This window comes from Sminthopsis crassicaudata, chromosome 3 (genome assembly GCF_048593235.1).
Source record: "Sminthopsis crassicaudata isolate SCR6 chromosome 3, ASM4859323v1, whole genome shotgun sequence".
Classification (NCBI taxonomy): domain Eukaryota; kingdom Metazoa; phylum Chordata; class Mammalia; order Dasyuromorphia; family Dasyuridae; genus Sminthopsis; species Sminthopsis crassicaudata.
The window spans coordinates 103,548,506-103,620,594 of record NC_133619.1 but is presented as its reverse complement, the minus strand read 5'-3'; positions in this window follow the sequence as shown (position 1 = coordinate 103,620,594).

The following is a 72,089-nucleotide window of genomic DNA, read 5'->3' as shown; positions in this document are numbered from 1 at the left end:
GGAGAATGGTTGGGTAAATTATGGTATATGAATGTTATGGAATATTATTGTTCTGTAAGAAATGACCAACTGGAGGAATACAGAGAGGCTTGGAGAGACTTATATCAACTGATGCTGAGTGAAACGAGTAGAACTAGGGGATCATTATACACTTCAACACTGATACCGTATAAGGATGTATTCTGATGGAAGTGGATATCTTCAACATAGAGAAGAGCTAATCCAATTCCAATTGACCAATGATGGACAGAATCAGAACAGAACAGACAGAAAAGGGACACTGGGAAATGAGTGTAAACTGAGGGCATTGGGTTTTTTCTTTGTTTTGTTTTGTTTTGTTTCTCTTCCCAGATTATTTTTACCTTGTGAATACAATCCTTTCTTTGCTACAACAACAACAAAAATTCGGTTCTGCACATATATATTGTACCTAAGATATACTATAAGATATTTAATATGTATGGGAATGCCTGCCATCTAGGGGAGGGGGTGGAGGGAAGGAAGGAGGGGAAAAACTTGGAACAGAAGGGAGTACAAGGGATAATGTTGTTAAAAAAAAAAAAAAAAAAGACTACCTATACATATGTACTGTCAAAGAAAATGTTATAATTATAAAAAAATTAATAAAAAAAAAAGTTAAAAAAAAAAAAAAAAAAAAACATTGAATGTTCCAGGAGGCAGTATGGAATAAATACCACATTATCATAGAATTATCCATAAACTTAGCTTCAACTTGCCTCTTGACAATTTTACAGCTTTTAAATTACTTGTTCTATCTGTGTTTCATATTTTTCATATGTAAAATGACAAATATTTTATATTAACCTTCATTAAGATCAATATCTAAGTATAAGACTTTTTTAAGGTCTTAGGGATATAAATGCAAAAAAAAAAAAAAATCCCTTGAAGGAAATTATATTCCAATGCAGGATCAAGGCAGGTATATAAGTAAGCCTAGTTTAAGGAAATTTTAGGGAGAATAGAACAATTCACAACTGATAGGTCTTAGTAGAACACAGGAAATAGCACTGGATCTGACCCTTGGAGAGGTGGAAATGAAAAAATAGTGTTGTTTTTCCTTTTTTTTTTTTTTTTTTCCTAACAGGAAGGATGATGTGTGAAGGCAAAGAGATGGAGGTGGAATTTAAAAAATACTGCCCCAACTTACAGCCAAGATGGCAGCTTGGAGACAGACAGCTGCTTGAGCTCAGTGTTTTCTCTCAGGACTTACTTCATGACAAGCCTCAGAGTTAATGCTTGACCAGAAAAGAAACCTACAAATAATTACGAAGAGAAGACATCCTTGAAATTCGCCAGAGAAAGTCTGTGTTTGCTCGGGGGAGGGTCGAACAGACTGGGCGCAGAGTGAGGGCAGGCAGCCAGAGCAAGACAGACAGCTCATACAGCTCAGACCAGAGGGGGGAGAGGTACGATCTCTGCCTTTTCTGAAAAAACACTTTTACCCCAGTGTGGATATTCTGTCTTGGAAGCAAGCCAGGAGCAATAGAGAGGATGTAAACACTGGAGGTGAAGATTAAAACCCCAGAAAGCTAGAGTCTCCAGGAACCGGCCAATCCCAACCCCTACCTGGAGTGACTCAACATGTTCTCAGAGCCTCAGAGTGTAGACACAGCACAGCCATCACTGTTCTGTTAATGGCTCTCTGCTGCCCTACCCCCAGTCTGTAGAGGAAGCCCATTAACACCATCTAGCCCCATCCTCCCCAAAACAGACCAATTGTTTCTCTTGTCAATTTGTTTTCTTCCATTCCTCTCTTGACAAAATGAACAAAAAATTCAAAAGGGCTCTAAACATTGACAGCTTCTGTATGGAGAGAAAGCAGACTTCAAATACTGAGGAGACTAAAAACAGTCTGTCCCCAGAGGAATCCCCTAAGGGAGGTATGATCTGCTGCTCAATACAAAAGAACCTCATAGAGGAAATCAAAAAGGCTCTCACAAGAGAGCTAGAAGAGAAATGGGAAAAGGAAAGGGAAGCTTGGAAAGAGAGCCTGGAGAAGTCATCCAGAGTGGATAAAGAGATCAAATCATTGAGAAACAAAATTAGTGAATTAGAAAAGGCAAACAACTCCAAGGAAAACAGGATTAGTGAGCTGGATAAAGAAATCAGCTCTCTAAAAAATAAAATGGAAAAAAAATTCCATAGAAGATACAAATACTATTGGACAAATACAAAAAGATATAAAAAAAGTGAGTGAAGAAAATAAATCATTGAAAATTAGACTCAAACAAGTAGAAATGAATGACTCAAGGAGAAACCAAGAGGTAGTCAAGCAAAACCAGAGAAATGAAACAATTGAAAAGAATATCAAGTACCTTATCAGATAGACAACAGACCTGGAAAACAGATTCAGGAGAGACAATTTGAGAATAATCGGACTCCCTGGAAAATGTGAGGAAAAAAAAGAGCTTGGACATTATTTTCCAGGAAATTATCAAAGAGAACTGCCCAGATGTTTTGGAAACAGAGGGTTAAATAGACATTGAAAAAATTCATCAATCACCTACTGAAAGGGACCCTAAAATCAAATGCCAAGAAATATTGTGGCCAAGTTCAAGAACCATCAGACAAAGAAAAATATATTGGAAGCTGCTAGAAAAAAGCAATTCAGATATGGAGGATCCATCATAAGGATAACCCAGGATCTAGCAGCGTCCACATTAAAAGAACGAAGGGCCTGGAACATGAAATTCTGAAAGGCTAAGGAACTTGGTATGCATCTAAGAATAACTTACCCAGAAAAAATGAGCATCATTTTCCAGGGAAGAAGATGGACATTTAACGGAATAAATGAATTCCATGTATTTTTGATGAAAAAACCAGACCTACATAAAAGGTTTGATCTTCAAATAGAGAACTCAAGAGATTTCTAAAAAGGTAAAAAGAGATCTTGAGAACTATACTTCTGTCATAAAATATGTAAAGAACATATGTATAATTTGTCCTAGAAACTAGAGGTAGAAAGGAAATTATAGCTTAAAAAAGTGTAAAGTGGTGGTACTACATCTCATGAAGAGGCAAATGTAACCTATTATATCTGACAGAAAGAAAGGAGCGAGATGAACATAATGTGTATCAATACACATATTCAATTTATGGTGAAACTTCTTCCACTTCATTGAAAAGTGAGAGGGAAGGAGTAAGATAAGGGGAAGGGAATACAGAAATTGTGAGGAAAAGGGGTAAAATAAGGGGAGGAACTTTAAGGTGGGGGAAGGATCCTAAAAAGGGAGGGCTGTGAAAAGCAAGTGGTGTTCACAAGCTTAATACTGGGTAGGGGGGTAAGAGGGAAGGAAAGGTGAAAAGCATAAGCAGGTTTTAATAGGATGGCAAGCAATATAGAATTAGTCATTTTAACCATAAATGTGAATGGGGCAAACTGCCTCATAAAGAGGAAGCAGTTAGCAGATTGGATTAAAAGTCAGAATCCTACTATATATTGTTTACAGGAAACACACCTGAAAGAGGGTGATACATTCAAACTAAAAGTAAAAGGGTGGAGCAGAATCTACTATGCTTCAGGTGAAGCCAAAAAAGCAGGGGTAGCCATCCTCATCTCAGATCAAGCAAAAACAAAAATTGATCTAATTAAAAGAGATAAGGAAGGGAATTATATCCTGCTAAAGGGTAGCATCAATAATGAAGTAGTATCAATATTAAACATATATGCACCAAGTGGTGCACCATGTAAATTCTTAAAAGAGAAATTAAGAGAGCTGCAAGAAGAAATAGACAGCAAAACTATAATAGTGGGAGATCTCAACCTTGCACTCTCAGAATTAGATAAATCAAACCACAAAATAAATATGAAAGAAGTCAAAGGGGTAAATAGAATAGTAGAAAAGTTTGATATGATAGATCTTTGGTGAAAGCTAAATGGAGACAGAAAGGAGTATACTTTCTTCTCAGCAGTTCATGGAACCTATACAAAAATTGATCATATACTAGGGCATAAAAACGTCAAAATCAAATGCAGTAAGGAAGAAATAGTAAATGCATCCTTTTCAGACCACAATGCAATCAAAATTACATTTAACAAAAAGCCAGGTGAAAATAGACCAAAAAATAATTGGAAACTAAATAATCTTATACTAATGAATGATTGGGTAAAACAGCAAATCATAGATATAATTAATAACTTCACCCAAGAAATGATAATAATGGGACATCATACCAAAATGTGTGGGATACAGCCAAAGCAGTAATAAGGGGAAGTTTCATATCTCTACAGGCCTACTTGCATAAAATAGAGAAAGAGAGGGCCAAGGAAGTGGGCTTACAACTAAAATTACTAGATAAGGAACAAATTAAAGAACCCCAGACAAACACAAAACTTGAAATTCAAAAAGTAAAAGGTGAGATTAATAAAATTGAAAGTAAAAAAAAAAAAAAACTATTGAATTAATTAATAAAACTAAGAGTTGGTTCTATGAAAAAACCAACAAAATAGACAAACCTTTAGTAAACCTGATTAAAAAAAAGGAAGGAGAAAAAGCATATCGTTAGTCTTGTAAATGAAAAGGGAGAATTCACCACTAATGAAGAGGAAATTAGAAGTATAGGAGCTACTTTGCTCAACATTATGCCAATCAATTAGACAACTTAAATGAAATGGAAGAATACCTTCAAAAATATAACTTGTCCAGATTAACAGAGGAAGAAACAAGTAGCCTAAATAGTCCCATCTCACAAAAAAGAAATAGAACAAGCTATTAACCAACATCCTAAGAAAAAATGCCCGGGACCAGATGGATTTACATGTGAATTCTACCAAACATTTAAAGAACAACTAACTCCAATGCTATGTAAACTATTTGAAAAAATAGGGAATGAAGGAGTCTTACCAAATTCCCTTTATGACACAGACATGGTACTGATACCTAAACCAGGTAGATTGGAAACTGAAAAAGGAAACTATAGACCAATTTCCTTAATGAACATTGATGCTAAAATCTTAAATAAGATATTAGCAAAAAGACTTCAGAAAATCATCCCCAGGATAATACACTATGGCCAAGTGGGATTTATACCAGGAATGCAGGGCTGGTTTAATATTAGGAAAACTAGTAGTATAATTGACCATATTAATAATCAAATTAATAAAGACCATATGATCATCTCAATAGATTCAGAAAAAGCATTTGATAAAATCCAACATCCATTGCTACTAAAAACTCTTGACAGTATAGGAATAAATGGACTATTTCTTAAAATAATAACGAGCATATATTTAAAACCTTCAGTAAACATCATATGTAATGGCGATAAACTAGAACCTTTCCCTGTAAGATCAGGAGTGAAACAAGGTGGCCCCCTATCACCATTACTATTCAATATTGTATTAGACATGCTAGCCTCAGCAATAAGAGCCAAGAAAGAGATTCAAGGAATTAGAGTAGGAAAAGAGGAAATCAAATTATCACTCTTTGTCTTGATGCTATACATAGACAACCCCAAAGACTCTGCTAAAAAGCTATAAGAAATAATTCAGAGTTTTAGCGAAGTTTCAAGATACAAAATAAATACACATAAATCCTCATTATTTGTATACATTACCAACACAATCCAACAGCAAGAGATACAAAGAGAAATTCCATTCAAAATAACGGTCGATAGTATAAAATATTTGGGAATATATCTACCAAAGGAGAGTCAGGAATTGTATGAGCAAAATTACAAAACACTTGCCATAAAAATAAAGTCAGATTTAAATAATTGGAAAGACATTCACTGCTCTTGGATAGGTCGTGTGAATAGAATTAAGATGACAATACTCCCTAAACTAATCTATCTATTTAGTGCTATACCAATTAGAATCCCAAGAAACTATTTTAATGACCTAGAAAAAATAACAACAGAATTCATATGGAACAACAAAAGGTCGAGAATTTCAAGGGAAGCAATGAAAAAAAAAATAAATGAAGTTGGTCTACATGTACCTGATCTAGAACTGTATTTTAAAGCAGCAGTCACCAAAACCATTTGGTATTGGCTAAGAAATAGACTAGTTGATCAGTGGCATAAGTTAGGTTCACAGGCAAGATAGTGAATAAATATAGCAATCTAGTGTTTGATAAACCCAAAGATCCTAAATCTTGGGATAAGAATTCATTATTTGACAAAAACTGCTGGGAAAACTGGGAATTAGTATGGCAGAAACTAGGCATGGACCCACATTTAACACTACATGCTAAGATAAGATCAAAATGGGTCCAAGATTTAGGCATAAAGAACGAAATCATAAATAAATTGGAGGAACATGGGATGGTTTACCTCTTGGACTTGTGGAGGAGGAAGGAGTTTGTGTCCAAGGGAGAACTAGAGACCACTATTGATGACAAAATAGAAAATTTTGATTATGCCAAATTAAAAAGTTTCTGCACAAACAAAACTAATGCAAACAAGATTAGAGGGGAAGTAACAAATTTGGAAAACATTTTTACAGTTAAAGGTTCTGATAAAGGTCTCATCTCCAAAATATACAGAAAATTGACTTTAATTTATAAGAAATCAAGCTATTCTCCAATTGATAAATGGTCAAAGGATATGAACAGATAATTTTCAGATGATGAAATTAAAACTATTTCCACTCATATGAAAGAGTGTTCCAAATCACTATTGATCAGAGAAATGAAAATTAAGACAACTCTGAGACATCATTACACACCTGTCTGATTGGCTAAGATGACAGGAACTAATAGCGATGAATGTTGGAGGAGCTATGGGAAAACTGGGACACTGATGCATTGTTGGTGGAGTTGTGAAAGAATCCAACCATTCTGGAGAGCAATCTGGAATTATGCCCAAAAAGTTATCAAAATGTGCATACCCTTTGCCCCAGCAGTGCTACTACTGGGCTTATACCCCAAGGAAATACTAAAGAAGGGAAAGGGACCTGTATGTGCCAAAATGTTTGTGGCAGCCCTTTTTGTAGTGGCTAGAAACTGGAAAATTAATGGATGCCCATCAATTGGAGAATGGTTGGGTAAATTATGGTATATGAATGTTATGGAATATTATTGTTCTGTAAGAAATGACCAACTGGAGGAATACAGAGAGGCTTGGAGAGACTTATATCAACTGATGCTGAGTGAAACGAGAAGAACTAGGGGATCATTATACACTTCAACACTGATACCGTATGAGGATGTATTTTGATGGAAGTGGATATCTTCAACATAGAGAAGAGCTAATCCAATTCCAATTGACCAATGATGGACAGAATCAGCTACACCCAGAAAAGGGACACTGGGAAATGAGTGTAAACTGAGGGCATTGGGTTTTTTCTTTGTTTTGTTTTGCTTTGTTTCTCTTCCCAGATTATTTTTACCTTGTGAATACAATCCTTTCTTTGCAACAACAACAACAAAAATTTGGTTCTGCACATATATATTGTACCTAAGATATACTATAAGATATTTAATATGTATGGGAATGCCTGCCATCTAGGGGAGGGGGTGGAGTGAAGGAGGGGAAAAACTTGGAACAGAAGGGAGTACAAGGGATAATGTTGTAAAAAAACAAACAAACACACAATCAACAACAACAAAAAAACTACCTATACATATGTACTGTCAAAGAAAATGTTATAATTATAAAAATTAATTAAAAAAGAAAAAAATAAAAAAATAAGAAATTTCCCTAATATAAAAGAATAAGGATTAAAATAAATGTATATGGAAATTTAAAGCAAAAAAAAAAATACTGCCCCATAAGTTGATTAGATTATGTAGTATATGAAAGGGAGTAATGTGAAATAAGGCTGCTAAAAAAGATATGCAATAGACTTAAGAGGTCCTTAAATCCCAAGGAAAAAAACTTTCATTTTATCCTAGACATAAAAGAGAAGAAAAGGAATTCATAATAATTTCCTCATTTTTTCTCATTAAAGCAGGTAAAAAACATCTACTGAGAGAAAAACAATACAAGCTTTTGGGATTGGGGAGAACATAAGAAAGTGGAAAACACAGAAAAAAATGTATTTTGTTTCCCTCACCATGAGCAGTAAGTGATGTATAATTAAAAATGCAACAAGTAGGAGCAGCTAGGTGGTGCAGTGAATAGAGCACCAGCCTGAAGTCAGTCGGACCTGGTCTCAGACATATCTCAGACATAGCTGTGTGACCTTGGGCAAGTCCAGTTACTCCAGTTGCCTCAGCCAAAAAAAAAAAAAAAAAAAAAAAAAAAAAGTACACAAGTGCTAGAAAGGTAAGAAAAGATCTTTTCTCTTCAGGATGGATCTAATTGGTCAATCCTAAAAGTGGAAAGATCAGGAAAGGAAATATTTTAATATTAAAATAAATTAGTTAATTATTGGGTGCATATTGCAAAAAAATCTAATGGAAGAGCTGGGTAGAAATGTTAAAGGGATCATATTGAGAGATTTGGGAGTGAGCTCACAGGCGAAGAAGACTTTGAGTTTGTAAATGGTAATATAATTCTTAGTTACTGGCTTGTGTAGAGTGTAATGGTTTGAGAATATATTACCCCTTGAACAATGAATTCAAGCATATTACTATCCCTAAGGGGACAGCTAACCAGTATGGAGTGGAAATAAACCTGAGAGTAATTAGGAAATACTGGTGAAGCAAGTCAGATGGTAAACTAGTGGCAGATAGTTAACTTATAATAGAGAATAAACAGTATGGGCCATCTCACAATAGTGATAATTAATGATTTCTTATACTGTGTGATATTTGTCCATGTTTCTTTTCATAACTTTTCTGTACAACTGAGTAAAGATCTTCTTCCTCTGGGTGTTTTGGTAGATTCAAATGCAAAACTCAGTCTGTCCTGTGATCACCTACTTTTACTAAATAACTGGCTGACCTTCATGCACATGACATGTCCAGCCAAACTAATCTTTTTGTTAAACACTCTGCTAAGCTTAGATAACCCAAATTTAAAGTGGAACAATCATCATAATTTATCCATAACTTCTAAAAAATTTTATAAAATATCCCAGGACTATAAATGGTCATACTAGGATAATTCAGGATTGAAAACTGGATATATTTCTGGCATTAATAAATTATAAAAATACAGTGTGATGTAGCCGATAGTATATATCTGAAATGATTTACTAAAATATTATAAATATTTGAAAAGAAGAAAGTGTGGTTAGAATAATAGATTAAGAAAAGTGGGAAGAACAGGGATAGAGAGACTAGAAATTATACTTAGAATAAGTAATTAGGATAAAAGAGGATAAAGAAAAGAGGTTATGAAGACATTATTATTAAAGAAGTGACTTTCAAATTTCAAAATGATAGAAACAGTTAAGGTGATATTGATTTTTAGATATAATCCTTATCCTAGATGGGAAGTGTGAAATGAAGTTATAAGTTATGAGGTTTGATAAACTGAGAAGATAGGATATTTAAACAAATACCAGTGTGAATATGGTAGAATGTGAATAGGGTCTAGTTTGGGGAAAATGTGAGTTAAGGAGTCACTTCCTATAGAGAGCAGAGAAAGTGACTTGGAATCCATTAGATTAAAAGAACCAGGCTATGTGCGGTATAGATAATACAGTGAACCTCAAAGAACAAGAGCCCACTAAGTAATGGGTAACAGAAAGAATATCCTGAAATACTAGTATGGGTAAAGGAGACACCATCTTCTCCTCCTCCTAGATTTGTGTTAGGAAAAGGAAGAAAAGCGAGCAGGAGGAGGGTATAAATGAGCATGAAAATTGGGGCATCTGGAATGTAGAAAATAACTCAGGATTCAGTATCTTCTAAAGAATCAGGTTTCTTGAGTAGGATAAAAAGAGTATGAAATTCAGAAACTAAGGATGGAGGAGAGCTGGTTAACAATTGAGGTAATAAGGAGAAGAAAAAACATAAGAAATAGGAATGAGTACACTCATTGAATATGAAGCTTAAGAGGAGAAGCAACAGAAGAAGGGAATTTTACCTCTAGAAAATCCAACTCTAAATCTCTAGAATTAGGAGATTAAAAGATTCAAAATTTGTTAAATATAAGTAGTAGTTATGGGGATCTACTCTCTTTTTCCTTGGGTTACATGATTATGCCTTTTTAAATAGTGTAAAGTTGAGTTGAGACAGAAATCATGCTAAAATCCCAGGCCCTCTATGTCTATACTGACTTCATATGTTAATTCAACTCCTTAATTATATTTCAACAAGGTGTGGAAAAGGCAGGTGTGCACACACATGCACACATACACACATACACTGACTTATTTATATATTATTCACTTAGTTCCACATCAGAACTGGAGCTCCTCTTCTTTATGAAACCACAGTCAAAAGTGATATATATATATATATATATATATATATATATATATATATATATATATATATATATAATTCCATATGAAATAAAGGAGTAAACCTAAATTCAGGAGTGTACATTTGCATTTCAAAAAAAAAAAGATAAAATACAGAATGATTTATTTTACTAGAAGCTTGATTATCATCTGAAGTATTAACTTTTGAATGCTAAATTTATCAAGGTAATAGCCATTCTAAAGGGAATTTGAGGAGTGGAGAAAATCACTGAGGTAAACTATATACTCAAATAAAGTATATATAAAATGAGAACCATGGGTTATAATTAAGGGAAAGAGGATGACTGTAGAGGAAAATGATTTTTATATTTATGGTAATGTTTTTATTGTATCATAATCATCCTTTCTTTATTTTCCTCACTCTCTTCTACTCTGAGTCACCCTAGAGTGACTTATACCAGTCCTTAGAAGCAATAAGGGATGAAGGTAGGATTGTAAATAAAGTTACAAAGGCATTTTACATTTTTTAAAATAAAATATTTTAAATATTATTTTATTTTTTCCAATTGCACATCAAAACATTAGTTTTTACAATTTGAATTCTATTTTTTTCAACCCATCCCCCACCTTCTCCCTAAAATTATAGGTAATCTGATATCATATAAAATATATTTCTACATTAGTTATAATTGTAAAAGAAAAAAAAACACATCAAAAGGGAGAAAACATAAAAAAGAATAAAGTAACTGGGAAAAAAGTGTGCTTTGATCTGAATTCAGAGTCCATCAGTTCTTTATCTTGATGTAAATAGCATTTTTCTTCATGAGTCCTCACATTGCATAAGTTCATTTATATCTTTCCAGGTTTTTTCTGAAATCTGACTTTATCTTTTCTTATTGCACAATAGTATTTAATTGTATTTATATACAAGAACTTGTTAAGCCATTCTCCAATTAATAAACATCTCCTCAAGTTCCAATATTGTTTCACCATAAGAAGGGTTAGTAGAAATACTTTTGCATATGTATTCCCTTTTCCCTTTTTATAATTATCGCTTTGGGATATAGATCTAATAATGATATTCTGGATCAAAAATATTCATAACTTGGCTGCCCTTTGGGCATAGTTCTCAGAATGGTTGTTAGCTCACAGCTCTACCAACAGTGTATTATTGTCCCACTTTTTTTTTTCACAGATTCTTCAATATTTATCAATTTTCCTCTTTTTTCTTATATTTGTCAGTCAGATAGGTGTAATTTGGAACCTTTCAATTGTTTAAGTTTGCATTTCTGTAATCAAGAGTGAGTTAGAATAATTCTTACATATCTACATATAACTTTAGTTTCTTCATCTGAAAACTGCCTATTCATAAATTTTGACCATTTTTTAAATTGGGTAATGACTTTTATTCTTATAAATTTTATTCAGTTCTCTGTAGATATGAGAAATGAGACCATTATCAGAGGCAAATGCTGTAAAACTTGTTTCCATCTTTCTGCTTTCTTTCTAATCTTGGTTGCATTGGTTTTGATCATGGAAAAGCCTTTTATTTAATATTATCAAAATTATCTTTTATGTTTCATAAGGCTTTTTATCTCTTTCTTAATTATGAGCTCTTAACTTCTCTACACATCTGACAAATAGAATATTCCTTGTTCTTCTAATTTGCTTATGGCATTACCTTTTATGTCTAAATTATGTTCCCATTTTAGCTTTATCTTGATATATGATGTGAGGCATTGATTTTTCCCAGAAGTTTTTGGTAAAAAAAACTGACTTCTTATCTCCACAGCTGGGATTTGTGGATTTATCAGATACTAAGTTACAATGGTCATTTACTACTACATCTTGTGCTGTTGATTTCTTCTTATAACTCATTTAACTCACTTTAAGAATTTGAATGTTATACCACTTGATGCATATATGCTAATTTGATATATTTCATTGTCTATGATATCTTTTAGCATGCTGTAGTTTCCTTTCTTATCTCTTTTAATTATATCTATTTTTGTTTTTTTTCTTTGTCTGAGATAAGGATTGTTTCTCTTGCTTGATTTTTTTTTAACTTTAAATGAGGCATAGTAAATTCTACCATAGCCCTTACCTTCATCTGTTTGTACCTTTATTCTTCTTGTATTAATTGTTCATTGTAAATATTGTATTGGAGAATACTATTATTTTGATTCACTCTATGATCTACTACAATTTTATATGAGAGTCCATCAATTCACATCCATAGTTATAAATATTAACTGTATTACCCTTCATCCTATTTTTCCTCCTTTTTGACCTCTCTTTCCTTTCACCTTTTCCCTTCTCCATAGTGGTTTGATTCTGTCTATCACATTCCTTGATCTGCTCTCTTTTCCAGAAGTCAGTCCACCCCCATTTACTTAATCTCCTTCCCTCCTACTTTCCTGTTATATAAGTTATATTTCTGAATCGAATTGATTATGTATTTTATTCCCTCTGACCAATATTGATGAGTGTAAGATTCAAGGTATCCTCATGACCTAAACTCTCATCATTCCTTTTACTGCATTAGGTCTTTTGCACCATTTCATATCTTTGTCTATGTATATTCCTTCTAGCTGTAGTATAAGTGGTGTGATTTTTAAGAATTACAAGTATCATCTTTCCATATAGGGATATAAATAGTTCAGTTTCATCAAATCCCTCATATTTTCTTTTCCCTTTTTACATTTTTAAGCTTCTCTTGTTTCTTAATATTGGAGATCAGATTTTTTTTTCTTTCTTTGTTGTTTAAAGCTGTTGTCCTTATGAAAATATTAAATCTGTTTCATTGAAAGACTATTTTCACCTCTTAGAGTGTTATGTTTAATCTAACTGAAGTGATTCTTTATTCTAGTCATATCTCTTTTGCCTTTCATTATATTATGTTTCATGATCTCTAATCATTTAATATTGCAGCTCCTAAGTCCTGGACAATCCTGATTGTGATATTTGAATTGTTTCTTTCTGGCCACTTGCAATATTTTTTCCTTGACCTAATAGTTCTGAAATTTGTCTATAACATTTTTTTTGATTCTTTTTATTACTCATTATTATTATGTTGGATTTTCTTTCCTGTGGATTTTTTTTGTCCTCTGGTTCCAGGATGTCAGGGCAGTTTTTCTTGAAAATTTCTTGAAAAATGTTGTATAGGTCATCCTTTTGTTTATGGATTTCAAGTAGTTCAATGATTCTTACACTGTCTCTTCAACATCTATTTTTCAGCTCAGTTTTTTTTTTTTTCCAAAGAGGTATTTTATGTTTTCTTCTATTTTTCCATTCTTTTAAATTTATTTGGTTGATTCTTGGCATCTCATAGGATCATTTGCTTTCACTCATTCAATTCTAAATTTTAAGAAGCTTTTTTCCTCAGGCAGCCTTTATACTTCCTTTTCCATTTTGCCAATTGTACTTTTTAAGGAGTCTTTTTCTTCAATAGGTTTCTTCTTTAACATTTCAATATTGTAATTTCAGCAGTTTTTCTCCTTACTATGCTTTTTATTTCATAGTTCTTTTGCATCACTCTTAATTTTTTCTCTCTTTTTCTTCTATCTCCCATCTTATTTTTAAACTCTTTTTGGAGCTCTTATCATTAGTTGTTTTTGTTTGTTTGTTTGTTTGTTTATTTGTTTTGTTGTTGTTGTTGTTGTTGTTGTTGTTTTCCCTTAGCTTGGGGCCACTTCCTTTTTTTCCTTGAGATTTTGGCCATAGGTTTTTTGATATTATTGTTGTTCTCTGAATTTGTGTCTTAATCTTTCCTATCACCATAATAACTTTCTTTAGTCAGCTTCTTTTGTTGATTTTGTTTTTGCTCATCTTTGGGGGCTTTTTATTTTAAATTGGAGATCTTCTCCTGAGGTAGAAGGTACATTGTCTCAGGCTTCTCATGGTAGGGGCTGCATTCCCTGACTGTTTGCTTTGTGCTGCACTGATGTTGTCCTTAGACCCATGGCAGATCTTCATGTCTGGTGCTATGTTGAGTCTTTGGGGTTGGGGTGAAATTACTGGAGGCTGTAGAAGTCCGACAGCTCACCTGGTGCTGAGTCAGGGTCATATTTCTGGTGTCTGATGTGAGCTGAGTCTCAAGGTCATTTTCTTGTTTTTCTCTGAATCTAAGCTGAAGCATGTGTGGTCTGGATGATGAAGGCTGCCTGGTTGTCCAGCAATATGCTGAAGCAAGTGGTACAGGGCCAAAGCTAGCTGTTTGCTTAGGTACCCTTAGGGCTGGGGGTTACCTGTTTGCCCTGGAATTTGCTAAAGTGCATGGAATTCTAACGACTTGAAGTTATCTGTGTTTTTCCATAGAGCTGAATCCTGGCAATTCCTCTTACATTGCTATACACCTTACATATACTGACATGTGACTACTCCATTTAGGGTTCAGAATCACCCCTGGTTTGCCTAAGTGAAGCTTGCTTCTGGATTGCTGGGATACTTTATGTCCTTTATTTGTTCCCCTTTTACTTTAGTGAGACAGACTCTTCCTGCCAAGTTTCCCTAGTTTCTTAGACTCAAAGATTATTTCACCCAAACTTTTTATGAGTCTGCTGTAGGGTGCTTTCCACAGCCCCCAGGTTGGGGTGACAAAAAATACCATTGCTTGCTAGAGCCCCCATGCTGGGGACAATTTTCAGATGACAAAATAAAGGCTATCTGTGGCCATATAAAATATATTTGAAATCACTATTCATTAGATAAATAAAAACTAAAACAATTCTCAAGTATCAATTCACACCTCTCAGATTGCCTAAGATCATAAGAAAAAATAATGATAAATGTTGGAGGGAATGTGGGAAAATTACAACACTAATGTATTGGTGGAGTTGTGAAATGATCTAACATTCTAAAGAGCAATTTGGAATTATGACCAAAAGGCTATAAAACTGTGCATACCCTTTGACCCAGAAGCACCACTACTAGGTCTATATTCCAAGGAAATCATAATGTAGGGAAAAGTACCCCCATGTGCAAACATGTTTGTATCAGCTCTTTTTATGGGAGCAAAGAATTGGAAAATGAATAGATGTCCATCATTTGGGGAATGGCTGAATGAGTTGTGGCATATGAAGGTAATGGCATATTATTATTCTATAAAAAAATGAAGAATAAGCTGATTTATAAATGCCTGGAAAGATTTACAGAAACTGTTACTGATTGAAACAAGCAGAACCAGGAATACATTGTACACAACAAAAGCAAGAATGTGAGATGATCAATTATGAAAGACTTGGTTCTTCTCAGTGCTTCAGTGATACAAAGTAATCTCAGTAGACTCTGGATAGAAAATTCTACCTGCTTCCAGAAAAAAAGAACAATGGAGATTGAATGCAAATCAATACATGCTATGTTTGTCCATGTCTTTATTCTATTGTTATGCCTTCCACAAATTTTCCGTTTTGTTATGATTTTTCTCTCCTTACATAATTCATAAAGCAATGCATATTTAAATAAGTGATTGCTCCACCAAAAACATTATGTATGGGATGCACATGCAATATAGGATAACATAAACCTAATCCTACACCTTATTTTCAATTTATATAAAAGCTTAATACACACATATATATGTATGCACACATATAAACCATATGTATATGTGTATATATGTGAATATATATGCATATATGCTAAAAACTTTATTGCATCAAAGTTATTAATATAAAATGATGACATATTAAAGCATTCAATGTTCAACACAGTTGAGACAACAACCAAAATATCAGAGTCTTAACATAGAGAAATTAATTTACAAATATATAATGGTCACCAAATATAGAAATCAGTGATTTTTTATTACACAATAGGCATACAACAAAGAAATGCTAAATACATTTTTGGGCCATTAGAATGGAGGTAAATACTGTATTGATCTCTCTCAGGTTGTCTGATTCAAGCACACCTTTTCATAGTTTTAGCTCTTTACATTAGAGGAGCAACATGCAAATGCTTCTGTATAATTCCTTTATACTATATCAAAATTACCTATGATCTCACATAAAACAGTTTATAAAGAAGATTGTATTTTCATCACATAACTATATGATTTTGATTTGTGTTGTTGGAGAGTAGGTAATATATTCCTATTACAAATATAACACATTACCTATTTTTTTAAAACAACTAATTGGTAGATTTAAATCACTGCTATTTTTATTTCTTTGAATTTTTGTAGTAGTTAATATACATAGAACAAAATTATATGACAAATGAATTTGCAAAAGAAGAAAAAGATTCCTTACCAAAGATTTTCAATGACAAATTGTTCCCATCTCAACAAGTTGAATAAAATTTTACAGAATCTAAGAATTGGAAAACTCAAACTATAATGAACTAGAAATACTCTGTGTAACATCTTTGACAAGTGATCATCAAGTTTTGCATTCTTTTAAAAATTTCTTCCCTTTACAAACTCTGAGATTTAGCTATTACAGTCTTGCTTAAGTTCTCCAGTTCCCTTGTCTGTCATTGCACTGGCACATTTATTAACTAGTAAGCATTAGATAAATACTTATTGATTGATAGTGTCTCTTTTAAAAATCTTATGTAATAAGGAATTTAGTTTCTTCTTGTACCTTTGGATGGCTATTTATTTTCAAGTTTTCCTCATAGCAAGACCACATTTGCCTCTTTACAACTTTTAAACAATTGCTTCTATTTCTTTCTTTTGAGGCCAAATGGGAGATTTTTTTTCCTTTCCTCAAAATGACAACTTTTCATTTACTTGGAAAAAACAATTTTACTCCTTTCTGATGTTCTCAACCTATTTTTCCATCTTAAATATACTTTTATGCAATAAAATAAAGTAGAGAGATGATTTGAGACTCAAAACACTCTATATTTGTCATATTCCTGAAATACACTGATGAGATGAAATTGTAGGTAAAGCAAAGATAACAGAGTGAAGTCAAGAAGCTGCTTGATTTCTCCCATTTTCTCTTGCAAACCATATTAAACCAAGCCTTTGAACAGAATCTGATGGAATGAACTCATTTTACAATTCAAGATAGATTGGAAAAACTTCAAGAAAGGTCAGAATCATTGAAGTAAAAAGTGTGTTCAGCCCAGCTCAGAGAGATTAAGGAAAACCCAGTGAGAAGCTCTTAATCACAGCAAACACACAAGTGAGATACTCAGTACTGGCTGGGTAGAGGAGCAGATAAATGAGGAAGCCTGCAATCCTACCCCAGAAGCCAAATTCTAGGAAACAAGGCTATATCAGTTTCCCAAGAGAAGCAGGAAAAATTAGCACCCATAAACACAAGGGTCCCCTATGCTCAAATCAGCGCTGCACAGAGAACTTGGGACAAAGGCAGCTTTACCCCAGTAGCAAAGCTCAATTTTAAAGATTTAAAAAAAAAAGAAAAGAAAAAAGAAAAGAAAAGAAAAGAAAGAAAGAAAAAAATACCAAAAGTACAAAAGTAAAGGAAAGAAAATGAGCAAGAAAAAGAAAAGAACATTAACCACAGAAAGCTATTATGGTGACAGGGAAGATCAAAATACCAAGTCAGATGAGAATAAAATGTCCACAGAAGAAATTTCAAATAGTGATATGAATTGGTTTCATGTCCAAAGATGCTTCTTGAAAGTGCTTATCAAATAAATTAAAAAGCAAATAAGAGAGGTAGAAGAAAATAAGAGAAAGAGAGAGAGAGAGAGAGAGAGAGAGAGAGAGAGAGAGAGAGAGAGAGAGAGAGAGAGAGAGAGAGAGAGAGAGAGAGAGAGATATGCAAGACAGTTAACAGCTCGGAAAACATAGGCATTTTTTTTTCAAGGAATTTATGTTCTACTTTTAAAAATAGTTTATTTTAATTCTCAATTTTACAAACTCCAAAAAGAATTGGAATTAGCAAACAAATAGCAGCACCGAAAAAAAAGGGGGGGCAGGGAAATGTACATGGAAAGAGCAGATCTCTAGCAAGTATAGTTTTTTGGTTGTTCTTTTTAGTTATATGCTAAGATTAACTTGTGATTTTCAAAGCTGTCCTCTTAGTCTTTTTTTTTTTTTTTTAGAATTTTTTTTTCACAGTATATATGCATAAGTAATTTTTTTAAATAATATTATCCCTTGTATTCATTTTTTCAAATTATCCCCCCCTCCTTCCATTCCCTCCCCCAGATGACAGGCAATCCCATACATTTTACATGTGTTACAATATAACCTAGATACAATATATGTGTGTAAATACCATTTTCTTGTTGCACATTAAGTATTAGATTCCGAAGGTATAAGTAACCTGGGTAGAGAGACAGTAGTGCTAACAATTTACATTTACTTCCCAATGTTCCTTCTCTGGTTGTAGTTATTTCTGTCCATCATTGATCAACTGGAAGTGGGTTGGATCTTCTTTATGTTGAAGATATCCACTTCCATCAGAATATATCTTCATACAGCATTGAAGTGTACAGCGATCTTCTGGTTCTATTCATTTCACTCAGCATCAGTTGATATAAGTCTCTCCAAGCCTCTCTATATTCCTCCTGCTGGTCATTTCTTACAGAGAAATAGTATTCCATAATCTTCATATACCATAATTTATCCAACCATTCTCCAATTGATGGGCATCCATTCAATTTCCAGTTTCTCGCTACAACAAAAAGAGCATTGGGGCTAATTGTTCTTTAAATGTTTGGTAGAATTCAAATGTAAATCCATCTGGTCCTGGGGATTTTTTCCTGGGGAGATGATTAATAGCTTGTTCTATTTCTTTTTCTGAAATGGGACTATTTAAGCAATTTATCTCCTCCTCTGTTAATCTAGGAAGCCTATATTTTTGGAGGAAGTCATCCATTTCACTTAAGTTATCAAATTTATTGGCATAAAGTTGCGCAACATAACTCCTTATTATTTCTCTAATTTCCTCTTCATTGGTGGAAAGATCCCCCTTTTCATTTGTAAGACTAACAATTTGATTTTCCTCTTTCTTTTTTCTGATCAGATTTACCAAAGGTTTATCTATTTTATTAGCTTTTTCTTAAAACCAACTCTTGGTTTTATTTATTAATTCAATAGTTTTTTACTTTCAATATAATTGATATCTCCTTTTAATTTTTGTATTTCCACTTTAATTTTTGGTTGGGGGTTTTTAATTTGGTCTTTTTCTAGCTTTTTAAGTTGCAGGCCCAACTAATTAATTTTCTCTTTCTCTATTTTGTTCAAGTAAGCCTCTAAAGATATAAAATTTCCCCTTATTACCGCTTTAGCTGCATCCCACAGATTTTGGTATGATGTCTCATCATTGTCATTATCTTGGGTGAAATTATTAATTGTTTCTATAATTTGCTGTTTCACCCAATCATTCTTTAAGATGAGATTATTCAGTTTCCAATTACTTTTTGGTCTATTTACCCCTAACTTCTTACTGAATGTAGATTTTATTGCATTGTCATCTGAGAAGAAGGCATTTATTATTTCTGCCTTCCTGCATATAATTTTAAGATCTTTATGTCCTAATATATGGTCAGTTTTTGTATAGGTTCCATGAAATTCTGAGAAGAAATAATAGTACTTTCCATCACCATTCAGTTTTCTCCAAAGATCTATCATACCTAATTTTTATAATGTTCTATTTTCTTTTTAAATTTCTTTCTTATTTGTTTTGTGGTTTGATTTGTCTAAATCTGAGAGTGCAAGGTTGAGATCTCCCACTATTATAGTTTTGCTGTCTATTTCTTCTTGCAACTCTCTTAACTTTTCCTTTAGAAAGTTAGATGCTATACCACTTGGTGCATATATGTTAAGTATTGATATGGCTTCATTATTTATGCTACCTTTTGCAGGATATAGTTTCCTTCCTTATCTTTTTTAACTAGATCAACTTCTGCTTCTGCCTGATCTGAGATAAGGATGGCTACCCCTGCTTTTTTGGCTTTACCTGAAGCATAATAGATTCTGCTCCAACCTTTTACCTTTACTCTGTATGTATCTCCCTGCTTTAAGTGTGTTTCCTGTAAACAACATATTGTAGGTTCTGATTTTTGATCCAGTTTGCTATCCGTCTCTGTTTGATGGGAGCATTCATCCCATTCACATTTACAGTTAAAATTACTAAATCTGTATTTCCTGCCATCATATTATCCCCAGATTATGCTTTTTCACTTGACCCCCCTGAACCCCTTCCCTGATATTTAATTTATAGACCCCACTTGTGACACGCAGCCCTCCCTTTTTTTTAGTATCCCTCCCCCCTCCCTCCAAGTCCCTTCCCTTATTCTCCTTTTCCTTTTCCCTTTTCCTCTCCCCCCTTTTAATGAGGTGAGAGAGAATTCTCTGAAAAACCAATATGTCAATTATTTACTCTTTGAGCCTCTTCTGATGAGAGTAAGATTCACACAATGTTTCTCCCCCTCTCTAAATTCCCTCAGATGCCCGGTCCCTAGTTCAAAGGTTCCGCTTCTCTCGGATTTCCTGGGGCTGAGTTCCACAGCCTCCAGCTGAGCAAGGCACTATGAGTTACTGCCTGCTTTTCAATCTCTTAACTACCCCCAGGTGAAAGCCTGGACAGCCTAAGTCGGCCACGCCCACAGTGCCAAGATCTGCTGAGTCACCCCCAGGATTGGGAAGATCCAGTCTCTGGCTATAAATTTTAAAGTGGCTTAATTTCTCTCTGAACTGCTGTTTTATATGCAGAGAAGAGCTAACAGCCTGTGCCAGATTCTTCTATCTAAGTGGCTTCTCTGATCCCAGAGCCCTCCCCAGGGCGATCGGCGCAGAGTGCCAGCACCCAACCATCTGTTCTGGCCTTTCTTCTTCCTCCCCTGTGAACTGACCTTTCCTGTTGAAACTCCAGATTCTCTTCAGCTGGTAAGTCGTGCTTCCAGTCCTTGTGGTGTCTATCAGTCCAGCACTATTTCTGAGGCTGATTTATCTAATTGGTATTGAGGGAAGAAGGGAGCTCACAGAGTTGCGTGTATCTTCTCCACCATCTTGGCTCTGCCCCACATAGGCAATTATTAAAAAAAAAAAAAAATCATCTGAATTAAACAACACTTGTATAAATAGAGTTAACCAAATGGAAATAAATACACAAAAGCTAACTTAAGAAAATTACTCATTAAAAATCATAATGGTACAAATGGAAGAGTCATGAAATGAATGAGTGGATTGGAAAATAGTTTTCCACAATATATTGTTTACAAGAAACACATTTGACAGAGAAAGAAAAGATAGAGTAAAAGGCTAGAACAGAATTTATTATGCTTCAGCTGAGGAAAAAAAAAAAACAAAACAGGAGTAGCTTTCTTATCTCAGATAAAGCAAAAGCAATAATATATCTAATTAATACATATAAGGAAGGAAAGTAAATATTGATAGAGTGACATATACAATGAAATAATTATATTAATTGTATGTGCACCAACTAGTAGAGCATATAATTGCCTAGAGAAGATATTAAGCTAGTTACAGAAAGAAATAGCAAAATAGGGTGTTATGGAACAAAACTCTGAAATAAGGATTCTTACCAGGTGTTAAGACAGTGAAATTGATGAGCCAATGGTTATCTAGTTTAACATGGTGATTAATAGTTCTCCAAGTTCAGTATGATTCAATCTTACAACAAATAATGGTTTCCTAATGATATAATTATTGGTTAATAATTAGTGTAGCATATATAAGCTGGAACTCAAAAGTCAGAGAAGACAAGTGGACTGAAAGAGGGAACTCAAGCTCTTGGAGCCAAGGAGAGACAGATTCATTCTATCCTTGGTCAGCTTGGTCAGAGTTCCTGGTGGCTCTACTGGGGGACCAAGAGACTCAGAGACAGATTCATTCACTCAATCTCACACCACAGTGGTGACAGGCCTGACCTACTTAGCTGAAACCAAGACTCCAAAAGGCCTTTAAGGAAATTAGCACAGAAAAACACTTGAGAGTATAGGAATAAATGGACTTTTCCTTAAAATAATTAGTACCATCTATTTAAAACCATCAATAAGCATCATATGTAATGGGTATAAACTGCAATCATTCCCAATAAGATCAGGAGTTGTTAGGATTACAAGGTGAGAACCTAGGTTGTCTGGACAGTGACAAGATGAGAACTCAGGTGGATTTGACAATTCTCTGGCTCAGACCTTTGGTTCGGGCCTTTAAAGGGAGTTTACACCTTAGGAATTCTAAGAGGAGCAAGTTCATTGGTGGAAGTATTTCCCCATGCCCCGTTGAGTTCTTACACGCGCATTCTCTGGGACGATAAAAGAAGGGCAACATTGGGCCTGAGAGAATCTACTCGGGGATAGAGTTGTGATGCCAGGCAGGCTGAAAGGAGACCAGTCTGATTTGGGGAAGGACAAGAGTTGGAGGAGATTCAGAGCTCCCAAGAAACCTGTGCAGAGAGGAAAAGATTTTACAGATCTCATCCCAGAGAAGGATTATAATTGAGCAGACGACTGGACCCTCACAATTCAAGAACTTTACATTTTGGCGCCCAACGTGGGGCAAAGACTTTTGCTTATTCTGACAAGGACTTATTCTGAGCCCTTCAGAGGAGCTAGCCCGGATCTTTTCAATTTGGCACCCGAATTAGAATTCCTAAGGTGTAAATTCCCTTTAAACGCCTGAACCAAAAGTCTGATCCAGAGAACTGTCAAGTCAACCTGAGTTCTCACCTTGTCACTGTCCAGACAACCTGAGTTCTTACCTTGTAATTCTAACAAGGAGTGAAACATAGTTACCCACCATCACTATTACTATTCAATATTGTATTAGAAATGCTAGCTTTGGCAATGAGTGGAGAAAGAGATTAAAGGAATTAGAGTAGGTAATGAGGAAACCAAATTATCACTCTTTGCTGATGATATGATAGTATACTTAGAGAACCCCAAAGATTCTACTAAAAAGCTATTAGAAATAATCCACACCTTTAGCAAAGTTGCAGGATACAAAATAAACCCACATAAATCATCAGCATTCTTATATGTCACTAACAAAATCCAACAGTTAGACTTACAAAGAGAAATTCCATTGAAAGTCACTACCAATAGTATAAAATATTTAGGAATCTACCTGTCAAGGGAAAATCAGAAAGAATATGAGCAAAACTGCAAAACACTTTCCACACAAATTAAGTCTGATCTAATGAATTGGAAAAATATTAAATGCTCTTGGATAGGGTAAGCAAATATAATAAAGATGACAATACTATCTAAACTAATCTATTTATTTAGCGCTATGCCAAATCAGACTCCCAAAAAACTATTTTAATGACCTAGAAAAAATAACAACAAAGGTCATTTGAAAAAACAAAAGGTCAAGAATTTCAAGGGAATTAATGAAAAAAAAAATCCAATGAAGGTGGCCTAGCTGTACCAGATCTAAAATTATATTATAAAGCAGTAGTTAACAAAACTCTTTGGTATTGGCTAAGAAATAGACTAGTTGATCAATAGAATAGGTGAGGTACAAAGGACAAAATAATCAATAACTTTAATAATCTAGTGTTTGACAAACCCAAGGACCCCAGCTTTTGGGATAAGAACTCAATGTTTGACAAAAATTGCTGGGAAAATTAGAAATTAATATGGCAGAAATTAGGCATTAACCCACACTTAATACCATACACCAAAATCAGGTCAAAATGGGTTCATGACCTAAGCATAAATGCGATTATAAATAAATTAGAGGAACATAGAATAGTTTATTTCTCAGACCTGTGGAAGAGGAATTAATTTACGTCCAAATAGAAAAACTAGAGATCATTATTGATCACAAAGTAGAAAGCTTTGATTATATCAAAATGAAAAGTTTTTGTACAAACAAAACTAATGCAGATAAGATTAGAAGGGAAACCATAAATTGGGAAAACATTTTTACAGTTAACAGTTTTGAAAGGCCTCCTTTCCAAAATATATAGAGAATTGACTCTAATTTATAAGAAACCAAGCCATTCTCCAATTAATAAATGGTTAAAGGATGTGAACAGACAATTCCCAGATGAAGAAATTGAAACTATATCCACTCATATGAAAGAGTGTTCCAAATCACTTTTGATCAGAGAAATACAAATTAAGACAACTCTGAGATGCCACTACACACCTGTCAGATTGGCTAAGATGACAGGAACAAATAATTATGAATGTTGGAGGGAATGTGGGAAAACTGGGACATTATACATTGTTGATAGAGTTGTGAAAGAATCCAACCATTCTGGAGAGCAATCTGGAACTATGCTCTTAAAGTGGTAAAACTGCATGTACCCTTTGATCCAGATGTGTTACTACTGGGCTTATATCCCAAAGACATCTTAAAGAAGGAAAAGGGACCTCTATGTGCAAGATTGTTTGTGGAAGCCCTCTTTGTAGTAGCTAGAAACTGGAAACTAACTGGATGCACATCAATTGGAGAATGGTTGAATAAATTGTGGTTAATGAATATTATGGAATATTATTGTTGTGTAGGAAATGAATAACAGGATGATTTCAGAAAGGCATGAAGAGACTTACATTAACTGATGCTGAGTGAAATGAGCAGGGCCAGGAGATTGTTGTATACTCCAACAACAGTACTATATGATGATCAATTCTGATGGATGTGGCCATTTTCAACAATGAGTTGAACCAAATCAGTTCCAATAGAGCAGTAATGAACTGATCCAGCTATACCCAGTGAAAGAACTCTGGGAGATGACTATGAACCACTACATAGAATTCTCAATCCCTCTAATTTTGTCCACCTCCATTTTGGATTTCCTTCACAAGGTAATTGTACACTATTTCAAAGTCTGATTCTTTGTGTACAGCACAATAGCTGTTTGGACATATATACATATATTGTATTTAATTTATACTTTAACATATTATACATGTATTGGCCAACCTGCCATCTGGAGGGGGGAAGGAGGGGGAAATTAGAACAAAAGGTTTAGCAATTGTCAGTGCTATGAAATTACCCATGCATACATCTTATAAATAAAAAGCTATAATAAAATAAATAAATAAATAGTTTAATGGAGAAGATAGTAACATTGAGTTTATTTTGTGGGAACAAAACTCAGAATATTTACTTGAAAAAAAATTCTGAAGCATACTTATAGTCATATCATTTTAGCTCCAACCCATTCCAGATGGCATAAAACAACTAGTACAGAAATTTAGAACCTTAGTGTAACTTTACAGTTTGCCAACAACTGATATCATTAAGTGCAGCAAACTTAAAAGTAAATATACTTGCTATGATAAAGGCAAATAGAATCTAGACCTCAAAAAATTTAGAATAAGTTATGTATATAAAAGTGTTGTATCAATAATTTCTTAACTTCTACCAAATGATACAAGATGACCGCAAAATTTACATTTGTGTTGATGATTTGGAACTTTCATGCTTATTTTTGCTCCATGTAAACAACCTGTAAAACCATAAGGCAAACTCAAAGTTTGATTTTACTGTTTGTATGACTAAAGGTAATAGATCATTTTTTTTTCCTTCTTTGGGAGAGCAAGGCAAGTATTATCAGGAACTCTCAGCAATTGATGTAAGGATTAACAACTTCCAGAGCAATAAATAGTTGGAATATGCTGTGATTGAGCTAAGTTTTCAAATATTTTAGCCAAGCAATCAAGAATGTGAATTTTCTGCTTTCATGGAAAAATAATAGAATTTTGGCATATTTTCTCTGATTAAACAAAAGCAATGTGTAGTAAGAAATTTGAATTGTTACATGGAATCCATAATATAACTTCAGAAAACAATTTGTCTTGGCAATTGGTAGAAAAAGTTGTTCCTATGTAAATCAGTGTAAAGGATACATTTTAATAACAAGTAAGGTTATAATGGAATGAAATCCAAGAACTAGAATCTCTAAAATACTATAATAGTCATTCACATTTACAAGAGAACTAAAATAATTTTTTTATTAGTGACATGAAATGGAGAAAAGCAGCCTCAACAATTCTAAAGCAATTTAATTTTGTCATAGTGACCTAGATGAACAAAAGATATAGTCCATTAACATTTATGTTACCTAAATCTGTAATAAAACCTAAATTTTATATTCTGATAAAAGAATCATAGTAACATAGAACATTAGAAGAAACCTCAGAGATCATTCAATTCAATTCTAAACTTATTAATAAATAAATAAATGATCTACAGCAACTCAAACACATTTTTTTAAAAAACTCTGCTAATGGGGAACTGTCAAATCTACAAAGCACATTCTACAATTATACAGCTTTTTAGAAAAGGAATAAAATTCCTGGAAAATGGGAAGTGGAGACCTTTAAATAAGAACTGAATGATTTGCTACATATTACTGGAAATATTATTAAGTAAAGTTTGTTATTTTTATAAGGATTGCAATAGTATTATAGATACTAGTTGCAATGGACTACAGAGGTCATCTATGTTTTGCTGACTCACTCATTTTATAGATAAAAAAAATTAAGGACCAATAAAGTTAAGTGATTTTTCCTCCAAAGCTTACACAGGTAGTAAGTATCTAGACAGGATTTATATTCAGGTCTTCTGAAAACAGTTAATGCTCTTAGTTTCTGCTAACAGATGGCTACTAAGATTTATTACAATTTTATAAAAGAATGATTTTTATCAATAACAGGGGAGTTAAGAGGAAAATTCAGACAGTGGGATAAGGTTGAGTACAGGTAGCAAAAGAGGGGTGTTCAAACTGCTAAGAAGATCTGATAGCCATAGTTTTAAAGGATGCTAAATGTGGAGCGAAGAGGCGTGTTAAGGAGTCAGCAAAACAAAAGTAAAGTTAAAACCAAGGAGAACATATTAAAGGGTAGGAAATATTAATTAAATTTCTATAAATATTATAAACATTTTTCTGGGAATTTTTTATAGCATTAATAATAATTGAATCATGGGACTTATTAATACTAACAATAGTTATCATTTATATAGTGCTTTAAGTTTTGTGATTTAAATGATGTTATCTCCATTAGCTCATGCAGCTAATAAGTATATAATGAAGGGCTCAAACATGTTTTTTCTTACTCCAAAGCCAACTGAGTCATGTAAATGTTCTTAGAACTTATTACTAGTCTTTTAGTTTTAAAATCAGATCAAATCATTATTATTGATTTTCCAATGTCATATAACATATGTAGAACTTTGATTAAAATAGATAGTTTTAATTATAACACATAAGTATCTTACTGTGAAACATGATGGGACAGAGCAAATTCATTGTGTTATATTTGTTCCCAATATGCCTTTTGATTTCTTACTTCTATACTTTTCCTCTATGATATTGCTTTGGGTTAGAATTTCCTCTCTTTCATGTGTCCCAAGTGTTCCCAGATTCCTGTAAAGTAAAATTCAATAAATCTTGCAATAGTCCATTCTACTTTTTTTTTGTTGTTGATGTATAGGTGTCATCAAAAAAGCATAGAGGAGCGCATAGCAATCTCATGGATTGTTTGAAGGTAGTCCAATGTAATGGGAAGAATGTCAGAACTGGATTTGAATCAAGACCAGGACTATTGCTATAAGTGAATCAATTCACTTATCATTTTTGAATCTTACCTTCTTTATCTGTAAAATAGGCGTTAAAAAGGACTGTATTGCCTATCTCATTAAGATGTTGTAAAGAAACATTGCTAAATGTTAAAACATTATATAAGGCTGAGATTAGATCTTTGTCACTTCTCACTTATAATAGCCCCCAAACTCTTCTTCATCTCATCTGTGGTTTTCTTGGCAAAGATATTGAGTGTTTTGCCATTTCCCTCTCTAGGTCATTGTATGCATGAGAAAATTGGTCCTAAAACAGTTAAGTGACTTGTTCATGGTTATAAAAGCTAGGAAATATCCGTGGCCAAATTTTAATGCATGTCTTCTTGACTCCAGGCACAGTGCTATACTAACTAAATCAAGTAGCTATCTCTATCACATATCTTCCAATATGATTATTTTATAAAATGTTGTCCATGTCATTGTCCTACATAATAAACTCCAATGGCTCTTTATTACCACTAGAAATAAATTTAAAAATCCTTTAGTTGACATCTAGAGTCCTTCATAACCTACCTCCAACCAACCTATTCTTCTAATTTTATTATACACAAAGTCCCTTCAAACATTCTTCATTCCTGCCATACTAGCCTTCTTAATTTTTAACATGACATTTAATTTCAGTGCCTTTGCACTGGCTTCCCCAAATATCAGAAATAAAATTCTTACTCATTTCTACTTCTTATAATTCAGTTGCCCTCAAGGATCTACTCTAATGCATTTTCATGAATGAAGTATTTGCTTATCTACCTTCCTGATAGAATGTTCTTTCAAAAACTGACCCACATTTTGCCACACTAGTCAATATTTTATATAAACTAGTTTTATATAAAACTCTGTTTTATATGGATTTTTATAGCCAAACTCTTTATTCATTCCCAGAACAAGGCTGTCTGCATGTCTTCTCATGTTTTTGGATATTTTTTTTTATTTTTTATTTTTTTTAACTATTTTTAATTAATTTTTATAATTATAACATTTTTTGACAGTATATATGCATAGGTATTTTTTTTTACAACATTATCCCTTGTACTCCCTTCTGTTCCTAGTTTTTCCCCCTCCTTCCCTCCACCCCCTCCCCTAGATGGCAGGTATTCCCATACATATTAAATATCTTATAGTATATCCTAGGTACAATATATATGTGCAGAACCGAATTTTGTTGTTGTTTTTGTTGCAAAAGGATTGTATTCACAAGGTAAAAATAATCTGGGAAGAGAAACAAAACAAAACAAAACAAACAAACAAACAAAAAAAACAAAACAAAACAAAACAACAAAAAAAAAAAAAACAATGCTCTCAGTTTACACTCATTTCCCAGTGTTCCTTTTCTGGGTGTAGCTGATTCTGTCCATCATTGATCAATTGGAATTGGATGAGCTCTTCTCTGTGTTGAAGATATCCACTTCTATCAAAATACATCCTCATACAGTATCATTGTTGAAGTGTATAATGATCCCCTGGTTCTACTCGTTTCACTCAGCATCAGTTGATGTAAGTCTCTCCAAGCCTCTCTGTATTCCTCCAGTTGGTCATTTCTTACAGAACAATAATATTCCATAACATTCATATACCAAAATTTACCCAACCATTCTCCAATTGATGGACATACATTCATTTTCCAGTTTTGAGACAATACAAAAAGGGCTGCCACAAACACTTTGGCACGTACAGGTCCCTTTCCCTTCTTTAGTATTTCCTTGGGATATAAGCCCAGTAGTAGCACTGCTGGGGCAAAAGGCATGCACATTTTGATAACTTTTTGGGCATAATTCTAGATTGCTCTCCAGAATGGTTGGATTCTTTCACAACTCCACCAACAATGCATCAGTGTCCCAGTTTTCCCACAGCCCCTCCAACATTCATCGTTATTTGTTCCTGTCATCTTAGCCAATCTGACAGGTGTGTAATGATATCTCAAAGTTGTCTTAATTTGCATTTCTCTGATCAATAGTGATTTGGAACACTCTTTCATATGAGTGGAAATAGTTTTAATTTCATCATCTGAAAATTGTCTGTTCATATCCTTTGACCATTTATCAATTGGAGAATGGCTTGATTTCTTATAAATTAAAGTCAATTCTATGTATAGTTTGGAGATGAGACCTTTATCAGAACCTGTAACTGTAAAAATGTTTTCCCAATTTGTTACTTCCCTTCCAATCTTGTTTGCATTAGTTTTGTTTGTACAGAAATTTTTTAATTTGGCGTAATCAAAATTTTCTATTTTGTGATCAATAATGGTCTCTAGTTCTCCCTTGGACACAAACTCCTTCCTCCTCCACAAGTCCGAGAGGTAAACCATCCCATGTTCCTACAATTTATTTATGATTTCATTCTTTATGCCTAAATCTTGGAGCCATTTTGATCTTATCTTAGTATGTGGTGTTAAATGTGGGTCCATGCTTAGTTTCTGCCATACTAATTCCCAGTTTTCCCAGCAGTTTTTGTCAAATAATGAATTCTTATCCCAAAATTTGGGATCTTTGGGTTTATCAAACACTAGATTGCTATATTTATTCACTATCTTGCCCTGTGAACCTAACCTATGCACTGATCAACTAGTTTATTTCTTAGCCAATACTAAATGGTTTTGGTGACTGTTGCTTTATAATACAGTTCTAGATCAGGTACACCTAGACCACCTTCATTTATTTTTTTTTTTCATTACTTCCCTTGAAATTCTCGACCTTTTGTTCCTCCATATGAATTCTGTTGTTATTTTTTCTAAGTCATTAAAATAGTTTCTTGGAAGTCTGATTGGTATAGCACTAAATAAATAGATTAGTTTAGGGAGTATTGTCATCTTAATTATATTCGCTTGGCCTATCCAAGAGCACTGAATGTCTTTCCAATTATTTAAATCTGACTTTATTTTTGTGGCAAGTGTTTTGTAATTTTGCTCATATAATTCCTGACTCTCCTTTGGTAGATATATTCCCAAATATTTTATACTATCGACCGTTATTTTAAATGGAATTTCTCTTTGTATCTCTTGCTGTTGGATTGTGTTGGTAATGTATAAAAATCCTGAGGATTTATGTGGATTTATTTTGTATGCTGCAACTTTGATAAAATTCTGAATTATTTCTAATAGCTTTTTAGCAGAGTCTTTGGGGTTGTCTAAGTATAGCATCATGCCATCTGCAAAGAGTAATAATTTGATTTCCTCTTTTCCTACTCTAATTCCTTGAATCTCTTTCTCGGCTCTTATTGCCAAGACTAGAGTTTCTAGTACTATATTGAATAGTAATGGTGATAGGGGGCCACCTTGTTTCACTCCTGATCTTACAGGGAAAGGTTCTAGTTTATCGCCATTACATATGATGTTTACTGAAGGATTTAAATATATGCTCGTTTTTATTTTAAGGAATAGTCCATTTATTCCTATACTGTCAAGAGTTTTTAGTAGGAATGGATGTTGGGTTTTATCAAATGCTTTTTCTGCATCTATTGAGATGATCATATGTTTTTTATTAATTTGGTTATTAATATCGTCAATTATACTAATAGTTTTCCTAATATTAAACCAGCCCTGCATTCCTGGTATAAATCCCACTTGGCCATAGTGTATTATCCTGGGGATGATTTTCTGAAGTCTTTTTGATAATATCTTATTTAAGATTTTAGCATCAATGTTCATTAAGGAAATTGGTCTATAGTTTTCTTTCTCAGTTTTTGATCTACCTGGTTTAGGTATCAGTACCATGTCTGTGTCATAAAAGGAATTTGGTAGTACTTCTTCAATCCCTATTTTTTCAAATAGTTTATATAGCATTGGAGTTAGTTGTTCTTTAAATGTTTGGTAGAATTCACATGTAAATCCATCTGGTTCTGTTTTTTAGATATTTTTAAAAGCATTGGGAATGATTCTTCTCCAATGTCATTGGATCAAGCTTCAATTCATGTATGTTTTTGCCCCTTCCCTTAGTAACTACCAGTAGTGTCTCAATTACATTTAATTAACTAGCATCCATTCTCTTTTACAAAGGGATATTTATTTTGAATATCTAGCGAAACATATAAAAATTTCAAAAAAGAATATCTTCATCATGTGGGGCACATGATTCATTATGATACTTTGGTCTAATTGAGAGGAGGTTTATGCAACTTTCTACATAACATTCAACTCATCATATTCAATTCTAAATGTAACATGAAAGATGGATACCTATATCTGAATCTCTAATACTTTTGGAATAGGTGGAATAGAAAATTTACAACTTGATATAGCATGATATAGCTCATTGAAAAATCATAGTATAAACACCAACTTTTGTACTTCTGATTGCTCTTTTCACTTATTGACATTCATGGTATCTTAGCCATTTCCAAAGCCCTTCATCTAAAAGTGAGAAAGATTAGACAAAAGGAAGAATAGTGGGAATGAAAGACAGAAGAAAAAAAAATGATATTGTGCATTCTTGATTTCAAGCCAGTTCTGGGTGAGAGAGGGTCCCGAGGCTTTACTTACAGCTAAGAAGTTTGTCCTTCTTCCATTCCAGGCAGAGTAGAAAAAGCCAAAGGCAAGATACTTGCTAGCAGTAATATTCAGGTATATTTTTAAAAACAACTCTCTTAAATTAAAAAAAAATATGCATGACTAGTATATTATAGCTAAATTAATATTTAATTATTAATATTTTCTCCATTATTTGCCAAAGTTTAAATAAATTGATATTTAAGTAAATGATAAATCAAGTTATCATTTGTAGCATATTCTGAGATGTGCAGTATTTAAAATATTTGATAGTCATAATTACTAGTAATTAGTCATTTTATTCATAATTCCATCATTTTAATTAAAGGAAAAAGGTCAGTGTCACTTTTAAAAGTCAAAGACAATCATTGTGGCAGAGTCATGGATTATATGTCCTTGGAAGAAGGGTGTTGCTAAGGGTGGCAGTCAATTCTGATTGGCAATGGAGCCATTTTGCTGTACTCATAAAGAGAAAAATTGTTATTAATAACCAATTATGTGGAATGGAGAGATAAGGTGAATAACTTATAGGAATGTTTAAATTATTTTTCTGAATTTATCTTTTTATTATTATTTCTATGACTCTGTGGCCTACATAAGTATGGTGTGTGCTAGCTAATCTTTACTTAACCAGAAATGATAACGTTTATCCTTGGTCAATGTTATTCAATATTTAGATTATTAAATGCTAGTGATGTTTGAATGCAATCCTACTTCCAGTGGTACAACCAATAAAAAAGCTTCTTTTCCCCAAGTAGTTAGCAGGCCAGTTTCTATGAAAAATTTTTCACCTGTTCTAAATCAAGTGACAGGTCACATATTATATAATCCTGACTATCCAGAAATAATCTTCCCAATTCCTTCACATGGATATTGTCTCCTCATACCCACAAAAACACATAGGAATATGTGTATGTATTTTCCTTACTCTATAGAATATAAGCCTCTTAAAGATAATGACTACTCAGGGAGGGGGTGGGGGGAAGGAGGCGAAAATTTGGAACAGAAGGGAGTACAAGGGATAATTTTGTAAAAAAATTACATATGCATATATTCTGTCAAAATGTTATAAATTTAATTTTTAAAAAAGGAAAAAAAAAGTTAAACTCAAAAAAAAAAAGAAGATAATGACTACTTTATTTTTCTGCTTTCAACACCAAGGCTTAGCACAGTCTCCACAACAAAATGAATATTAACTAAATACTTTTTTTGACATCTCAAACACTATCCCATATTAGGAACCAGAATCCAACAGTCTTGAGTTGTAATTTAATTTTCCTCCTACTAAAACATATAGTATGCTCCAAAATAAATTTCTTGTTTGTAGTTCACTATATCTCACTATATCTTCATTACTGTTTTAAATATATGAAGTATTTAGTTGCATTGTTTGTAATCCTTATTCCCTTATTTCTCTTTCACATAATTCATATTTTTCAAATGACATCACCCATTTATAGTCCATTAGATTTTTATTAATATATGTATTATTTTAGTTGTTTATTAATCATCTCAAAATACTCAAAATTACTCAAAATACACTCTGCTAAATGTTGAAAAAGATACAAATATAAATAAAATACATTCCCTACTTTCTTAGAAACTTACATTCTAGAAAAATATCCTTCAAAATACTAATTTAAATATTACAGATCACCATTCTCAGGTAACCATCAAAGAAGCAGACTTATAGCTTAGATAAATGATGGAAACAAAATTATCTTTTCTTCTCTTTTAGTTTTTCTTTTCAGTTTCTGCTATACTGCACTAAATGATACAAATAAAACTTCAGGACTTATAAGTGCATTGCAGAGTAATTTATGTTCACATAAGCATTAATCACTGAATCTGAAAGATTGAGATAATCCTTTGGACTCTGAACATAAAGCAAACATCAGTGGACTTTGCCTGTGTCTGAGAGAACTCCCCATATGCCAACATGTAGGCAATGAGTAGAGACTAATTCTCCTAAATCCCAGGTATCCTATTAATAGAGGATCCTTTCAGTTCTGCCCTGACAAGACTTAAATCCTGTCTTCAACTAAATCCATTGTGTGAAAGTATTGTCAAGGGCTTCAAAGCATGAATGATTTAACACATCTTACATGCTACAGTACCTGGGCACAATGAGGAGAGTTAAGTATAGAACTGCAACCTTAACTTCAATTTTGTTGCTTTTATGTATTTAAGCCTGACCATTAATGCACTTTTGCTGATTTAATTTCCTCCACAATCATACTTAATTGCTTGCCATGTAGTATAATGTTCAATAAAGCAAAGCAATGAAGCAAAAAATAGCAGGACCTCTTACAAAGGTTAAAATGAAACCCTTATTAGGACAAAAGTGAATAACACCTCCATGCTAATTATCAAGGTATAGCTGCAGCTCATAAACAGTGAAAAATCCCATTAAGTTCTATTAAAAGGTAAGCTTACAATTTATCTGGTCAAGTAAATGAATAAAAAATTAGTAGTTATATTATCTCTTAATGATCGCCTCTCCTACTCACAGTTTATATGCAATAGATTTTCCTTGGTAACACATGGATGTGATAACATCTATTTATCCTTTAAAAATCTTTTGAAAGAATCTTGACTCATTGGTCTTTGACGTAATTTGAAAAAAATAAGGGGAAGTTTTTAAAATAGTATTTTGCTTGAAGTAAATGCTTTGGTAATTTTGATGTAACTTCTTAAAAGAGGGCAACTAGGTGGTACAGTGGCTAAAGCACTGGGGTTGGAGTCAGGAATACCAGAGATCAAATGTGGCCTCAAATATTTACTAGATATGTCAGACACTTAACCCTATTTGCATCAGTTTCCTCATGTATAAAATGAATTGGAGAAGAAAATGACAAAACACTCCAGAATCTTTCCCAAGAAAATTAAATGTCAGATACAAATGAAATTACACAGCAACTACAACTTTAAAAGAAGCTTTTTCACTTATCTATGCATGAAAGAATAACAAGGAAATAAAATCTCTATTAAATAGATTGATAAAATATCTACTTTGTACAAAACTGCATTTATAGTTTATGTGAGATATGAATGATTTCTTTCCTGTTGTAAGTCACAAAGTAAATGGGGAGTTGGAAAGGGAAGGAAAATATTTCATAATAATAATTCAGTTATAATATTTTTTCAAATTAATCTTCCAAAGATGATAGTAAAAGATATTTTTTCTTTTTGCATATAAAAGATTAGGAAATGGCAGAGCCATAATGATTCATAACTCTTTTTTTTTTGAAATCAAATCCAATAGTCTTCTTATTCTTATATTTCCATAACAAATATAATCATGTTTTCACATCCTTCCTTAAAAAAAATGGAAAATTGATTTACTATTTTCTAGTAGATTAGAAAAAATGAAGTAGCTTAAAATAAATAAAAGTTATAAAGTGCCTTTGGTCAAAAGCAATCTGAAGTCCATTCCCATCATAATAGAGTTCAATGTAAGTAGGAAACAATAAGAAACTGAGGTAACTAAATACTCTTCTTGCCAAATTTACAGGTGTTCACATTATTCTTAATCTTTTGAACTATATTTGACATGGCTGACATCTTGGTCTTTTTCAGTAACTTTCTTTGACTTATATAATTTTATTCAAAGGTTTCCTCAAGGGTTTATTGGTGTTGTTATTTTGGTTTTTGTTGTTGTTATTGTTTTGGATGTTTGATTGTTTTCTTTGCCAGTTTCTCTTCTTACTCCAACCTCACTTCTTTAACTATAAGTATTTATTAATAACAATAAGCTTTTAGACTTTATTAAAATTTCAAAATGTTCTTCTTCCTTAGGGGAAAAAAAGAGCTGAAAGGCTTTGAAATGGGAAACACACACGCGCGCACACACACACACACACACACACACACACACACACCCCACTAAATTTTTACTTAGAAGATCTGGCTTTGAATCCAGCATCACATACTGTTGCCTTTGTCTTCAGCTACTGTTAATGCTACTACCAATATTATTATCATTATTTCTATTACCAGATAATAATTATATAGCTGAAGTTTACAAATATCTCATTTTTTCTTCACAAAAGCTTCGAAAAATATATGCTATTATTATTCCCATTTAACAGATGAGGAAAAGGAAGTATAGAGAGGTTCAGTTACTTGTCCAGCATTAAAGAATTAGAGAAGCTGAGACATATTTTAATTTCAGTTATTCCAGACTCTAGACCCTGCATTATTTTTATTACATCACCTAGCAAGTTGCATGACTTTGTTGTTGTTTGTTAGGTTCTTATTAAGTGCTAATGAGATAATAAGATATTAGGTTTTTACTAAGTGCTAAGTCTGTACTTGACAATTCTCTAGTTCCAGCCTTTCCTGGGGAAGAGCTTGCAGGCTTAGGAGGAGCAAGCTCATTGGTTGAAGTACTTCTTCCCAGAAGCCCTTGCATTATCCCACGCCCATTCTCTGGGAGGATAAAGAGGGCAGCACTCCAGAGATAGAGAGTCTTTGCTTTAGACCAGGCTTGAGGCGGCTCTCTGGAGGAAGAAGTCACTTCTCTGGATGATAGTTAACGGCAACTTTCTGGAGACAGTGGTTCTCTACAGGAAGAAGAATCTGTCTGAGAGATTTGAGTTGACACAGCAGATCTCCTCAAAGAGAGCAATCGGCAGCTTCTGGAGACAACAGCACGTTACAGTTGTTGAGTCATTTTTAGGTGTATCCCACTCTTTCTGACCTTTTTTGTAGTTTTGTTGGCAAAGATATTGGAGTGGTTTGCAATTTCCTTCTCCAGTTCATTTTGCAAATGACGAAATTAATACAAAGTGAATAAAGTGACTTGACAAGGGTAAACAATTGTTTAAGTGTCTGTGTCCCTATTTGAATTCAGAAAGATGAGTCTTCTTGAATACAAGCTAAGCACACTCTATTTATTTTGTTACCTACCTGCTGCAGTAGCATGACTAGGCAAATCATAACAAATTATAGCTTCAATATCTCATATCTAAACTGCAAATAAAAATATTTGCACTACATAATTTATAAAATGATTTTGAGAAAAGTATTTTTTTAAATCTTAAAAAGTTAAAGAAATGTGAGCAATAACAACAGGAGAAAGTGTATTAGGTTTGAAAATATAGGACCTGTAACTAATTACCTGTGTGACCCTAAATTGATTTTATGATCATAGAAGTTTTATGTTAATATGTTTTCCACTATATCCTCTCTGGGATTAAAAAAAAAAAAAGTAATTTGAAAGATAATTAGTACAAAGTAATTTTATAGGCCTGGGGCATATAAATGAAAACTAACAAACAATGACATAGAAAGACTAATGAAGAAGGCAATTGTCTTTCAGGGACCAACATAGCAGGAAACCAGTAACAAGAAAAAGACCATCTCAATTTCATAAAGCATTTGCTATTAATATTTTAGTTAATCTTTTTTTCTATCTTTTTTTTCTTATATTGAGAAAAAAAATCTGCCTCTCTGTGACAGCTTTTCATTGTTCCTGGTTATGTCTGCTTGGATCAATTGCAAAAATACTTTACTCTTACTGTGATAGCTTATCAAATTCTCGAAGGCAATTATCAAAACACATTTTTCTAAGTCTTTACACTAGGACAAAATAACCTATTTCCTTCATCATATGCCATGGTTTCTAAACTTGTCCCTGTCTTTATCATATACCACCTGATAACATTTCCTTTATCTATGTCCTCCATAAATCATTGAAGTATTTTATTAAGAAAAGTTTGGAATGCTAAGCAAGCCATAAGACACAAACATGCAGTATAATTTTGAAAATGATATGTTGAGTGCATTATTTATTTAAAGGGATAATATGTTGTATGCTGTGAAAAGTCACACTTTCTTGTTAAAAATAATCTTTTTAAAAAGATAAGTTCTCAGAATTGAATGTGATTCTTCTATCACATATCACAAGGCACAGTAGAATCATTTCACCTCTCATATTCTGAATATGAGAATTCATGAAGGTTAAAGTCAAATTTAACTTTTGAATTTACCAAAATAAAACAAATAATTTTTCATGTGCATATTTAAAAGTGCATGTCCCAATAAAAGTGCATGATTTTGCATTTGACCCAGTATTTTCAGCTTTCAGATTTTATTTGCATCATTATTCTTTTATCTAATGTCTTAGCCAATTTTGCTGACTTTATGTCATCTCTAAATTTGATAAGTTTGCATTCTATGTCTTTATTCAAGTCATTGCTAATAAAAAATTTTGAGGAGACAGGGAAAGAAAGAGACAGGCAGAGAAAGAGAACAAGATGGGGAAAGACAAACAAAAAGATAGAGGTAGAAAACTAGAGACAGAAACAAAGAGACAGAGACAAAAACTTTTCCTGTTACCAATCAGTCCAATTGGAGAAAGAGCTGCTGCCTGGTAGACTGCTCATCTTGAAGGGGAAAGAGAGAACAAGGTCAGAAGGCCAATGCATCTTTAAGTCTTTTCTACTTATGTGTGTATATAAGTCTGCATTGTGGAAAATAAATGGAGCTTAATTTAAACTACATTAAAACAATATTGAAATATGATTATTCCTTTTCTTTCCCCCTCTTTTCTATTCCTTTTTTTTTCATTGTTGGGAGTAAACTTGATCAATTGAAGCCCCCATACACTTAAAAGAATTTTTTCTGATAGGTTCATTTTTCATTTGCAAGGACATTGCATTTGCAAGGAATTACATTTATACTTGTTCCTTTAACTATGAAATGATCTAGAAATTAATCTGCAGCTTCCTTCCTTCCCTGGCTGTGGATTGTCTCAATATATATATATATATATATATATATTTTTTTTTTTTCCTATTCTTCTACTTATATGGTCAAATTGAGGGTTTTTACATGGATGAGTGGACCTTGGAGAGTTAATGCAGATGAGAGACAACTATGGAGGAAAAAAATTAAATTGAGAGGATCCTTTGGAATCTGGATGACTTACGCATGATTTTTATAGAGTTCATCTGGAGAGTGATGGGTTATTTCTACACCCCGAAAAAATAAAACAGAATAAGACAAAACCCAACAGTACCAATGTCTTCAACAGAAGAACACAGTCTTTGGAGACCAGTACTTACCTATATCCTAAAATGAGGCAAATCTATTTTTTTTTACCCTGACTAAAATGTAGAGAGTTGGACCTGCACCTGTGTCTATGATCCTGCATCTCAGAGAAGGCAAGCCTTACTTAAAATCAAAACTCCTGGGAAGTAGAGCTGAGGAGGCTTTTTTTTTTTTTAGATATGCTCTTTTGCAAAGTGTCCAACAATTCCCTAAACAAAGATTGCAGTGATACCATAGACTGGAGTCAGTTGAGACTATAGAGTTAAGATATGCTCTTTTGCAAAGTGTCCAACAATTCCCTAAACAAAGATTGCAGTGATACCATAGACTGGAGTCAGTTGAGACTATAGTTAATTGAATGAATGAGGTCCCCAAGATAAATCCAGATCAGTGAGTTCAGCTGAATAATATGCCTGGTCAAAACAACTTTACTATCAAGAAGCAATGTGGGGGAGATTATATGAAAATATCAGTGCCCTAATTGTTTCAGAGGTATGAATTGCCATTACATGTATCTATATGTATTTCCTGCCTCTGAGCCTTTCAAGAATGATAATTATACTTGCTTCTCCATATTGAGTGGATATATAATTGTATTTATTAGACACAGTGACATAGCTTTATCCAATATAAATCCTCTACAAACTAGTGAACTGCTAAACTCACATAGGAAGGAAGTCATAAGTTAAGTACATTTTTTAGAAATATGAACTAATTGGTGGCCTGGAACTTAGGGTAATCCTCCTTTAGGAAACCGAGAATGGAATGAGAGTTGGGAGTAAGGTTATCGAGAGGAGGGAAATTAGAAAAAAGGAGTGAATTGCAAGCCTGTAATGTGATTTTACATTATTTTTGTATTCATATTATTATTACTACTATTTAGTGTTACATTTTGATAGTAATATTTAATATATTAACACTTCATATTATAAATAAAGTTTTTGCAAATGTTAGAGAACTTTATAAATAATAGTTGTTTTGTTGTTGTTGTTGTTGTTGTTACTATTATTGGTTTTTTTTTTTAATTTCTCCCTCACAGAAATTTTACTTAAAAGCAAGGTCTACTGTATTTTTATCTTTGTATTAGCTATGCCTGGATTAGTGCTTTGCGCATGACAGCCAATTAAGAAATATTTATTAAATCTAGTTCAATTGAATTTAATTTTACTTTTTATGTTTCACAATCAACACAAGAATAAGAATAAAGACTGTGTCTGTGGTTTATTATTCTAATGAACTGAAGAAGGCAAGTTATTTTACCAAGAGGGGTAAGCACTTTTCCTGCAAACTTAGTCTTATAGAATTACCTATATTATGATTTAGATATAAAATGTGGCATTATGAGCAACTTGGGAACACAAGGGTTAGTTTACCTGTCAGATGATTGAAGAAGGGAGGAATTTATGGCCAAAGAAGAGCTAGGGAACATTATAAAATGGAAAAGGAATAATTTAGATTGTATTAAATTAAAAAGTTTGCACAAACAAAATCAATGCAGCCAGGATTAGTAGGAAATCAGAAAGCTGGGAAATAATAATAAATAAGACAGGGTTTCAAATAAAAGCCTCATTTCTAAAAATATATAGTGTACTGAGTCAAATTTAAAAGCATAGATGTTATCCCTAATTGATAAGTGATCAGAGTATATGAACAATTTTTATATAAAGAAATTAAAGCCATTCATACTTATATGAAAAAATGTTCCATATCACTATTAATTATAGAAATGCAAATTGAAACAACGGTTAGGTACCACTTTATATTTATCAGATTGTCTAAGATGAAAAGAAAGGTTAATGACAAATGCTGGAAGGAATGCGGAAAAACTGGGACACTAATGCTTTGATGGTGAAATTGTGAAATGATCCAACCATTCTGAAGAGCAATTTGGAAGTATGCCCAAAGGACTATAAAACTGTGCATACCCTTTTACTCAGCAGTGCCATAACTAGGTCTGTATCTCAAGGAAATCATAAAAGAGGGAAAAGGACCCACATGTGCAAAAATGTTTGTAGCAGTTGTATACAAAGTATACAGTATACAAATGTAATGGAATATTATAATTCTATAAAAATGATGAACATGCTGATTTTAGAAAGGCCTGGAACGATTTGTATGAACTGATGATGAGCAAAACAAGCAGATACAATAAAGCAAGAATGTGTGGTGATCAACTATAAAAGACTTAGTTCTTAGTGCTTTAGTGATTTAAAGCAATTCCAGTAGACTTTGGACAGAAAATGCCATATGCATCCAGAAAAAAGAATTAAAGAGACTGAATGTAAATCAACACATGTTATGTTCACTTCTTTTTTTCTGTTTTTCTTTTTCAATCTCTCATATGATTTTTTTCCTTTTGCACTGATTTTCTCTCCCAACATGATTCATAAAGCAATATGTGTTAAAAAAAGAAAGAAGAAAGTGCCTCTGAGAGATGAAAGAGTTAATGTGTCTTGCTTATGTAAAAAAAAAAAAAAAAAAAATTAAATAAATAACTTGTTGATTTATGAAAAAAAAATGTTTACAGAATAAAATAATACTGATTTTGAATTTGTATCTTATACTTGATAGGCAATGAGCACAAAAAGGGTATATCTCTCTGGTATATCTTGTCAGAGTTATCCAGTTATAGTACAACAAGTTTGATCTATAGCAACTATTATCGTTGAGGCATATATTGGTAAACTGAAAGTAATGACACATATCATATATAGGTGATTTCATGTTAATAAATAGCATAAAATATACTCTGGACATAATTACTGAACATAATTTTAATTTGTTTTCTGACAGTTCAGAAGTCACTTTTCAGTATTTTGAAATACCTTTTAACTTGGTGAATCACAAAAGTCCCATTCTATATTGAATACTGATTTTTTCAGTGTTTACCTTCTTCCTAATAATTTAATATACTTTTTAAAATTGTTTTTGTTTACATATTTTAATTTTTTTCTAGGAAGTTACAAGATGCTATGAAATATTTGTAATTAATAATTTATTTCCTTGGACATCAGATGGGCTGGGGCAAGTTAAAGAAATGTTTCTTATCACCTTTCAAATTAAAGAGTAAAACTTGAGAGTGGTTTTTTTTCTCTCTTTCTTTATGTCTCATCAAATCATGTCTGATTATGGCTGGATTCCCTGGTATTTAACTATTATTGAATGCAGTAATGAAAGAAGCCATGGAGATACTTAATTATCTACACAGTAGGTGGCCAATGGAGAAGCTTCTTTCTAACCTTTTTCCTCTGCAATAAGATAATTACTGTCTGGTGCAATTGCTACTAATATAAATATTCACTGATTGCAAACTGTGGCCTAAAGGCTGTTACTGATAAAAGGCTTCTTTCTGACCCTGTAGGGGTGCCATTGCTCATTTCTAAACAAATAAGGCCTCATCAACCAAAGAGCCATCAGTGTTGCTGTAAGGAGGGGGGGAAATAATAAAATTATAAGATCTTTTTTTGTTAAAGCATTTTAATGCAATTGAACAAATTATATATTCAGCTAGATATTCCTTACTTGTTATTTAAAATTATACTAAATGATCATCTCTAAGATTGTGGCACTGAGAATATTGTTTTGTATTGGAGATAATTAACTTGCTGCATTTCTAAAAATGATTGTGAAGACAAATAACAAAATTCTCACCTGAGATTACTCTTTATCTTTTATGTTGATTAAATATAACACATTTTTATTATATGGAAGTGCTAAATTGACCAAGTTGGGATCAATATAAAAATGATGTTAACCAAAATCATATTAACAGAAAATCTGAATAAAATGGGACTTTTGTGATTCTCAAATTTAAATCATATTTCAAAATACTGAAAAGTGACTTCAGAACCATCAGAAAAAAATGAAATTATGCTCAGTAAAATTTTAGTGCTCCAGAGTATATTTTACGCTATTAACATGAAGCGGCTTATATATGATATGTTATTACTCTGAATTAGCCAGTGTATGCCTCAACCATATTAGTTGCAATAGAGAAAATTTTCTCTAATATAACTGGATAGCTCCGACAAGATATATCAGAAAATATGCTCTCATTCTGCTCATTGCCTATGAAATATAAGATATAAATTAAAAAAGAACACAATTTTTTTTCTCAGTTTGGGCTGCTTGACAGATAAATGTTATTCTTCAGTGGAAGATGGGAAGGGAAAAACAAAGAAGGAGTGAGAAAAGTGGATTTAGTATAAGATATTGTGCTAAAGTCAAAATTGTAAGTGACAGATGGAGGTTAATGGGCAGGGGCAAGTTCTATCAAATATCAATTTTGATGACAAAAATGCGAATTGGGGGTAGCATGGGAAGAGTATTAGAGACACAGAAACAGGATTCAGGTTCTAATATTATTTTCATATGTGATCTTAGGCAAGTTGCTGAATTGAAGGACAAATCATAGCAAATTGAAGCTTTGTTAAGTCAGTCATGAATTCTGATCAGTTTGCTCCAAGATCTCCTCAATATATAAAAATACATTTTTTGTTAAATAGTACTTTATATTTTCCAATTACATCTAAAAATAAAGATAGTTTTAATATTATTTTTGTAACATTCTGAATTTCAAAATTTTTTCTTTCCTTTTCTTCTTTTTTGCTCTTCTGAAAATGACAATCAATCTGATATAGGTAACAGATATGCAATAATGGAAACATTTTCACATTTGTCATGTTGTTGAAGAAGAAACAGAACAAAAGGGGAAACATCACAAGAATTGTGAAAAAAATATGAAAATAGTATGTTTCAATCTGCATTCAGTCTTTATAGTTCTTTCTTTGGATATGTTCAGCATTTTCCATCACGAGTTCCTTGGAATTGTCCTGGATCTTTGTATTGCTGAGAAGAACTAAGTCAAACATAGTTCATCCTACAATATTAGTATTATTATGTGGAAACTTATATTGGTTCTATTCACTTCACTGAAGTTTCTTTTTTTTCAGGATTTTTTTTAAATTAATTTTTATAATTATAACATTTTCTTTGACAGTACATATGCATAGGTAATGTTTTTTTTTTTACAACATTATTCCTTGTACTACCTTCTGTTCCGAGTTTTTCCCCTCCTTCCCTCCACCCCCTCCCCTAGATGGCAGGCATTCCCATACATATTAAATATCTTATACTATATCCTAGGTGCAATATATATGTGCAGAACCGAATTTTATTGTTGTTGTTCCAAAGGAAGGATTGTATTCACAAGGTAAAAATAATCTGGAAAGAGAAACAAAACAAACAAACAAACAAAACAAAACAAACAAACAAAAAAAAAAAAAAAAACCTATGCTCACAGTTTACACTCATTTCCCAGTGTTCCTTTTCTGGATGTAACTGATTTTGTCAATCATTGATCAATTGGAATTGGATTAGCTCTTCTCTATGTTAAAGATATCCACTTCCATCAGAATACATCCTCATACAGTACCATTGATGAAGTGTATAATGATACCCTAGTTCTGCTCATTTCACTCAGCATCAGTTGATGTAAGTCTCTCCCAAGCCTCTCTGTATTCTTCCTGTTGGTCATTTCTTACAGAACAATAATATTCCATAACATTCATATACAATAATTTAACCAACTATTCTCCAATTGATGGACATCCATTAATTTTCTAGTTTCTAGCCACTATGAAAAGGGCTGGCACAAAAATTTTGCAACATACAGGTCCCTTTCCCTTCTTTAGTATTTCCTTGGGATACAAGCCCAGTAGTAGTATGGCTGGGGCACATTTTGATAAATTTTGAGCATAATTCCAGATTGCTCTCCAGAATGGTTGGATTCTTTCACAACTCCACTAAAAAGTATCAGTGTCCCAGTTTTCCCACAGCCCCTCCAACATTCATCATTATTTGCTGCTGTCATCTTTGCCAATCTGACAGGTTTGTAATGATACCTCAGAGTTGTCTTAATTTGCATTTCTCTGATCAATAGTGATTTGGAACACACTTTCATATGAGTGGAAATAGTTTTAATTTCGTCATCTGAAAATTGTCTGTTCATATCCTTTGATCATTTATCAATTGGAGAATGGCTTGATTTCTTATAAATTAAAGTCAATTCTCTGTATATTTTGGAGATGAGGCCTTTATCAGAACCTTTAACTGTAGAAATGTTTTCCCAATTTGTTACTTCCATTCTAATCTTGTTTGCATTAGTTTTGTTTGTGCAGAAACTTTATAATTTGGCCTAATCAAAATTTTCTATTTTATGATCAATAATGGTCTCTAGTTCTCCCTTGGACACAAACTCCTTCCTCCTCCACAAGTCCAAGAGGTAAACCATCCCATGTTCCTCCAATTTATTTATGATTTTGTTCTTTATGCCTAAATATTGGACCCTTTTTGATCTTATCTTAGTATGTGGTGTTAAATGTGGGTCCATGCCTAGTTTCTGCCATACTAATTCCCAGTTTTCCCAACAGATTTTTCCAAATAATGAATTTTATCCCAAAATTTGGGATCTTTGGGTTTGTCAAACACTAGATTGCTATATTTATTCACTATCATGCCCTGTGAACCTAACCTATGCCACTGATCAACTAGTCTATTTCTTAGCCAAAACCAAATGATTTTGGTGACTGTTGCTTTATAATATAGTTCTAGATCAGGTACAGCTAGATTACCTTCATTTATTATTTTTTTTTCATTACTTCCCTTGAAATTCTTGACCTTTTGTTGTTCCATATGAATTATGTTGTTATTTTTTCTAGGTCATTAAAATAGTTTCTGGGGAGTCTGATTGGTATAGCACTAAATAAATAGATTAATTTAGGGAGTATTGTCATCTTAATTATATTCGCTCGGCCTATCCAAGAGCACTGAATGTCTTTCCAATTATTTAAATCTGACTTTATTTTTGTGGCAAGTGTTTTGTAATTTTGCTCATATAATTCCTGATTCTCCTTTGGTAGATATATTCCCAAATATTTTATACTATCGACCGTTATTTTAAATGGAATTTCTCTTTGTATCTCTTGCTGTTGGATTGTGTTGGTAATGTATAAAAATCCTGAGGATTTATGTGGATTTATTTTGTATCCTGCGACTTTGATAAAATTCTGAATTATTTCTAATAGCTTTTTAGCAGAGTCTTTGGGGTTGTCTAAGTATAGCATCATGTCATCTGCAAAGAGTGATAATTTGATTTCCTCTTTTCCTACTCTAATTCCTTGAATCTCTTTCTCGGCTCTTATTGCCAAGACTAGAGTTTCTAGTACTATATTGAATAGTAATGGTGATAGGGGGCCACCTTGTTTCACTCCTGATCTTATAGGGAAAGGTTCTAGTTTATCGCCATTACATATGATGTTTACTGAGAGTCTTCAATATATGCTCCTGAGTATTCTTAGGAATAGTCCATTTATTACTATACTCTCATGCGTTTTTAGTAGCAATGGATGCTGGATTTCATCAAATGCTTTTTCTGCATCTATTGAGATGATCATATGGTTTTTATTAATTTGATTATTAATATGGTCAATTATACAAATAGTTTTCCTAATATTAAAACAGCCCTGCATTCCCGGTATAAATCCTACTTAATCATAGTGTATTAGCATGGGGATGATTTTCTGAAGTCTTTTTGCTAATATCTTACTTAAGATTTTAGCATCAATATTCATTAAGTAAATTGGTCTATACTTTTCTTTTTCAGTTTTTGATCTATCTGGTTTAGTTATCAGTACCATGTCTGTGTCATAAAAGGAGTTTGGTAGGGCTCCTTCATCCCCTATTTTTTTAAATAGTTTATATAACATTGGAGCTAATTGTTCTTTAAATGTTTGGCAGAATTCACATATAAATCCGTCTGATCTGGGGGATTTTTTCCTGGGGAGTTGATTAATAGCTTGTTCTATTTCTTTTTATGAAATGGGACTATTTAAGCAATTTATCTTCTCCTTTGTTAATCTAGGAAGCCTGTTATTGGAGAAAGTCATCCATTTCACTTAAGTTATCAAATATGTTGGCATAAAGTTGGGCAAACTTATTATTTCTCTAATTTTCTCTTCATTGGTGGAAAGATCCCCCATTTCATTTGTAAGACTAACAATTTAATTTTCCTCTTTCTTTTTTCTGATTAGATTTACCAAAGGTTTATCTTTTTTAATTGGCTTTTTTATAAAACCAACTCTTGGTTTTATTTATTAATTCAATAGTTCTTTTACTTTCAATATTATTAATTTCTCCTTTTAATTTTAGTATTTAAAGTTTGGTTTTTAGTTGGGGGCTTTTAATTTGGTCTTTTTCTAGCTTTTTAAGTTGCAGGCCCAATTCATTAACCTTCTCTTTCTCTATTTTGTTCAAATAAGCCTCTAAAGATATAAAATTTCCCCTTATTACCACTTTAGCTGCATCCCACAGATTTTGGTATGATGTCTCATCATTGTCATTATCTTGGGTGAAATTATTAATTGTTTCTATAATTTGGTGTTTCTCCTAGTCCTTCTTTAAGATGAGATAATTCAGTTTCCAATTACTTTTTGGTTTATTTACCCCTAACTTCTTATTGAATATAGTTTTTATTGCATTGTGATCTGAAAAGAAGGCATTTATTATTTCTGCCTTCCTGCATATAATTTTAAGATCTTTATGTCCTAATATATGGTCAATTTTTTTTATGTTCCATGAACTCCTGAGAAGAAAGTATATTCCTTTCTATCACCATTCAGTTTTCTCCAAAGGTCTATCATATCTAGTTTTTCTAATGTTCTATTTACCTTGTTAATTTCTTTATTATTTGTTTTATGGTTTGATTTGTCAAATTCTTAGAGTGCAAAGTTGAGATCTCCCACTATTATAGTTTTGCTGTCTATTTCTTCTTGCAACTCTCTTAACTTTTCCTTTAGGAAGTGAGATGCTATACCACTTGGTGCATATATGTTTAGTATTGATATGGCTTCTTTGATTTTGCTACCTTTTAGCAGGATATACTTTCCTTCCTTATCTCTTTTAATTAGATCAATTTCTGCTTTTGCTTGATCTGAGATAAGGATGGCTACCCCTGCTTTTTGGGTTCATCTGAAGCATAATAGATTCTGCTCCAACCTTTTATCTTTACTCTTTATGTATCTCCTTGCTTTAAGTGTGTTTCCTGTAAACAGCATATTTTAGGGTTCTTACTTTTCATCCCGTCTGCTATCCACCTCCGTTTAATGGGAGAGTTCATCCCATTCACATTTACAGTTAAAAATTCTAATTCTGTATTTCCTGCCATCATATTATCCCCTGATTATGATTTTTTATCCCTTGACCCCCCTGAAACCCTTCCCTAATATTTAATTTATAGACCCCAATTATGACGCACAGCCCTCCCTTTTTAGTATCCCTCCCCCTCCCTTTTATGTCTTTTCCCCTTTCTTGTACCCTTCCTTTATTCCCCTTTTCCTTTTCCCTTTTCCTGTCACCCCTTTTAATAAGGTGAGAGAGAATTCTCTGAAAAACAAATATGTCAATTATTTACTCTTTGAGCCTACTCTGATGAAAGTAAGATTCACACAATGATTCTCCCCCTCTCTAAATTCCCTCAGATGTGGTAGATTTTTTATGCCTCTTCCTGGGATATAGTTTCCCTCTTTTTATCACTCCTTTTCCTTTTTTTCTGATACTATCTCCTTCCCTTTACTACTTCCATTTTTTTTTTAATATTATATCAGTAAAATCAAATTCTGCATTTGGAATTTCTGTATATCCACAAAAGAGATACAGTTGTCAAGAGTTATTTTTACCTTTTTCTGCTTCTCTTCAATCTTGTGGATGTAGATCATTTTTTTTTTTCTTAGAACCAAATGGAATTCCTCTGTTTCATTAAATGACCATTTTCTTCCTTGGAAGAAAATGCTAAACTTAGCTGCACAGTTTATTCTTGATTGCAATCCTTGTTCTTCTGCCTTTCAGAATATCAGGTTCCAGGCCCTTCGATTCTTTAATGTGCAGGCAGCCAGATCTTGAGTGACCCTTATTGTGGCCCCTTGATATTTGAATTGTTTTTTCTTTGCTGCTTGCAATATTTTTTCCTGAGTTTGGTAGTTCTGCAGCTTAGCCACAATATTCCGTGGAGTTCTTTTTTTAGGGTCTTTTTCAGAAGGTGTTAGATGAATTATTTCAATGCCTATTTTCCCTTCTGTTTCTATTATCTCTGGACAGTTCTGTTTGATAATTACCTGTAAAATAGCATCTAGGCTATTTTTTTATCATAGTTTTTGGGAAGTCCAATGATCCTCAGTTTATCTCTCCTAAATCTATTGTCCAGCTCTATAGATTTTACCAGTAAGTATTTGGCATTATTCTCCAGCTTTTCATTTATTTATTTATTTATTTTGTTTGACTGATTCTTGATTTCTCAATGAATCATTCATTTCTATTTCTTCCATCCTGATTTTCTTTTTTTTTTTTCTTTTTTTTTTTATTATATATATATATATATATATATTATAATATTATCCCTTGTATACATTTTTCCAAATTACCCCCCCTCCCTCTATTCCCTCCCCCCGACGACAGGCAATACCATACATTTTACATGTGTTACAATATAGTCTAGGTACAATACATGTGTGCGAATATCATTTTCTTGTTGCACAATATACATTAGAATCCGAAGGTACATGCAACCTGGGCAGACAGATATCAGTGCTAACAATTTTCATTCCCCTCCCAGTGTTTCTTCTCTGGGTGTAGCTACCTCTGTCCATCATTGATCAACTGGAAGTGAGTTGGATCTTCTTTATGTTGAAGATTTCCACTTCCATCAGAATACATCCTCATACAGTATTGTTGTTGAAGTGTACAGTGATCTTCTGGTTCTGCTCATTTCACTCAGCATCAGTTGATTTAAGTCTCTCCAGGCCTCTCTATATTCCTCCTGCTGGTCATTTCTTACCGAGCAATAATATTCCATAACCTTCATATACCACAATTTACCCAACCATTCTCCAACTGATGGACATCATTCATCTTCCAGTTTCTAGCTACAACAAAAAGAGCTGCCACAAACATTTTGGCACATATATGTCTCTTTCCGCTCTTTAGTATTTCTTTGGGATATAATCCCAGTAGTAGCGCTGCTGGGTCAAAGGGTATGCACAGTTTGATAACTTTTTGGGCATAATTCCAGATTGCTCTCCAGAATGGCTGGATTCTTTCACAACTCCACCAGCAATGTATTAGTGTCCCAATTTCCCCACATCCCCTCCAACATTTGTCATTATTTGTTCCTGTCATCTTAGCCAATCTGACAGGTGTGTAGTGGTATCTCAGAGTGGTCTTAATTTGCATTTCTCTGATCAGTAGTGATTTGGAAAACTCTTTCATGTGAGTGGATATAGTTTCAATTTCTTCCTCTGAGAATTGTCTGTTCATATCCTTTGACCATTTATCAATTGGAGAATGGTTCGGTTTCTTATAAATTATGGTCAGTTCTCTATATATTTTGGAAATGAGACCTTTGTCAGAACCTTTGTTTTTAAAAATATTTTCCCAATTTGTTACTTCCCTTCTAATCTTGTTTGCATTAGTATTATTTGTACAGAAACTTTTTAGTTTGATGTAATCAAAATTTTCTATTTTGTGATCAATAATGATCTCTAGTTCTCCTCTGGTCATAAATTCCTTCCTCCTCCACAAGTCTGAGAGGTAGATTATCCTCTGTTCCTCTAATCTATTTATTATCTCCCTCTTTATGCCTAAATCATGGACCCATTTTGATCTTATCTTGGTATATGGTGTTAAGTGTGGATCCATATCTAATTTCTGCCATACTAATTTCCAGTTTTCCCAACAGTTTTTTCCGAATAATGAATTTTTATCCCTAATGTTGGAATCTTTGGGTTTGTCAAAGATTAGATTGCTATAGATGTACCCTTTTTTGTCCTTTGTATCTAATCTGTTCCACTGATCTACCGGTCTATTTCGTAGCCAATACCAAATGGTTTTGGTGACTGCTGCTATATAATATAGCTTTAGATCAGGTACACTTAGACCACCTTCCTCTGAGTTTTTTTTTCATTAGTTCCCTTGCAATTCTTGACCTTTTATTCTTCCATATGAATTTTGTTGTTATTTTTTCTAGGTCATTAAAATAGTTTCTTGGGAGTCTGATTGGTATAGCACTAAATAAATAGATTAGTTTGGGGAGTATTGTCATCTTTATTATATTCGCTCGGCCTATCCAAGAGCACTGAATGTCTTTCCAATTATTTAAATCTGATTTTATTTTTGTGGCAAGTGTTTTGTAATTTTTCTCATATAATTCCTGACTTTTCTTTGGTAGATGGATTCCCAAATATTTTATACTCTCAACATTTGTTTGGAATGGAATTTCTCTTTGTATCTCTTGCTGTTGCATTTTGTTAGTGATATATAAAAATGCCGAGGATTTATGTGGATTTATTTTGTATCCTGCCACTTTGCTGAAATTTTGAATTATTTCTAGTAGCTTTTTAGCAGAGTCTTTGGGGTTCTCTAAGTATACCATCATGTCATCTGCAAAAAGTGATAGTTTAATTTCCTCATTTCCTACTCTAATTCCTTGAATCTCTTTCTCGGCTCTTATTGCCGAGGCTAGCATTTCTAGTACTATATTGAATAGTAATGGTGATAGTGGGCAACCTTGTTTCACTCCTGATCTTACTGGGAAAGGTTGCAGTTTATTTCTATTGCATATTATGCTTACTGACGGTCTTAAATATATACTCCTGATTATTCTAAGGAATAATCCATTTATTCCTATACTCTCAAGAGTTTTTAGTAGGAATGGATGTTGGATTTTGTCAAATGCTTTTTCTGCATCTATTGAGATGATCATATGGTTCTTATTAATTTGATTATTAATATGGTCAATTATATTAATAGTTTTCCTAATATTAAACCAGCCCTGCATTCCTGGAATAAATCCTACTTGATCATAGTGTATTATCTTGGAGATGATTTTCTGAAGTCTTTTTGCTAATATCTTGTTTAAGATTTTAGCATCAATATTCTTTAAGGAGATTGGTCTATAATTTTCTTTCTCAGTTTTCGATCTGCCAGGTTTAGGTATCAGTACCATGTCTGTGTCATAAAAGGAGTTTGGTAGGACTCCTTCATCCCCTATTTTTTCAAATAATTTATATAACATTGGGGCTAATTGTTCTTTAAATGTTTGGTAGAATTCACATGTGAATCCATCTGGCCCTGGGCATTTTTTCCTGGGGAGTTGATTAATAGCTCGTTCTATTTCTTTTTCTGAAATGGGACTATTTAAGCAATTTATCTCCTCCTCTGTTAATCTAGGGAGCCTATATTTTTGGAGGAAGTCATCCATTTCACTTAAGTTATCAAATTTATTGGCATAAAGTTGGGCAAAGTAACTCCTTATTATTTCTCTAATTTCCTCTTCATTGGTGGAAAGATCCCCCTTTTCATTTGTAAGACTATCAATTTGATTTTCCTCTTTCTTTTTTTTGATCAAATTTACCAAAGGTTTATCTATTTTATTGGCTTTTTCATAAAACCAACTCTTGGTTTTATTTATTAATTCAATAGTTTTTTTACTTTCAATTTTATTGATTTCTCCTTTTAATTTTTGTATTTCGAGTTTAATTTTTGGTTGGGGGTTTATAATTTGGTCTTTTTCTAGCCTTTTAAGTTGTAAGCCCAATTCGTTAATCTTCTCTTTCTCAATTTTCTTCAAATAAGCCTCTAAAGATATAAAATTTCCCCTTATTACTGCTTTAGCTGCATCCCAAAGATTTTGATATCATGTCTCATCATTATCATTATCTTGGGTGAAATTGTTAATTGTTTCTATAATTTGCTCTTTCACCCAGTCATTCTTTAAGATGAGATTACTCAGTTTCCAATTACTTTTTCGTCTATTTACCCCTAACTTTTTACTGAATGTAGCTTTTATTGCATTGTGATCTGAGAAGAAGGCATTTATTATTTCTGCCTTCCTACATTTAATTTTGAGATCTTTATGTCCTAATATATGGTCAATTTTTGTATAGGATCCCTGAACTGCTGAGAAGAAAGTATATTCCTTCCTATTGCCATTCAGTTTTCTCCAAAGGTCTATCATACCTAGTTTTTCTAATGTTCTATTTACTTTTTTAATTTCTTTCTTGTTTGTTTTGTGGTTTGATTTGTCTAAATCTGAGAGTGCAAGGTTGAGATCTCCCACTATTATAGTTTTACTGTCTATTTCTTCTTGCAGTTCTCTTAACTTTTCCTTTAGAAAGTTAGATGCTATACCACTTGGTGCATATATGTTTAGTATTGATATGGCTTCATTATTTATGCTACCTTTCAGCAGGATATAGTTTCCTTCCTTATCTTTTTTAACGAGATCTATTTCTGCTTTTGCTTGATCTGAGATAAGGATAGCTACCCCTGCTTTTTTGGCTTTACCTGAAGCATAATAGGCTCTGTTCCAACCTTTTACCTTTACTCTGTATGTATCTCCCTGCTTTAAGTGTGTTTCTTGTAGGCAACATATTGTAGGGTTCTGCTTTTTGATCCAATCTGCTATCCGTCTCTGTTTGATGGGATCGTTCATCCCATTTACATTTACAGTTAAAATTACTAATTCTGTGTTTCCTGCCATCATATTATCCCCAGATTATACTTTTTTCCCTTGACCCCCTGATCCCCCTCCCCGATATTTAATTTACAGACCCCCCTTGTGACGCGCTACCCTCCCTCTTTTTTTTTTTTTTTTAGGATCCCTCCCCCCTCCCTCCAAGTCCCTTCACTTATTCTCCTTTTCCTTTCCCCTTTTCCTCTCCCCCCTTTTAATGAGGTGAGAGAAAATTCTCTGAAAAACAAATATGTTAATTATTTACTCTTTGAGCCTCTCCTGATGAGAGTAAGATTCACACAATGATTCTCCCCCTCACTAAGTTCCCTCAGATATGGTGTATTTTCTATGTCTCTTCCTGGGATGTAGTTTCCCTCTTTTTATCACTCCTTCCCCTTTTTCTGAACTGACCTCCTTCCCTTTACCACACCCCCCTTTTTTTCTTTTATATCAGTAAAATCAAATTATCCTTGAGTATTTTTTATATACCCACAACAGAGTTACAGTTCTCAAGGGTTCTGTGTACCTTTTTCTGTTTCTCTTCAGTCTTGTGGATATAGATCAAATTTTTTGTTTAAGTCTGGTTTTTTTCTTAGAAACATATAGAATTCCTCTGTTTCATTGAATGACCATCTTCTTCCATGGAAAATGATGCTAAACTTAGCTGGGTAGTTCATTCTTGGTTGCAGTCCTTGATCTTTTGCCTTATGGAATATCAGGTTCCAGGCCCTTCTATCTTTTAATGTGGAGGCAGCCAGATCTTGGGTGACCCTTATTGTGGCACCTTGGTATTTAAATTGTTTTTTTCTAGCTGCTTGCAGGATTTTCTCCTTTGTGTGGTAATTCTGCAGCTTAGCCACAATATTCCGTGGTGTTCTTTTTTTAGGGTCTATTTCAGAAGGAGTTCGATGAATTCTTTCCACATCTACTTTCCCTTCTGTTTCTATTATCTCTGGACAGTTCTCTTTGATAATTTCCTGTAAAATAGAATCTAGGCTCTTTTTTTGGTCATAGTTTTCTGGAAGTCCAATAATCCGCAGATTATCTCTCCTAGATCTATTTTCCAGGTCTATAGATTTTCCCAGTAAGTATTTGACGTTGTTCTCCAGCTTCTCATTTTTTTTGTTTTGTTTGACTGATTCTTGGGTTCTCTGTGAATCATTCATTTCTATTTGTTCCATCCTGACTTTTAAGGAGTTATTTTCTTCTTTCATAGTTTTTAGTTCTTTTTGTAAATGCCCAATTTCGTTTTTAAATGAATTATTTTGCTCTATTGAATTTTTTTCCATTTCCCTAATTTTTTTTTGAGAATTATTTTCTTTTTCCAATTCAGAAATTCTATTTTCTTGAGACTTTTTTATCTTTTCCAATTCAGAAATCCTACTTTCCTGTGTTTTTTTAACCTTTTCTAATTCACTAATTTTGTTTCCCTGCATCTCCTGTGAATTCTTTATTTTTTCCAACTCCAATTTCAGGACGTTGTTATTCTCTATCATAACTTCCCTTTCTTTTCCCCATTTTTCTTCGATCTCCCTCAATTTTTTAAGAGCTTCTTCTAGGAGAGAGTTATGTGATGTGGCGCAGGAATCGTTCCCCTTTAGGTTGTTGTCTGCTGAATCTCTGCTGTCAACTTCCTCGGGGTTGGATACCCGCTCTTTCTCTGTATAGAAGGAATCTATGGTTTTTCTAGCTTTTTTGCTCATACTTAAAAAAAATCTTTTGGGGTCTGTCCCTGGGGTAGGAAATTATTTACTTCTTTACCAGCTTCCTCCCAGACTGGATGGATGCAGCGGCTCCTGAGCCTGAGCTAAGAGAGAGCTCTGGGAGAGAGTTCCCCACCCCCTCCCTGGAAGTGCCTCAGAGGTGATTAGCACTACTGTGCTTCGAGGGCGTAGAATAGTGAAGACAGCACGAAGCCCAGCCTATGAGTCCGGGTGGGGAGTGGATGTCTGCAGCAGGTGACGTGAGAAGCCCCTGAGCTCAAACTGGAAGTGTCTGCCAGAAACCGCGGTCCCTAGTTCAAAGGTTCCGCTTCTCTGGGACTTCCTGGAGCTGAGTTCCACTCCCTAAGCTCAGCTAAGCTAGGCAGTGTGTGTTGCCTTGGGCCGTATCCACCCACTTGTCAGTCTCTTAACTATTCTCAGGAGGTAGCTGAGGCCACACCCCCCTGGTGCCAAGAGTTCTGCTGAGTCACCCCCCGGATCGGGGAAAATCTAATTTGAGTTTTAAAATATTTTGGCTTTCTCTTCTGAACTGCTAAATAATTAGCAGAGAAGAGCCAACAGCCTGTGCCAGATTCCTTTACCTCAGTGGCTTCTCTGATCCCAGAGCCCTTCCCAGCGCAATGGGCGCAGTGTGCCCCTACCCCACCGTCTGTGCTGGTCTTTCTTATTCCTCCCCTGAGAACTGACCTTTCCTGTTGAAACTCCAGATTCTCTTCAGCTGGTAAGTCGTGCTTCCAGTCCTTGTGGTATCTATCAGTCCTGAGCTAATTTTGAGACTTAATTTATCTAATTGGTTGTGAGGGAGTGAGGACGTTCACTGAGTCGTGTGTTTCTTCTCCGCCATCTTGGCTCTGCCCCGTCCATCCTGATTTTCAATGTGTTATTTTCTTCATTCACATTTTTAGTTCTTTTTGTTTATGCCCAATTTAGTTTTAAAATGAATTATTTTGCTCTGTTGAAATTTTTTCCATTTAACTAATTTTTTTAGTGAGTTATTTTCTTTTTCCAGTTCAGAAATCCTACTTTCTTGAGAATATTTTATCTTTTCCAATTCAGAAATCCTACTTTCCTGTGATATTTTAACCTTTTCTAATTCACAAATTTTGTTTCCCTGCATGTCTTGTGAATTCTTTATTTTTTCCAACTCAAATTTCAGGACATTGTTATTCTCTATCATAGCTTTTCTTTCCTTTCCTCATTTTTATTCAAACTCTCTTAACTTTTTAATAGTCTCTTCTAGGAGAGAGTTATGTAATGGGCAGCAGGTATCATTCCCCTTTAGGGTTTTATCTGGAAACTATCTGCTGTTAGCCTCCTGTGGGTTGGATACCTGGTCTTTCTCTGTGTAGAAGGAATCAGTTGTTCTCTTCAGCTTTTTACTAATTGTTAAAAATCTTTTGGAGTCTCCCCTTGGGGTAAGAAGTTTATTTATTTATTTTCCAGCTTCCTCCCAGATTGGAGGTAGAATGAAACTTCCCTGTGATTAGGCTAAGAGAGAGTTCTGGGAGAGAGTTCCCCTCCCCCCTCCCTGGAAATGCCTTATAGTTGATTAGTACGGTTGTGCTGTGAGGAGTGCCCAACGAAGGACCCCACTATGTGGCCTAGTGACTGCCCTGAGGTTAAAGGCTGAAAGTCACAAACCCCAGCCAATGCCTCCCGTGGGGCTGTGGATATCAGCAGCTGACTTGAAAAGCCCCTTTGCTCAAACCAGAAGTGTCCGCCTGGAAACTGTGATCTCTACTTCAAAGTTTCTGCTTCTCTGAGAATTCAGTGGCTGCTAGAATTCTACTCCCGCAGGCTAAGCCTCTCACTTTGTGGATTAGAGGTTGCCTCAGGCTGTGTCTATGCTGTTCAGGCTCTTAACTACACCAAGGAGAAGCCCCAGGCAGCAGAAGGCAGCTGTACAGCAGTGCCAAGATCTATTTGGTCACTTCCAGATTGTGGTGATTCTAGGATCTGGCTTTATATTTTAAAGTGGCTTGATTTCTCCTCTGATCTGCTGGTTTATAAGCAGAGAAGAGCTAACAGCCTGTGTCAGATTCCTCTATCTCAGTTGCTTCTCTGATCCCAGAGATCTCCCCAGCCTATAGCACAGTGTGTTAGCACCTAACCTTGTCTGTGCTGATCTTTATTTTTTTTTCCTCTCCTCAGCACCGACCTTTTCTGTTGAAATTTCATTCTATTCAGCTGGTATGTTGTGCTTCTAATCCTTGTGGTTTTTATCAGTCCAGCATTATTTTTGAGGCTGATTTAACTAATTGGTAATGTGTGAAGAAGGGAGCTTACAAATTCGCATGTATCTTCTCTGCCATCTTGGCTCTGCCTCCAAAAGTTCACTTAATTTTCGAAGTGATAGGATATTTCAGGGTCTTTCTTGGGATCTTTGGTTCCCGAGAGAAACCACTGACCATCAAATTGATGGCCAAACAGACTAATTAATAATTTGATTACTAATTATCCAGAAACTCTGTCTTATAGGGTATCCATTCATCATATTGCAAAACATTCTTGTTGATTTAGTCATTGCTTTTCTGAGCAACAGATAATAGATGAATATATCTCAGGCTACAAATATTTCTTTTTGGATAAATTGCTCTATCTTACTGGAATTTTAATAAAGTTTCTTTCTTTTTCTTTTTTTCTTTTTTCTTTTTTTGATGTGATATTGTTTTATTGTTTATATTTAGTTTATTCATATTTTGTTCTACATTTGTTTCAAATAAGGCATCTAATAGATGCTTATTTTTTTGGTAGAATTAGAATTATATTTTATTAAAATATTGATGTAGTTATCTTGTAAATCTCCCCCCCCTTGGTAGTTTTTGTTTCATATTTGGTTTGTTTGTTACAGATAGTTCACTTTTTAAGAGTTTTTATTATCCATTATGTCACTTGGTCTTTTGTTTAGGTATTTTGTATTTTTGAAAGTATTCCTCTCTTTCTTTTGTTTTTAACTTCATTAGTGTATAACTTTGCATATTAACATCTTACTTTGTTTATTGTCCTTCTCTTTGTCTATAACCACCTCTTCCTCCTCTCTTCTTCATTCTTCTGCTCCCCATCCTATTTTGGAGGTACCATCTACAAACATAGTCAAACTGAAGGGTACTGTTCAGGTTTTAGAAGTTTCATTTACATCCTTACTGTAATGTGCTGTTTTCTTCGCTTATTAGTTTTATTTTCTCTTCTGTGCTTTCAGTGTTGGATATCTCTAGTTAAAAGATCAGAGAAATGGTCCCAACCATTTCAGCAATCAATAGCTAATCTTTTTTTTTTTTTTTTTTTTTTTTTTTTTTTTAAGGAAGCTCCTTTGAAGTAGAGCAATGAACCTTCTATGGGGAGGTGAGATATAGGTGAGATGGAGGATGCTAAACAGATTTTTAATGTAAATAAAATTTCAAAGTTTTTTTTTTCAACATGTTTTTTCATAATCTTAGTATATATAATACATAATAATTATAAATATATATTATATTTTATAGAGATTTTTGGGGAAGAAAATAACTCCTATCTATGTCATTTGGGAGTTAGTTCATTAACAGATCTAAATCATCTCAAAGTCATCATACCAAAATATCAGCATAAATTTTGATATTCTGCTGGTCTAAAACATGGAGATTTGGATTTTGTATGGAATTTACACATCACAGGAGCAAAACCCCTGATAACAGTACCTAGATAGCTTTTGATATAATATAATATATTGCCAAGATATTATTTTTTAGCTAAAATATATATATACTTTGTAAATTATGGTCCTTTGATTTTTAGGATGGTTACTATATGACCCCCAGTCTCCCCTTTACAATCTTGTAGGATATCTTATAACCATAGATATGTACACATGTGCTTGATTGATAGGGAATTTAACTTGGAGAAACTCTTGATTCAAAGCTTTCGATATTAGTTTTTGACTACAAAAACTCAAAAGGTACAACCCCTCAAGTATGATAAGTGATACAAACTACATTTATAGAATTATGGAATGATAGAAGTCTCTGTTTGCAGGTGCACATGAATTTGCACATACATATGATTATATTCTTACTATATGCATGCATAAATTTATGATTATATTAAGATCTCATACAATAGAATTATAAAATGATGAATTTGTAAATAGAGTTCAGTAAATTATAATTTGCTTAAATATATACAAACTGTCAGAAAAAAAAAAAACACAATAGGTTCTGTGTACTTGGAAAGGAAAATCCCCCCCAATTTCTAATACATCAAAGTATTCTGTAAAGTATAACATTTAGCAGGAAACAAATGTTGAGTTAATCAATGCATAGCAAACTGTGAATCTAATCAGTGAAGAATCATTCAAATGCTATGTGTTACCTTAATTGAAAAGATTCTATAGGGATGCCCAAAAGCCATGTGAATCATAAGAATTTGTTCCTGGTTTTGTTTTTAGATGCATGAATACAGATATTCAGTTCTGAAATGATGATAATAACTTGTCTATATTTGTTATTTAAGAGAGAAAATTAAATGGAAAATAGATATAATCTGTCCAACATTTTAATTGAGTCATATTATGGGAAATTTTATCTTTATTAGATAGCTGATACACAGAGAATTTATCTAGAAAAAGCCAAAATCAAGATGCTCTGCGTTTTTTCAGACAGTAAACAGAGAATACATATAATAATCTCAGAGCCTTGAAACCAGGCCCAGAAATAATAATTAAAATTTCTCAGGTATCGATGATGAATAAGTAATATCCATTTTTTAAAAGCTAATATCAATAAATATCCCAAGCCAGATTATTATGCTTTCAGGAGTTATATTCATTCTTTCCTTGTGGCCTAGAAATTCATGATACAAAATTTACATATTTAATTGAAATGTCAGTTTTGGGATATGTGATTTCATCAGTTTGGGGACCTGTCAACATGGAAACTCCCTTCAGTGATATGCACTTTCTATATTATGTATTATTGGAACTGTGTGGAATCAATGAAAAATTTAGCGAGTTGATCAGGATAACCTAGCAAGTATCTGGTCACAAGAAAGATTTGAAACTACGGCTTCATAAATACAAGTCTAACTATTTAGTATATTGATTCTCAGTGAATAATACAAGGGAAATTATTTGCATTTATTGTTACTTTTTTATTTTAGAATGTTTTTTTTTTTCTCTAAACATTGATGGTCTAAGAATAAAGCAAAAAGTATGATCATCTTATTTTCCCTTTACTAGGAGAATAGAAATAAATATCTCTGTAAGCCAAATGTCTTTTTAGGATTTAATCTCACTTGGATAAAAACATATTTTATACATATATATATATATATATATATATATATATATATATATATATATATAAATATATATATAAATATATATATATATGTGTGTGTGTGTGTGTGTGTGTGTGTGTGTGTGTATGTGTGTGTGTGAGTGTGTGTGTATGTGCATTTTAAATCTTAAGTTATATTCTTGTGACTATTTATATATACATGCATGCACACATAAAATTTTTATTAATTTTATAATTATAACATTTTTGATAGTACATATGCATAGGTAATTTTTTACAACATTTTCCCTTGTACTCCCTTCTGTAATGAATTTTTCCCCTCCTTCCCTCCACCCTCTCCCCTAGATGGCAGGCATTCCCATACATATTAAATATGTTATAGTATATCCTAGGTACAATATATATGTGCAGAACTGAAGTTTGTTGTTGTTGTTGTTGCAAAGGAAGAATTGGATTTGGAAGGTAAAAATAACCTGGGGAGAAAAATAAAAAATGCTAACAGTTTACGCTCATTGCCCAGTATTCTTTTTCTGGGTGTAGCTGATTCTGTCCAACATTGATCATTTGGAATTGGATTAGCTCTTCTATATGTTAAAGATATCCACTTCCATTAGAATACATCCTCATATAGTATCATTGTTGATGTATATAATGATCTCTTAGTTCTGCTCATTTCACTGAGCATCAGTTGATGCAAGTATTTCCAAGACTCTCTGTATTCATCCTGCTGGTCATTTCTTACATAGCAATAATATTCAATAACCTTCATATACCATAATTTACTCAACCATTCTCCAATTAATGGACATCCATTCATCTTCCAGTTTCTAGATGAAAAGAGCTGCCACAAACATTTTGGCACACACAAGTCCCTTTCCCCTCTTTAGTATTTTTGGGGATATAAGCCCCATAGTAACACTGCTGGATAAAAGGGTATGCACCGTTTGATAACTTTTTGGGCATAATTCCAGATTGCTCTCCAGAATGGTTGTATTCTTTCACAATTCCACCAACAATACATCAGTGTCTCAGTTTTCCCAAAAGCCCTCCAACATTCATCGCACCCCTCCCCCCTCAGGTCTTAGCTGTGTGAGCTGCCTGCCTTACTCTTGCTGCTTGCCCTTAGTCTGAGCCCAGGCTGTTCGTCCCCTCCCCTGAGCAAACACAGACCTTTTCTGGTGAATTTGAAGGATGTCTTCTGTTGGTGATTATTTGTGGGTTTCTTTTCTGGGCAAGCATTAATTCCAAGGCTTGTCAAGAAGTAAGTCCTGAGAGAAAACGTGGAGCTCAAGCAGCTGTGTGCCTCCTCACTGCCATCTTGGCTCAGAAGTCTCATATAAATTTAATATTATCCAAATTTTCATCTGAGAATCACAGATTTTTCTCCTTTATAATAAGTATATAATTTTGCAAATATATCTCTAAAATCTCATGTTTTAAAATATGCTCTATAGTCCATTATTTTGCTAATTATGTGTGAATGAAATATTTTCCTATACTGCTTTATATGACTCAAAATTAAAACATCTCACTGTGTAGGTCAGAAAAAATCCTATGAAAGGTTAAGGTCATGTAGATTCAAATTATCTATAAAACAAACATTTATTTCTTCTTTCTTAAAAAAGCATACAATTAAAAAATGGCCCAAATCTTCACAAAAATGAAGTACTATATGTACTGCCTTTTCAATACTATGGGGAGGAGGAGTTAGAAGTTTTAATTGCTATCCTGGATATTAATGAATAATTATATGAATAACTGAATGACTGAAAAAAACAAAAAAACAAAAAAACAAACAAACAAAAAAAAAAAAAACTACCAAAGATAGGCAAAGCCATGTTCTAAATGTTGAGGATATAAATACAAATTGTATGACAGTTGCCCTTGTTCCCAAAAAGCACATATCTTATTAAGGAGAGTAGTGAGGTAATAGGTGGGTAAGTAGAAAGGTACATATATGATATGGAAGGGACCAGATAGGTGCCACAGGTAGCCCTAGGGAACTTCTAAATTTAGTTCTCTATACCATTAATTTTCTAATTTTTGACAAAGATGCACTGGCTCCGGCAGACAGGTTTTATAACCCACCAGAAGGGCAGTGTCCAGTGCATGTTAAATATGTTAAAGTATATGTGCTAAATGTTATTTTAAAGAATATTTCCATGGTACCTCCATTCTTCTCTCCCTCTCAGATTGGCTAAGATGATAGGAAAAGAATGACGAATGTTGGAGGGGATGTGGGAAAACAGGGACACTGATGCATTGTTGGTGGAGTTGTGAATGGATCCAACCATTCTGGAGAGCAATTTGGAACTATACTCAAAAACTGTACATACCCTTTGATCCAGCAGTATTACTACTGGGCTTATATCCCAAAGATATCTTAAAGGAGGGAAAGTGACCCACATGTACAAAAATTTTTGTGGCAGGCTGCGAAGGTCTGGTCTAGCTCCTTTTGTCAGGATAAGTAAAAGTCCTTGCCCCACGTTGGGCACAAAATTGTAGCGAGCTGTCGTCTCCAGAAGCTGCTGGATCGCTCTCTGGGAAGAGATCTGCTGTGTCTACTCAAATCTCTCAGACAGATTCTTCTTCCTGTAGTGAACTGTTGTCTCCAGGCAGTTGCTGTTAACTCTTGTCCTTAGAAGTGACTTCCCTTCCTGCAGAGAGCCCTGTCAAGCCTGATGCAATGCAGAGTCTTTTTCTTGAATCCTGGCTCTGAATCTCCTCCAGCTCTTATCCTTCTCCAGGCCGATCTGCTCTCCAGGCCCAATATTGTGTCTTTTATCCTCCCAGAGAATGGGCGTGGGATAATGCAAGGGCTTCTGGGAAGAACCACCCCAGCCAATGAGCTTGCCCCCTCTATTAAGTCAACCTGAGTTCTCACCTTGTCACTGTCCAGACAACCTGAGTTCTCACTTAGTAATCCTAACAACTTTCTATAGTCAGAATTTTTTTTTTCTGAGATCTGCTCCTTTTCCTATTTTTTTTTCCTGATTGCAGACTAGGCTCCTACTTTATTGCCATAGATCCTCTCCAATGACCTTCCAAATTCTCCCTAGTGTCCCCAGGCTAAGAGATCCAGAAGCCTCCAGCACTACAGCTGCTTCAGAAGTCATACTTGGCTGATGCTGGTGCCAGAGATGTGTCTGTATTGGCACAGCCTACAGTGGAATTGTGTACTGTGCTCCCATTGACCTTTCTGGTTGACCTTCTAAGTTACCTTCCACTGGAAAATGTTCTAGTCTCTCTATTTTGCTCTAAAATTTGTTTAGTCAGTCTTTAAAGAAATTTGGAGCATTTTGGAGGAGAGGTTGGATGAATTCTATATTTTTCATCTGCTCCCTATTATAGACTAATTATAAGATACTGATTAATGGCAAAATATTATTTATGAAGCATGAAAATGTTATTAATATTAATAATTATTATTTCTTATTAATAACAATACTATTCTTAAAACTGTTGTAACAACGGTAGCTTGAAAGAAAAGTTAAAGATCAGTTGTGGGTGATGAGATGATTCTAAAAAACAAAATTGTGTAGGAAAAGGTCAAAAAAAGACATAAAGGCAAGAAGTAGTTGCAGCATGGAGAACTGATAATATTGGAAACTTCCTCTTATTTACATTAAAGTGGAACCAATGTATAGTTTTGAATTTAGAGATCTTCTAAAATTCTGGTGAAGCCAGAAAATTGATTAATCTGATAAATCAATATGGGAAGGGTTATTTAGAAGGGTATATAAATTAAAATTAGGAAGTTGGGGGTGAATAGATAAGATGATCATAGTTAAGGGGCTTTTACTGCCCTGGATGAAATGAGGAATAAGAGGATAAGGAAAGAAGATAAGACAACCCATAGAAGATAAAAAAAGAGACTTAGATAGAAAATTGTGTAAACAACTGGGCATCAAACAATATATCATACCATTTACCAAAATAATGTCAGAATGAATATATGACCTAGATACAGAGAGATTTTACACAAAAATCAGAAGAACACAAAACATAATATTTATACTTATGACTAGATGAACAATTTATGAATAAACAAGAGACAGATAAAAGTTAAGTAAAAATGTGTAATTTTAATTATATGAAATTTAAAAGGTTTCATATAAATTAAACAAATGAGCTAAGATCACAAAGCATACAATTTATGGAAAAGTTTAATAGACAGTTAAACAGGTAAAGTTCTCATATTTAAGATATAGAAAACATTACTAAATCTATCAGAATATAAGTTTCTTCAAAGGGTATAAATAGGCAGTTTTCTATAAATAAGTAAGTTGTAGTCAGATAAAAACATGTTTTCAATCATTATTGATTAGAGTAATGCAAATTAAACCTTGAAATTTTATATGTACCAGATTGGGTAAAATGACAGAAAGGGAAATTGACAAGTGTGGATAAAATGTGGGGAAAAAAATGAGACACTAATTTATTGTTGGTAGAATTGTGACATGATCCTACCATTTTGAGAACAAATTGGAATTATGCCAATGAGTTATTGAATTACGTATGCACATTGTCCAAGCAATACCACTATCTGGTCCATTTCCAAAGATAATTAGGGAAGAAAAATAACCTATATGTTATAAAATATAACTTCCTTCTTTGTGGTGGCAAAGAATAAGAAATTGCAGGGATATCAACTAAAGAATGGCTGAATAAGTTGCGGTATATGATTGTGATATAATACATGGAAGGACTTGCATAAAATAAGGGAGAGTGAAATGAACAGAACCAAAACAGCATTGCATATAGTGACTGCAGTATTATTTTAAGAACAAGCGAGAGTAACAGCTATTTTGAATATCATAAATGCCTAAATTAACTATAATAGACATATGGAGAAAGATACTATCTCCATCCAGAGGAAAAACTGATAAAGTGTATATAGGGTGCCTCAAAATTCTTAGTGCAATTATCAGCTACTAATTTGCTCTAAGAATATTCTTAACACTTCCTCATATAACATGATTAAGCATTATGTTCCAAGAACTGTGTTAAATTACAGGGATGCAAATTTTAAAAATATCAAAACAATTTCTGCAATTAGGAAATATTTTACTGAGGAAAAGTAACACATATAGGAGAGTGGTGGTCAGGATTACTTTTTAATATTCTTTAAAATTATCTACCAGGAAAGACTTTCAATGTAGGATGTCCCAACAAGAACAATTACAGAATTCATTTGATTTTAATCTATGGTTCTGGTACTAAAAGGAATAGAACAAGAAAGAGTATTCCAGGAAAAGTGAGATTACATAAAATCAAAGTTCCTCTAGACCAATGGTTCTTAAACCTTTGTTCTCAGTATTTTTAGACTATTAAAAATTACTGAGAATCTACCAAAATAATTATTTTATATGGATTTTATTTATAGGTATTTACCCATATAAGAATTAAAAATTAATTTTAAACATTTAGACCTTCTGAAAGGATTTCAGAGCTCACTCCTCCTCCCATTTTTAAACCACATTTTGAGAATCACTATTTTAGATTACACCTTTGTTCATCTAGAAAGTTCTTTCCTATGCTTTGTTGTGAGGGGCAAAGCTATGAGTGAAGAGGTTATAGAGGAACTGGCTGAAGAGGAGTGAGACACAGGTAGCTATTTTAAGTTTGTTTTTTTTTTTAATTCATTTTATAATAAAGATGTTGTGAAGTAATTATTAGTTGAACATAACAATTTAAATAATTGCCATTAATTGTCAGAGGGGTGTTTGATTCTAGGCCAAACAAGGTGAGATACAGTGAGAGACAGAGCGACAGAGAGGAAGAGAGAGACAGAGACAGAGACAAAGAAAAAGACAGAGACAGAGACAGAGAACCATGAGAGGCATAGAGAGAAAGAGAGATTTTATGTAGCAATCCAGATGCAAACCATGTAGATTCTTTTTAGACCATTACCTGAGAAATCTCCAGAAATATACATTCAGGCCTTGTTATCTAGTCCTAATATCAGCCATTGGGAAGGAAAGGCAAAGAAGTCTGAGTGTACTCTTACTGGATCAGATTTTATACCATGTGTTTTTCTGGGGCCAGATCAAGAAAATTAATACATTTTCATTGGGAGCATTTGTACCTCAGAAATTAGCAAAATCATAATTTAGGGATTTCTTTTGTTGATTGTCAAAACTTAAAAAAATAATGGGGAAAATTAATAGTGTAGATTTAAAAATAGTATAGATTAAAATGAGAGTCTCATGAATATTTTTTCTTCATTGAACTGTTGTTATACATTTATCACTATGTTACTGACAATATCTTCTGAGGATTATTAGTAAAAGCATAATGTACATTGTACCCACTGAATCTGAGGATTCTTAAGGCTAATTCAAGTGGACAAAAATATTGGAGGCATCATTAGAAGATCTGACATTGAATGTAAGTTTTGTCTCTTCCTGTATGGTTTTAAACATAGCCTTAATTTCTTAGCTTCAAAATGAGGAGCAGATGTGTAATAATGTTCCATCCACCTGTAAAATTCCATGACTCCTAGGGTAGCAGTTTTGATTAGTACATATCAAATAACTCAATAAATTATTCTGTCTCTATCTCTTTTTCTCTCTGTTTGTATACAATTATATATAAAGTTAGCTGTAGTTAGATCATAGCTGATAGTACTTCTGAATGAGGTAAATCCATTTCTTTACCATTACAATTATTCAATGTTTTTACCATATGAGTTTTGGAATCACAATTGTAATTTGTCAATTGTATTAGGAGAGAAATGAATTATAAAGCTTTGTAATATTAAAAAAAATCAATAAAGTGTGTATTATTATTTAGAACTTTTATTATTATTTAGTACTTTTCAAAATACTTTCTAATAAGTTTTTTTCATTTTCAAAAAGTGATGCATTATCCTTTAATCATACTGATACTGTAGTAATGTGGTAAAATTTCAATAATTAAATTATATTGACTGGAAAATCTGGTAGATTCATTCATAACTGTTGGCTAGAGAAATTTAACACCTTTTTAAAAATTGTCTAGGTAATAGAAGAAGATGCCAATTTCATCAACTGATTCTATATCTTCTGTAATAATAGCTTCCAGAAACAAAATTGCAAATGACAGAAGATAGGGCATATTATCTGATTCTTATTTAGAGAAGAGGAAAAGAGGGGAGGGAAGATGAGGGAAGAAGAGACAAGGGGAGGGCCCTTCCATCATTCAGTCACTCAAATTGAAATCATGGGATTATCCTTGAATCCTGACTACTATTTTCTATGTCTAATACATTTCCAAGTTCTATTTTTTTTTCTGTTTGTTTTTACCACTATTCAATATCTGTAGAGGTAGGTATGTGGTATAGTGGATAGAGTGCTCAATCTTCTCAGAAGACTCTTAGTCCTCACACCCTTACTATCTATCTATATAACCCTATTCAAGCCACTTAACTCTGTTTGCTTCAGTTGCTCATTTATAAAATTAATTGGAGAAAGAAATGTCAATTCATTCTGGTATTTTTGTCAAGAATACCCAAATTGGGTACAGAGACATGACTAGAGTAATTCAACAAGAACAACACATACAAATTATTTTGAAAACTAATTGGCACAGTGAATAGAGTAGTGGGCCTGGAGTCAGGAAGATGAGTTCAATTCTGACCTCAAACACTTAATAGCTATGTGACTTTGGGCAAGTCACTTTATCCTCTTTGCTTCAGTTTCCTTATCTGTATAAATGAGTTGGAGAAATTAATGGAGAACCATTTCAGTGTCTTTTCCAAGAAAATTCCAAAAGAAGTTGTGAATAGGAAAACTGAATTAATTAAAGAATAACAACAAAATCTCTCCAATGTGTCATTCATTCTCCATTCGTAAAGTCATGAGTTTACTTCTTTTTCATATAACTCTAGTCTAGAATATCAAAATAACTTCATAAATGCTGTCCTTCCTTAAATCTCCTTTCTCTATTTTATCCTCAGTACAATTGCAAAAACAGTATTTCTATAAACAAAGGTGTTGCTATATTACTTCCTACTTAATAAACTTCACTGTATAACTATCAGTTGCAGAATTAAGTACAAACCCTCTGTAAAACATTTAAAATCCTTTACAATCTGACTCTAATTTATAATTCAAATCCTTATTTTCCATTTTCCTCTGTTATGTCCTTTACAATTCAGTCAAATTGATCAACTTGCTGTTCTTTGCACATGGTATTGCATTTTCCAACTATGTGCCTTTGTAATCCACCTATATCTACAATGCAGTCTCTCCTGATCTAGGTTTCTTAGTATAATTTTTCTTGCAATTCCATTATTTAATTCATGTACAGTTCTTTGTGATCCAATCTGGAGATTTCTTAGAAAATATATTAGAGGTATTTGCCAATTACTTTTCTATTAGGATTCTTACAAGGTAATGTACTTGGTTCACACCTTTAAAGGAATTTACACCTTTAAAGGAGCTTGCTCATTGGTCCTTTAAGGAGCTCCCACAAACCCAGAGAGTACCCACAAGCCCATTCCCTGGGAGTATATAAAGAGCCAGGATTGAGTGGAAAGAGAATCAGAATCTGGATTTCAGTCAAGGAGAGAATTTCCCAGAACTTCAGGGAAGCTCCAGGAGATTCAGAGCCAGGATTCAGTGGATTTGCAAGTCCAGGAGATTCATAAATCTAAAGGAAAATCCTGCTCATGGACTTTGGAGAGATTCACAACTAGGAATGAATTCTGGGAAACCCCAAATCCCATACTCTTGGAGGCAGAGTCTGATTCATTCCGACTTCTACCTTCATGCTGATTGGAGACATTGGGGAAGACAAGAGGTTGGAGGCATTCAGACAAGAGCTTTTGGAAATCCAAAGACAGAGGAAGGCCTCCAGAAAGCTAGCCGAGCCCCAAGTGATGGAGTCAGGACTTGAAGGAGAAAATAAAGGATCTGGAGATAAGATTTGGAAAGAGACAGTAAAGGATTTTAACCCCTGGCTGCATTTTGGGATTATTGACTGGGAAGTAAAACTAAGGCTGCTTCCAGAAGTTCCCCAAGAATCCTGCTCCCAGATAATGCTCACAATTTAGAGACAACAGAACACTACACTTTTCCACCTAATTTTGACAGAATGAGCACCTTTGTACAGACGGGATTAAGGGACTTGGCCAGGGTCACATGGCTTTCCTTCATTCTCAAAGAGGACCAAAGTGATATCACTATGTTAGAGTCATCTTATAGTGTGTCCAACTATGACTGACCAGATCAGTAGGAGTTCAGAATGCTCTACCACAGCTCAGGCTCAAATAGTCCATATGAACAACTGGAGCAGATTCTCTAAATTTGCATATCTCACTTAGAGCTACTACAATTCTGTTTTGCTCTTATAGTAGAAAACTTTCTCTGATAAGAGATTGTCATGCATGCTGATCCTGTATCAGTGTCTCCCATGTTTTGCAATTAACTTCAAAGTTCTTAAGACATATTGAGAGTGTTCTTGTATAACCTTTTATGACAATCATATGAGTTCTTGTTCTGTGTGAATTCTCTATTATATAATCTTAGTCAAACATACATCTGGCATTCAATGTGACCAACCTGTAGAAGTTGTATTCTCTGCAATATTCTGAGTTTGAATGCTTGACAGTTTCATTTGAGAAAGAACCTCATTATTTGGTATGTTATCCTACCAGATGAACATCAGAATGGTTCTCAGACAATTCAATTGGAGCTGATTCAGTTTCCTGGCATGGTGCTAGTACACTGTGCAAGTTTCACAGGTATATGATAAGGAGTTTAGCACACAACTCTGTAAACATTCATTTTGCTAGTTTATTTAATATCTCTTCTCTCCCACACTGTCCTTTGGAGCCTCCCAAACACTGAGCTAGCTCTGGGCAACAAGGCATCAAATGTACATTTCTGGAAAATATACTGCCAAGGAAAGTAAACTTGTCCACAGAATTCAAAGCTGTGATCAGTTTTTACAGATGGATGGTATGGTACTGCCTAAAGCAAGCATCTGCATTTTTTGGTGTTAATTGTTAGCACAAGCAATAGAAAATCGGTCCTACTTTTTGCTTATCAACTAACACTCCACTTTGATTTTGGCTTGTAGCCTTTGAAGTTGAAGAGTTCAGTGAAGTAGATGTTCTTTATGTGGTATTTGTCTTCATTGAAGACATTTGGCAACATGACCAAAAACACCTTACCAAAAAACATGAGAGCAAACACACATCCTTCTTTCCTTCCATTGATTACTGGGAAAATGTGGGACCATCATCTATTATCCAGAATGTGTGTGGGCAGGCTATCATGAAATTGCATGCAATACTGATGAATTTTTTTCCAGGCAGTGAAATTTAAACATAATTTTACATAAGGCCCTGAATATGACAATAACAAAGGCCTTGGTCATATCTACAAACATTACTTACAGACCTCTATTCTGCTCTTGGCATTTCTCCTGTAGTTGTCATGCAGCAAACATTATATTCAACATTCCTCAGTCCTTACTGGCTTTCAGGTAGATAAACATCTTCCAAATGAAGGATCAGCATATTAAGCAGGACTCTGATAAGAATTTTCTCATCAGTGATTAAATCACTAAAAAAAAAGTGATTCTTTCTACTCCCTATCCTATGATTGTCATCTATCTCCTTTACTTTTTTTAAAGATAGATAGTTGAAATGTGCTTGAACTCCTGAGGAATAACCTACATTTTTATCATATAACCCAAAAAACTTCAGTTTTTATATGAGCAATAGATCCCCAAACTTATAAATGTCATATCAAATAGAATCAACACCAGCTGCTTTGCCATAGGAGAGGATTCTATTGGCTTTCAAACCCTCTTCTTCAGTTGGAAATTTATATAGAGAGGACTGACTTTAACCTTGGGCAAATGTTCAATAACTTGAGTAGTGATTCATGATGGTTCTGTTGAGAGCATTATGAAAACGTTCAGCCCTTCTTTCCAGGATCATGTCCTTATCACTCAGGCTTCATCAGCACTGAGTAAATTGAAATATATCATATGCCTTTGACCCATAAATAACCTTTAGTATATCATAAAATTCTTTCAATTTTTACTATTATCATAAAACTGAATTTCCTCTGCCTTCCTATTGAGCCAATAATCTTACACCTCTCTAAGCTTCACATATACTTTACTTTTTATGGAGTTAAATATTGTTTTCTTAGAGAAGGACAAACTATTCTTCTGGCAAATCCTATGGAGTTCTTGGGTTTTTTTTTTTTTTATTTTTTTTTTTTTTGATTCAGCAGC